We start from the raw sequence: 72,089 nt of genomic DNA, 5'->3' as shown, positions 1-72,089 counted from the left end.
ATACTCCCTTTTATTATATTGGTCATTTATTCATCTACATAGAAGACTATTTGAAATTTAGATTTTACAGCTATTTCCAATGCACATAGAATGTTAATGTCAAATATAAGTTTGGGATTCAAATTTGACCCAATTTCTTTCCAATGCATTATATATATATATATATATATATATATATATATATATCTATATATATATATATATATATATATATATATAATCTAGAATAAGTGTAAAGTCATATGTACTTTTCTCAAATAGTCATATATGATTATGTATTTGATTGGAAACGTTATATTCAGGGATGGCAACAAGGCGGTTTGGGTTTGGATGTGCCATCCCCATACCCAAACCCTTTTATTTTCCCCGAACTGAAAACCGTGGAATCTTTGAACGGATTTTCTCCATAACTGAACCCATCGGGTAATCTATTTTTTCTCAGGGAATGGGTTTCCCCATTATAATATTTACATATTTATTTATATTTATTAAATAAAGAATTTTAAATAAAAAACGATAATAAATAAATTTTTATTATTAATCAGTTGATACAATGCATCTAATAAGTAATACTAAATACGTAAGGAAACATTTACATTCTTGAAAATTATAAGCATATAATTTATACTATTAATGATCTAAAAGTAAATAATTAATATTCATATTTAATAATGCATGATTATTAACAACTCATTTCCATATAATAAATATTTATATTATTTTTATAATAAATGAAACCGTTCAGTTTCGGGTATGGGATTGGGGAGGATGCCCCAATAACCATAACCAAACCTAAAACTGAAATATTTACCCAACGGTTACCCATAACCGTAAAGTACCTAAAATTTATCTCCGAAATAGAACCATTCAGATCGGTTACTTGCTATGATCATATTTCACGGGTTTAATTGCCATCTCTAGTTATATTTTACTCAAATTTAAGAGATTGGCTATTTGACAATTTTATTTTAAGAGACTGAATACAATAACTACATGACTATATCTAACTGTTAGATAATATTTATATTAATACATGCAGCCAAATCCCAAATGTAATAGAAATGATATTGCAAGTGGCCGTTTACCGTAATAGTGGAAAGGTGTTGTGCCCTTGCATGATGACGTGGGTTCAAATCCCATCAGTAGCTAATCTAACATTCAACTTATTAATGCTATCACTCAACTCCTAAAATAAAAAAAATGAAATGATATAACATTTAAAGTGAAATTAACTTTAAAATTGACCAACTTTTAACTTTAGATTAGAGATAGGCTTAAAATATTTAAAACTTGTGTATTTTTGTTCCTAAGCTTTTCTCTTTCCTGTTAGAGTCTTTCTCACCATATGTGGGTAGTTTTCGTTCTCTTCAATCTATTGCCTTTAGTTTTACCTCCCCTCCCCTACAATTTTCACAATCTCCTCCTATATTTTCTCCTTTTCCTTTTATCTCACCTTTTTGAGACTTAAACCCCTCCCCTGCATCTTTTGGTTGCCATCTCTCTCCTCAATTTCGGTCAGTTACCGTCTTCGTTTATTGTGATTTGTCGCAGATCTTTGGCAGGGTGTGTAGAGCTTTAGCTTGGGTGCTAGCACCATCGCCCTTGTTGACCATTATTGGTCATGCCCGTTGTTTACCCTTGTCGGCGATGTTTCTCTTGGCGTCTTGATGGTGCGATCTTAGGTGATAGTGATGGGAGGCGGTTTGTGATGATTATTGGGTGATTCTCTAGTGGAGGCATCGGTGCCTACAACATCAGGAAGACCAATTTCTAGGGATTTTCAAATTGTTTAGTTTGTGTGTCCTAGGCTTCAAGGCTGGTCTTGGGGCTTTGTCTTTTGTGTATTTGTAGCCCACTTTTGTTTGTGCATAACTTGTTTTGGGCCCTTGTTGTACGGGTGGGGTGGGTTCCAATCAGTTTGGTTTTCGGCCGTGATCGAAAACCAAACCAAAATTTTGTTTGGTTCGGTTCAATTTTTTTTCAGTTTTTATTCAGCTTGATTTTTCGTTTTAGTTTTGGCTTGATTCAGTTATATATATATATATATAAACCCTTTTTTTTTTTTTTTTTTTTTGGTAAATTACACTTTACCATCTCAAGTTTGAGATCTATTGCAACTTCATACAACATTTTCAAAACATTTAACTTTCATACCTCAAGTACTATTTTATTTCAATATAGTACATCTATTACATTTTTCGTCCATTGGTCTGTTAAGAGCTGACGTGGTTGTCACATTTGTGTTGATGTGTCTGCCAAATTTGTGTCATGTGGCAAAAAAAATAATATTTTATGCATTTAAAATATTATAATAATTTACCCTATTAAAATAAAAAAATAAAAAAATAAAAAAATAAAAAGAAAAAAAAGCCCAAACTCACCCCCATATCCCTTTCCTTCCCTCTCACCTCTCTGCAACTCCTCCCTCTCTTCCTCCATCTCCACATCCCTCCCATGGCGCTCCTCCCCTTCCCCTCCTACACACCCATCACCCTTTCTCCCTTCTCTATCCACCTTCCCCGTCTGATATCCCCACCCATCTTCCCCGTCCATCGTCGTCATGGTCTTCCTCCTGGCGTGCTCAATGTAGGTCACGGTGTCACGGATCACATTTTCCAAGAAGATCTTGAGCACTCCACAAGTCTAGGAGGAGATCCAAATCTTGTTGAACAGCAAGACGATCGCCCAGATCTCGTCGGCTGGGTTTGCGATGGCGTGGGGGGTTGCGGGGGCGTCGGTCATGGAAAGAGAAGGGAGGGAGGGTTGTTTGGGGGTTGTGAGTATGGAGAAGGGGTGTGTCTGATTTGGGTTGGGGGTGTGCTCAAGTGGGGAGAAGGGGTGGGGAAGACAAACTGGGTTTTGGCTTCTTTTTTTTTTTTTTTTTTTTTGCTTTTTTTAATTAATTATTTAATATTTTAAATTTTGACATAAATGTGGCAGCCATGTCAGTACAAATAGAGACCCCTTATTTGCCACATAATCACTTAACGGTTTACTTAACAGATTTTCTAATGAATGTATGAAATTAAAATAAAATGATAAATAAATGTATGAAATTGAAATGTTTTAAAGATGTAAGAAATTAAAATCGACTCCAAACCCGAGGGGGTAAAATATAATTTACCCTTTTTTTTTTTTTAATCTCAAAATTGGTCTATGTCATACAACTTTGTTTCCAGTTTTTCCATTTCCAAGAAAGTAAAAAAAGAAACAAAAAGAAAAAAGATGCAAGTTTACATTTCCTAGAGAACAATCACAAAGAAAGAAAATTGATTAAATTAGTCGGAGTCCTACTCCTACCTACAAAACAAAATGACAAAGAAACTTGAGATTCACAAAGCATATCAACTAAGTACTACCCAGAAGAGCCAAAACTTATGAATTGCTGCATCAATTATAGCCTTCAGAGCAAGTGTCCAATACCAAATTAACCAAAATAGCCAGGAATTGATGAAAAGGCAAAAGGTTTTAGGGGAGGAGGAGCAGCGATGAAGGAGCTGTGATGGAGGAGCAGCGATGGCCAGATTTCGATGTGTTCGTCGTCGTCTTTATCTTCCCGTTGAGGAGGGAGAGAATGAAGATGTAGCTGGGAATGAAAAAAAGAAGAAAGAAGAGTGTTGGCTGGGAAGAAAAGAAGAAGAAGAAAGAAGAGGGTGGGCTAGGGAGAAAAAAAAAATGGAATTCGAATATAGGTTAATAACCGGGCCTAAAATAAGAGCTTAAAATTTGCATTAAACTGAAAATTGGGCTTGAAATATAAACACCCAATAACAAAATCAATAAATAAAATTAAAGAGTTTCTAAACCTTAGTCCTTACAAAAAAATTAGAATTATAAAAATATTAAAATTAAAAAAAACTGTTGCTAGATTACATATTCAACTTAATCCTTTAAAGTGTACTTTTATTAAGGGAATTGTTATCAGCACTCCAAAAATCTCATTCTACATTCCTCGCAAGTGTATTTTTCTTTCTAATTATGGAAAGTTTGGAGTGCTAAATGAGATTTTTGAAGTGCTAATGACAATTCCCTTTATTAAAATTTATATTCTATTTTTGTTATTTAATATGCATTTTTATTTAATATCTCCACAATAAAATTGTAATTTTTTAATATGTCCATATTAGTTCTTTCAATTATAAATGAACACAAATGAGAAAATATAAAAATTAAAAATTAAAAAAAATTAAAAAAAAAAGTCACACATAAATATGTAAATACATAAGTGTACAAAAATGGATGTACTAAAATGTTTGTACCGACATATATTATAATGAACCTAAATGTATATACCGAAATGTATTATATTGAATTAATGTACGTAAATGTCAATACCAAAATGTATGTATCGAAATGTACGTACCAAAATGTATTATATTGAATTAATGTACTGAAATTTATGTACCGAAATATATTATATTGAATTTATGCACCTACGTATTTGTATCAAAGGATATAACGAAATATATCAAATGAATTAATGTACCTAAATGAAGATTATACAAATTGTATATTCCTATGTTATATAAAAAAAATAAATAGTTTACCTAAATGTAGACATCAAAATATATTATGATGAATGAAACGAAAATGAAAATGAAATGTAATTAATATAGAAGAATTAAAATATCAAAAATAAATGAGATAATTAAATGTATTAGAGATTAAAATTTGATTTTAATCTTACACACTGAAAACTCATCATTTTTAAGGATTAAAATAAAGTTTTCTATAAAATTAATTATATTTAACTCGGTTAGGTTCGGTTTTCGATCCACTAATACTGAAACCAAACCAAAAGATTTCGGTTTGGTTTGATTTTTTTAATTTGGTTCAATTTTTTTTGTTTTCAGTTTTTTGAACCCACCCCTATCTTGTTGTAGGTGGATTTTTTGGTAATGAATTTTACCCTTTGACAAACAAAAAAAATTAAATTAAATAAAATTACAATTATAAGGCCTATCTCTGTAAAACAAAAACAAAAAACAAAAAAACAAAAAAAAAAGAAAAAAAAAAAAAAAGCCCTTCCAGTACTTATACAATCAAAGTATTGAGATCTAAGGGAACAGTCAACAATCTATGCACCCTCAAATGCAAAGCACCAACCAAACTTGGAAAACAACAATGATAGCTCAACTACAAAATCATTAAACCTACACAGTTAGAAGGCGGTGCCCATCTGGGATTCACATGATCATCGGCTTCTTGCTTTCTCTGATCAGATCGTTCCAGATTTGTGTGAATGCTCGGATGATAACATCGTGGTGGGACGGAGAGTTGAGTTCCAGAAAGCAGCGGAGCAGCTCCTGCAGATCCTCCTTCCAGTAAATCTGCTTCTCCACAATCATCTGCAGCATCGACTGCCTGAAATCCTGATACGGGTCGTTTGATTCCTTCACCACCGCAATGCTGCCGCTGGTTTTCGTTGTATTCGGGCTTGAAATCTTTGTGTTCTTCGGATTCGTACTCTCTGCTGAATCGAATGGCTTTGACTGTGAGGACGAGTTGTTGAAAGAGACGGTGGTGGAGGTGCACTGATCTTCGTCGTCGTCAACGGTGACACTCTTGCCATTTTGATCACCGGAACTTGAAGAGGAGTGGGATCGGTGAATAGGGTTTTTGTGGATTTGGATTTTGGGTTTTGGGGTTGGCTCGTATACGTCAGAGAGCTTCGGCCTGCGGCAATCGCAGCCTGGAATATTGGCTGTGAGAATGGTAGTGAGGAGCTTGTTTTTGCTGGAAGAAGACATTAAGGAGATATAGAGACTCCTTATGATTTGCTCGCAGAGAGAGAGAGGGGGAGATTTATGGGTGGGAAAGTATTGTTGGTAGGAGTCCTTTTCAGTAATGAATAGAAATGTGTGGGAACGAAAGAGGCGGGTGTAGTGTATGAATTTGTTAGGAGTCATTTTCTGTGCAATGTTGTTGAAGGAGGGAGAGGGAGAGAGAGAAGGGGTTTTTTTATGAGGGCATTTGACTTGAGGTAGGGATGTTGTGGACAAAAAATTGGCTTAATAGCATAGCATGTGACTTTGGAAAAGTAAAAATTCTTCCTTCCAATGGTTATCCAATGTTTCTTTCATAATCCGAGACAGGGTAATCTCGGAAAGAAACGTGATATACCCTAAGATAGACTTTAAAAAATCAAACGTGTTATGGATGTTCTCTGATTATGATTATGTAAAACCTAGATAAATTTGGTTTTTAGATTATATATTAGTCTAGTTCTTCTTTTCCTATATGTTGTATTTACTTGGAGGACAAGTTAATCATCTTCTTTTATTTAACCATAAATAAAGGCACTGAGCACGGAGGAATACACACAAGAATCCCAAGGCATTCTACAATCTCTTCACTCTCTCTCGATCGCTGCCTAGGGTCATGCAATACTTCACGCATTCATGTTGGTCCACCTACGGTCCATCACGACCCAACCTTATTTTGTGCTTCAGTTGGTAACTTGAGCCCGACATCTTGCATTACACATCTTTGGTTATGCATGTGGTCTATGTGACGATTGCGCCGCCTAATAGGATTTTTACCGCTTGCAAAAGTAGGGATGAAAATACTTGCAAGAGAACAATGTAGTTATAGTAAAATTGCTCATGCAAGGTTGTTCCCACAAGGATTATTTAAAACAATTTAAGCAAAACCAAAATTTTAGTTAATTATTTGAAATAAAGATTGGAAAAGGTTGATTTTGAATTTAAATACAATGAAAACGAATTTAATAAAAGTAATTTAGGAAAAACAACTAGTAACCAATTAAGAAGAAATCAAATTAAAAAGAAAAGGTTTTGAGAAATAAATTTGGAAAAGCACTAGGGTTCCGTCGTCCCCTTAGCAATCCTATGTAGATTTACTAATTACTTATGAATTACTCATGCAACTTTGAAAGTTAGGTTTTCCTAATGTATATTCTACTTGTGGATAAAACGTATATCAAACATGCAAACCATTTGTGGCATTCAGATCAAATATAAACATGCATGACTCATTAGCTTTATAAAAACCCTTTGAAAAATCATGCAACCCAAAAGACGTGGCATTCGCCCTAAGTGAAATTACAACTATCAATCACAGGAAGCAATACTCAATCTTCCGGTGGTATTCTAACCGAATTGCATCCGATTACTTATCTAAACATTGTAATGGTCGCTAAACACTAAGACACAAAGACATTTTAAACACAGTAGTTAATAATTCAAAGTATGCATGCATTATATCATAAGCAATTAAATAAAAACTACATATTCATGCTAAGTTTCAAGGCATCGCCTTAGAAAAAGAAAGTTAGTTACGCATATTCATAATTAAAATCAAAAGAGTGTTATTAAACTAGAAAAAGAATGAAAACACCTTGTACAATAAAGTCTGAAAATATCTAAGCTTTAGCCAAATTCCTCTCTCCAATATCACGTAAGGAAGAAGAAGGCCACAATGCCTTACTTATACTACCTAGAAAATCCAATCCTTCCTAGAAAAGGACTTAGAATAAAACTAGGAAACCAAATAAATTAAAATAAATTAGAAAACATAATCCTAAATTGACTAGGATAATCAGCCCAAAATAGTTGGATTTAAAGCTTGAACTATCCTGAACACTTCTCCAGAAGGTCACGAGCCCATCAGATGTCATCTTGGACTCCAAAAATCACAATTAAGCCCAAAAACGTTACTTTCTATTACCGTGCACTACTTCTTTATTTCATTACGAGAAAATAACCGCTTGGTGGAAAATTTTGATATTTTGATAAAATTAGGCTAAGCGACTCACGAATGTCCTCCAATTTGAATCACTTTAAAATTCATCTGTTTGATCATGTTTTTCTTCAGAAGAAGTCGAATGTCCTATATTGAAAATATAAAGCAAAGTATCAAAATTCTACTAAGACAATTACCAAAACATACTGAGAATAGGGTAATATATATAATTATAATATTGACTTATCACCGCCCTTACATACCAAAATGGGTCCTCAGAGAAGTATGAGAATCTATGTCGGTATCATTCGTTACATTGAGCCTTTGATAGGCAATCTCTTTACTGCTCGTTTCGTGGATTGTCACTTTTATGAGATAGTTTTTCCGTCATTAGGTGGAGATAAGAACGACGCGAATTATCATGGATGACTCCCACTATGTCTCATTTAGATCCCCGTACTGCATAGTCTGAAACTATAGTGTGACAAATCCTAAATCTCTAGAGTGTTGCTCAAAGCATGCCGGATGCTTTTACCGATCTAGTGAGAGTGACGAGATCACATATATCAGCTACAAATGTGCCTGCAAAGATGGATGTACTTAATGTACATTGAATCTTCATTCTAGAAAGACTAGACACCACTAACGTGGCTAATCCTAGCACATTGTTGGCTAGCCAATCATCTGCACCTACCCAAAAGCATGGCAATACTATTGGTTCAAAGGATTCACAACCCTAGAAAAAGAGAACCACGGCACAGGCTAGTGAAAATAGCATGAATTCGACCATCGCCTACTCATATTATCCAACGCATGAGAAAATTCTAGATTACGGAAACGTCCTGGAAAAGACAAATCTGCCTCCCAAGAATCAAGAGATTTTGGTCCACTATACTAGCTTGGATGATGTTTGGAATAGAAATGAAATGATAATCAACGATGCATCAGCATATGCAGCAGCGACTAAGATCATGCCGAGCGGTGACATTGAACCACGTTCAGTTGATGAATGTCAACGAGTGAACAGATTGGTCAAATTGAAAACAAGCAATCCAGGTTGAACTCAATTCGCTTAGGAAATGTCGGGTGTTTGAGCCTATAGCCCTACACCACCACATGTGAAGTCGTTGACTACAATTGGATTTTTGTAAAAAAAAACATAACTAGAGGAATGAAATAGTGCGATACAAGGCACGCCTTGTGGCGCAAGGCTTCTCTCAACATCCTGGAATTGATTACGAGGATACTTATTCTCTCATAATGGACATCATTACGTTCCATTACCTTATCAGTTTAGTAGCTCCAAAAAATTGCATATAAAGCTCATGGACGTGGTAACCACGTATCTATGGGGATCTTAATACGAAAATCTACATGAAAATTCTTAAAGGACTTACATTGATTAGATCAAATAGTTCTAGACCATGGAACACCTTTTTTATTCGATTGAGGCATTCACTATACATATTGAATATAATCTATTAATTGCCAGCCCATGCCTATTGGAAGTCTAAATCTTGATTAAGTTCGAATTATTGCCACATAGGCATTTGTCAAGTTATTTTGATAGTTGTAAGGGTGTCATAGAAACTTGAGATCTATTAATTTGTAGACGATTATTAATATTGTACTACAAAGCCTCAAATAGGAGACTTGATTGAATGAAAAAAAAAAATATATATATATATATATATATATATTTATATATTTGTCTTCTACAATCAAAGTGAGTTGTTTTCTCCTCCTTAAATCAGGTGTTAGGCATGGTCCTGTCAAGTGAATCCACGACTAACGACGTTGAACGAATCCATTGCCCCTGCTTGAGTAATTCCTAGGTTCTACCACCCGTCTCTTCACGACCTCTTGGCTCGTACTGAGTGATTCCCAAGTTTTATCCCCTATCTCTTCAAGACTCCTTGAAATTTGTTAAGTTATTTTGGGAGCTGTAAGAGTGTCATAGAAACTTGAGGTCTATTAATTTTGTAGACGATTATAATTATTGTACTAGAAAGCCTTGAACTGGAGACTACATTGAATGAAAACATATTACTTGCTTTGTGCAATTGAAGTGAGTTGTTTCTCTTTCCTAAATCAAGCGTTTGGCTTGGTCTAGTGAGTGAATACACGATTAGCAACGTCAAGTGAATCTGTTGCCACTGGTTGAGTGATTCCAGGTTATCATTCTTCATCTCCTTGAGACTCCTTTTTTCTTCATGCATCATAATCATAGTCACCTATTTTAAATTATTCTCATCCGTTCAATAATTATTAAATAATTGAATGATACATTAAAATAAAATAAATCATTGAGAATAGGAGTTTTTTAAAAACTAGTTTTACGACTCGCTTAGGTTATTTTTGTGACGGGGCTATGAAGAAAATGCTTATGCCCAGTGGGAGTGGCCTATAGACTAGCCTAAACGTCAAGGTTATCCCTTCAGGCGCCTAGGTGAACTGGGCGTTTGAACTTTTCAAAATAAATAAATAAATAAATAAAAACATAGGTCAAATTTGAAACAACATCATTTTGGGCTTTTTTTTTTTTTTTTAAATGCTAATTTTATGTTTCTAACTTAGTTTCTATTAGTTTATTATGACTTTCTGATGTGAACTAGTGAAATAATAATAATAATAATAATAATAATAATAATAGTAGTCAAATATTTGATTGTTTGGTAGCTTGCTTGATTGTTTTACAAAGTGTTATATATATATATATATATATATATATATATTAACTGTTATAATAATTTTAGGTACTATGACTATTGTCTTACGCTTCAAGACTATCGCCTAGGCAAGACTATTCAGAAATGCATTGGCTTCGCCTTCGTCTTTTAAAACATTTGAGAATAGTAATTGTCATGTCAATTACTATTCAAAATGGGTGGAAAGTGAATTTAACTGCCATGACAGTTTGTAGTTAAATGAATAGTACTTGTCATAAGTCTAGTTTTAGATACAAATCCACCAAAATGAGTGAAAAGGGTTTCAAAACTTTGAGTTTTAACGATAAGGACAAAATAAAGGATAAAGTGAATAGTACTAGAATTGACTTTTTAGTGTAAAATGTGGTTTTTCATTAAAGTGAACTGACACACCCCGACTGAAGCTGAGACATGCTGACCGTCACGTGAAGGGTTTTATTCAACCTAGTACTTCGTCGTGGGGAGCTCCAGTATTGTACGTGTGAAAGAAAGACGGAACTCTGAGGTAGTGTATTGATTATCGACGGTTGAACCAGGTGACGATTAAAGATCGTTATCCGTTACCTCGTATTGATGACCTTTTTTATCAGCTTCAAGGTGCATGTGTATTTTCAAAGACTGATCTGAGATCTAGGTATTATCAGTTGAAGATCAAGCGTGAGGATGTTCCAAAGATAGCATTTCGAACTCGATATGGGCATTACGAGTTTCTTGTAATGCCATTTGGGTTAACCAATGCTCCAGCAGCCTTTATGGATTTAATGAATCGGGTATTTCGCCCGTATCTTGACAAGTTTGTTATTGTTTTCATCGATGATATTTTTGTATATTCTAAATCTAAGGCAGAGTATACTAGACATCTCACTCTGGTTCTAAAGAGATTGAGGGAACATCAATTGTACGCTAAGTTTAGTAAATGTCAATTTTGGCTTCGGATTCCATCGGAACTCCAAAGTTAAGTGAGTTCGGGCGAGAGCATTCCCAGGATGAGTGACCCACTAGAAAGTTCTCGTCTGAGTTCCTATAAACAAAACCGTGTGGGAATGGTCAGGGCCCAAAGCGGACAATATCATGCTACGGCGGAGCCGAGACTAGGATGTGACAGAACAGTACCGAGAGTTTTTAATTAAAGTTCTCAATGCTCTATACATGCTCGAGGTTTTACTGACTCACCTAACCATAGTGTTTTCTCACTCACCAAACAGTGGAATTTGTAGTAAACAGTTGGTATCACTAAAGCTAGTTTTAGTAGTGGTGAAGTTTTGGAGTGGACAAAGTCCAATTTATGATCAAAAATGTCATGGGAACATGCAGATATTCAGCTCAAAAGAGGAAGGAAAGGAAGGAGAAGAGAAGTCGTCAAGGGGAGATGAAGCCAAGAACCTGCTAGCAAAATATGGAGGGGCATACTTAGCCACATCCATCACTCTCTCCCTCATCTCGTTTTCGTTATGTTATGCACTCATCGGCGCCGGCGTTGATGTCCAAGCTTTGCTGCAATAGGTACAAGCAATCACCATATGAACCCAATGCAAACTTGACTCGTTTTGTATGTGGAAGAATGACCTTTCATTCTATGGTGTTTTTCAGGTGGGAATGTCCGATGGTGAGACCGGAGAGAAGGTTGGGACCTTCGCTTTGGCATACGCTGCACACAAGGCCGCTTCTCCGATTAGGTTTCCTCCGACAGTAGCTCTCACTCCCGTTGTAGCCAGATGGATCGGAAAGAAAGTCGAAAAGGAGAATTAGCTTCTGTGTTCACTCATTGCGTGCTATATGGTCCTTGTTTTTTTTTTTTTTTTGAACTTGGAGTTCCTGCATTGCAACTTTAGGTTGTGTAGCCATAATCCACATCAAAATCTCCATTCGATTTTTGTTGGTTTTCGGTTTTATTTAGAGAAAGGCATGAATCACTCCTGGGCATACTCAAGCGTTCAAATCGTGTGTTTGGGCATCTTCAACATCGCATGAACACGCTTTACTTGAGTAATTCAAATCTTAAATTGAGATCAATGAAGAAACCCAAAGCTTTACAGAGAGAGAGTAGGGGACTATACCCTTCAAATCGAACTGTCATGAAGTAATTCGGAATCCGAAAATACAGCAATTCTAACTCAGCATAAGAATAATTGAAAACATAAGAATAATTGAATTACTCAACATAAAGTAATTCGGAATCCGAAAATGCAGCAATTCTAACTCAGCATAAGAACAATTGAAAACATAACAAGGCGATTATGGGGTCGTACGACCATACTAACATTATCTATCCGCCGATATCCAGCCTTCTTCACTCCGGTTACTCCAACAAAAGCCTGCTGATTAGACTCTAATATATACAAGGATGTACTAACCATTGTAACCTCTTATTCTATATTACATTATTGTACAATGAAACAGGTACCTCCACCCACCATTACGTTGTTCCTTGTGCCTTCGATGGGTCTTCCTGGAACACTTGGGCAGCTTCCCGAACCTTCAACCCAACCTCCGCGGTCAAACAAATACGGGAGATGGTTGGACATCAGAGGTGTTCCCAAAACATGCCTGCATCTACAATTAGATTCATTTAACGAATCACTTATACGTTCAAGTCTTCGTAGGGTTGCTGGTAGTAGAAGGTACTTCAATTAAACTGGATGGCGGAGTTTGGGGCCGAGGTGGTGTGCTGACATTACCCAACGGATAATCATGATCAAGTGCACCCAAATCATTCCACAAAACCCCAGCTATAGTTGATATGGTCAAGAAATTCACCCAAAGAAATTGTTTACCAGTCAAATATAGACACAAAGAAAACTAAGTGAAAAGAAATATAACATCTTTCGGCATAAGGATACGTTCTGTTCTCCACAAGTCTGTGATACTAATATCAGCATCTGATAAAAGCCAGTAATCCGTATCACTCTGCAAAGGTAACAGGAAATGTTGACACACTACAAGTCAAAGTTATTTAAGTTCATAAAAGATCAGTATTTGGCTAAAAAACTAGAACTCTAGAACATGTTAGCCATTAAATACCGGGTTTGCAAAATTATGTAAGAGAAATGAAAACAGTTCTTGCTAACTCCACCGAACCCGACCAATTAAGAAAATTTTTGTAGCATATCGCATCTTTCAAATAGGCAGTGGTAAAATCAATTTAGAAGCCAAACTTACATCAACATCTGAGGGAACAATCTTCATAATCCCACCAGTAAAGTCCTGGGCAGCCGTAGGATCAGCGGACATTGTATGATCATCTGGTACCTGCAGTTCAACATCCTTCCCTCTATCCTCTGAAACCATTGTTGTAGCTGGGTTTTCATTAGCGCCTGAAGTTGCAGGGATATTTGCAGGTACTTCGACACCATTAATCTCCTCAAACTTCTCCTCAAATTGACTACAATGAGAGACAAAGAGAGATCACTAAAACTCATCGTAATTTTTTACTTGGCAAGCAGGAGAAGACATTCACTGTTGTTCGTAAAGTAATCATAATGGATCATGAAGCAACAATACCTGACAAGGTAAACATCTATAGGACCCATTGTGCTTCTCAAAACCATCCTGTATCTCCTTTGGGGATAGTCAACAGCCTATTACATGAAAGAAAATTTTGATCGAATAATAATGATATGCAAGCCAGTAGAGAAATTTTATGAAACAACGTTTTGTCCTGAACTCTACCTCGTCAGGATCTGGGACTTCAAGAGTGGTGCCATGTGGAGCCTTTATTGCTATTAAGGTTTCATTCTGACAGAAGAAATAAATTGTACATTCAGGTTAACAGCGCAAAGGAAAACGTTTTGTAAGAAAATTCAGAATGTAGAACAATGTCAGTTGCATTGATGAGAATAGCAAACACCAAAATTTTACCTGCAAGCAAGGTAAGCCCTTAATGTCTTCTTCGGTGACAAAAAGCCATCTATCAGAGTAAAAAGGTAAACTGAGATAAGTGTGTGCATGCATTGCATTACAATGGACAGTTGAAAACCGATCAATGTTGACCATCCATGAAGGTAAATGAATATTGGTGAACATAAAAGGATAAAACTTTACTTCTTATTGCTTTCATCGACACTCAGGTCCCTCAACCTTTCCTGCATTTCTCTGGACAATTTAACAGCCTCAGCACAACCCAGAGTTCACCAAAAACAACAGCAACAAAAAGTAACAGAATAATAATAATACTAAAACTAATAGCAATAGAAATAATAACAACAATAATAATAGAAGAAAAAGTAACATCATCCTAAGTAACCTTATTTGCTGATCTAATCTGCGCTCCTCAATAGATAGGTTTTCAAGTTGTGCCTGAGACAAATTATAAAATATAGTGAATGAGTATATCTGTACTTCAGATATACGCAAAGATTATTTTCATTGCTACTTTCAAGGAACAGCTCGCACATAAATTTAATCCACCATGACAGTAATTAGCAAGCTCAACCAAACAAAAGCCTTGGAAAACTCTTTCTGGTGAGAAAGCAAATCCTGCCTTTTCATGCCAGTCATTCAAATTAAAATACACAACACAGAAGTGGAACTGGACAAATGTGGTCTGAAATCTAGCAAGCTCAACTAGACAAAATCCTAGCAAACTGTTTCTAATCACAAACGCAAATCCTGCTTTGGCATATCAATCGATATTTGAATGTATTATACAGAAATTGGGAATGGAAAAAACATGTCGACTGAAATCTACAACAAACAAGTAAAGAGCATAATATCCTGTGTCGTCATGCCAATTCTTCATATTCGAATGCATTACACTAAAATTTGGAACCGTACAAAACATGCGGACTGCATTGACATGACTGATGTCATGGTTGAGTAACGATATCATGCTGGAGTGTAAAAAAGGAAAGCAATTTGCATAGGAAATTGAACCAGTCAGTAATGGGCTGTTCAATTCAGATTTATATGGCCATTTACTTCCTTACAAAGTCAATGCAACCTTGAGGTTGGAGATTGACACATCCAAAAAGAAGAGAGAAAAAAACATGACACAAATACAAACACAAACAGCATGAGTACTACTAAGCAGACAAAGATAAACTGTCAAAAGCTGACGCAAGACTGAGTCATCGAAATATAAGCATGCCAATAAAAAAGTTCACTGTTTCTTGTACCTGTAAACTAGGATAATTTTCGTCCACGTCTCCTGTCCTCGAGACATCAAGTCCCCTAACCAACCAATCAATCAGTTTAATTGACTTCTAATGTAGAGTGGATAATCAAATTTTTAATATAAAGTGGAAAGAAAAAAGCTGTTAAATTTCGGGAAAGAAGGCCAATGAATCCCTTACTTCCACTGAATTCTATTTTTGAGCTTCTTTTCTATGAGACCAATTCCTTCGAGAACATTTGTTATATCATATATCCGCCTCTTTTGGACCTACAGGAAAAGAACACTTCTCATTAATAGACCATTTACACAGAATATATTACAACAGAAAGGAAAGTAGTCACCTCTAAAGTATCAGCAGCTTTATTGAGATCTAGAATACCATCTTCCGCATGTTTGATCAGATTGATAAACTTCTTTGTTAAGAGACCTGAATGGAGACAATAAGTAATATTTTATTCTAGTAAATGGCTGATGAAAATTTTAACTTAATTTTCTCATGAAGAGCCTAAATAATAATTGAAAATCAGTTAACAAAAACACAGTCAAATGTTCTGTTACCTAGGGAACTGTCAAAACGACATGGACCAGCCGGAGTAACATTAGCACCAGAAGGAGAACCTGTCAATCATACAGATTAGATGCTGGTAATAGACTATGCAACTCTAGTAAATTATTGTACCATCAAGTAATTCATTCTTTACGAAACAAGCAACTAATCCATTCTTCGAAGTCAATTCAAATTTTCCTCAGAATAAGTGGCTAGGGCCTTGGCAAAATATTTTATTAGCAACACTCACCCACATTGGAAGCCGGAGTCCGCGGTCCAGATTTGCTGCACTTTGTAAGCCTTGATGTTTTGTTCGCCTTTCCAACCTTGGTTGACATAGGAGTCTGGAGGGGGCTGTTACCTACGTCAGTGTATCCAGGAGCAGCTGTCCTATCACTAGACTCGGCTTCACAATCTACTGCATCACTCTTCCTTTTTAGCTGCTAACCCACCATTCAGTTTTTCCAAAACATAAAATTAGCACCAAATGAACAAACCATATCACATAAATAATTACAAACATAAAAACTAATGCTCAATTCAACATAAATAATAACTATGAAGAGAATGATTATTATAAGCATCCAATTACATTCAATGTTAACAAGAACATTCAAACCAACTTAAGTTTCAAGGGGACAACACACTACAAATTATAAACTTAAGGAATCACATATTCAAAATTCTACAGATCCAGTCTAATCTCTAGAGCATTCTAACCTCTACACAGTCACAGCAGAGAAATAAACACCATTGCCATTAAGGGAAAACCAATTGTTATTCATTCTCTTATTTCCTAAACCGTATATTCAATAAATTACATTTGATAAATTTCCTCTATAGAATACTACGGTATTTGAAATTTTGTACAAAGAACCAACTTGTCTATACTGCATAAAAAATTCAGAACACACAAAAAAACTAGGCAGTACAACCACTGGCATTGAAAGGCAACTCCCAGAAGGTAGGTTGGCCAAGAAGGCTTCATGAACAATACATAATTATTAAATAGAATAAACACTGCATATCAAGAAATATGCAAACTTTATTTTGGAACAACTTTTGTATGCACTGTTCACACTCGAATGCAGTAAACACAGAGGCTGATCATAAGTAAAGCGGAAGAATCACAAGGCAAACAACCAGTGCAACAACAAGAATTTAACAATATCAGCATCCTTAAGAAGCATGCCCCAAGATATGTGCAGGGCCTTTACGTGAAAAATTAACTTAAAAGTCTCCAAGGGGAACAGATACCAAAAGAGGAGAGAGTGTGTTTGTGTATGTGTTCCCAAACGATCTATTATCTTTGTTTGTAGATAAAACCACACATTCAGTTATGATTCCACATGATCAAAGGTCCTGAATACCGAATGTAGTCATGTAACATAACATGTTACTGTTACTACGAAAGATAGAACATCAGCTAACCACTTGAATCTCTCAATAGTAGCTTAAGATTGGGACATTAACAACATACAGTAATTTAGAGATTGATATGTAGTATTTCATTCAGTCATCAACATAGTTTGGAGAGATTGGTCTAACAAATACCAAATCCAAGAAAAGACAGTGACAAACAAATTCTTTAAAATTTTCTTTTTACTGTTGGGTGTGTAGATATACATGTAAGCAGCAGATATTATTTCAATTAACAATGCTATCATCTTTGTTTGTTGGTTTTAATGCATCAAGGACAAACATACAACAGAAAATTGAAAAAATGCATTTGGAGATCTTAGTAATAGCTTTTGGAAGTGTCAAAAGTACTTTCTATAGTGTTTGGAAGAATGAGCTACCATGATTTATGGGATCAGTGAAGCACTTTGGGGTTTCTTGAGAAATGATCAATAGGTGTTTTGTCAAAACTTCCAAGTGAATACGTAGGAAAAAGCACTTGGGCTGCTTCTAACAAAAAGTTATTAAGCAAAAGTGTTACCCACAGAACCACTCCAAAATTAGATCAGAACAGTTGATTGACATTCATTTCAACTTTATCAGAAGTTAGCACTACTATTACAAGATCCTGCCAACAAGTATATGCAACATATAATATGAAAAGCAATAGGCAACTTGTTCAGTCATAGATATTTCCTATGCTGTTCTATCACATATCACCCATCAATAAACTTGATACCTGACCCAAATAAATCATAGGAAACATACACCTAACTCAACAAGTTTCTATACAATCAATTCACCAAAATACTACTCCGTACTGTATAGTGTATATATTCGAGTAACAACTCTTGATTAAACGCATATTGATGCACTCACAACGCAACAAGTCCACTAGTTAAAGTACAGAGGTCAGGGCATAATAGGACATCAATTTATAGATTGTAAAATAATACCCTAGCCTAAGAAATTAACAATCACTCCCACTTAATCATCAAAAAACCTAATGTGCCTTTTCATTTTCCCAAAAAACCCGCCTTTGTTGACCGGGGACGAAGACTATCATGATCTAGATCTTCCCCAACTGCAATCACACTAACAGCATTAGAATTCCACCTAAATCCCAAATACTAACACGACAACCCAGTCAAAACAGACAATTTGAACAAAATCCAAAGCATTAGAACTAGTTCCAATCACTAATTTCAGTAAAATAAAACCCCTAAATTAGTAATTACACTCACTAATTAAGCAGATCTCCAAAACAATAGTCCAAAAATTACATAAATATTTTAATAAATAAATAAAAAGGCAAACACTCACAGGGGTCTTAACGGTTATGCCGTAGGTTTCTTGATCGGTGGTTTGGCGGGGGTCGGGAAGGAAGCCGTGGTAGTCTGCAGCAGCTGAAAACGGCGGCTTCATGGAGGAGAAGGGGAGTTGCCGCTTCAGGGGTTGCTGCATGACCGGCTGTGGCGGTTGCGCCGGCGGGTTTGGAGCCCGCGAGCCCGACATCCAGCGACCCGACCCGATTGTGGGTTTTGAGGTTTTGTTTTAATTGTTTGGGGAGGGGGAGAGAGAGAAAAGGAGGGATCGGGAAAAACTGGAGGAAATTGAAGGAAATGGAATAGGAAATTGAAATTGAGGGAAAGTTGTGAGGTGATGGGGCGAGTGGTGGGTGAGATGGCGAGATCTGGAGCGGCGCGGCGGCGGTAGTGGTGGTTGTGTTTGGTAAAATAAAAAAGCGGGAGGGAGAGGTGAGAGAGAGAGCAGAAAACGAGGGAAAGGAAAGAAGGAGGGAATTTGGTTCGGATATAGATATGGAGGGAAGCAATCACCTTTTTCATAGCTATTTATTTATTTATTTATTTATTTATTTAGTTATTTATTTATTATTTATTATTTACTTTTTATCTCTTGTAAATATTATATTTAGTATTTGGTTGTTCACTTTTAAGTGAATATGTAGATGTAACTAGTTAGAACACTTTTTATGTAAATCTTAAACCTATAAATAGCACTCTAATGAGAAGGAAATGATAATTATAATTCCTTCTCTCAATCTGTCTCAATTTTATTCTTTATTTCATATTTTATTTCTAACACGTTGTCAGCAAGAGACGCTCTTCATTTCAACATAAAACTAAACGTATAAGAGAATGATATGAATACTACAAGAGCGGGATTATATATGGCCCTTGAAATTGGCATAACTCTTCACCTTGATTCCTGAGATTTAAAATCGATATAACTAGTCCTTGATTTTGTCCATCATCAATCATTTTGGTCATTCCGTGAAAAATCTCTCTTAAAAATAAGGACCAAAATGACAAAAATCTCTCTTAAAAACAATGGGTCAAAATGTTTATTAAATTGAGGGTATTTTTGCTATTTTCATCATTCCATGAAAAATCTATGTTACATAAGGAAAAATGATCAAAAATACCCTCAATATTTTTCAAATCATTTTAGCCCATTGTTTATAAAATTGAGGGTATTTTTGTCATTTTGGTCCTTATTTTTAAGAGAGAATTTTTACGAAATAACCAAAATAATTGATGGTGGACAAACTCAAGAACCATATATATCGATTTCAAAGCTTAAGGACCAAAGTGAGGAGTTATGTCAATCTCAAAGATTAAAATACTACTATATTATTACTACATACTCTTAAAAGAGTTCATATTTTTATAGAACTATTGAAAGCCATATGAGGCTATTTGTATGTATGGTTTATATTTATGACGGAGTTTAAACTACTCTTAATTTATTTCGAATCTAAGATTTTCTTTTTGTATTTATTTGTTATGGAAAGTGTTATTGGAACTTCAAAAATCTCATTCTACACTCCTCACAAGTGTATTTTTCTTTCCAAATATAGAAAGTTTGGAGTGTAGAATGAGATTTTTGGAGTGCCAATAACAATTCCCTTTGTTATTTGTAGGAATATAAAAGGTTATTGTAAACTTCATAAATTTTCGCACTTTTCAGGGGCAAGTTCTATTGAAGTTCAATTTCTTGAAGACTAAAGTCATATCACTTCAAACTTGTCAATGATGACCAATCGAATCAAAGCTTACTATCATCAAGAGAGTCAATTGTCTAGCACAGTTATTCATCAGGGGAAGTCTTCAACAATATGTTGAAACGTAAATATAAGCGCTATGCTCTTTTCCCTTCTACTAGATTTTTATCCAACTGAATTTTTCCTGTCAAAGTTTTAGTAAGGCAACATTATGCGCATCCACCACCATACCTTATACTAGATTTTTATCCAATTGAGTTTTTCTTGGCAGAGTTTTAGTAAGGCAACATTATGCGCATCCACCACCATATTAATGTTTCATAAACGTAGTGCCATATTTTTCTCCTTCATTTTGATTTTGTCCCCCTGAAAGCAATAATGTAGTTCAATTTCGCTTTTGGCGAAAATCGAACCTAAAACCTTTCATTTACAAGTGAAGATGAATACTGTGACATCCCACATCGCCCAGGGGTGATCCTTAAATGTATATTCTCATCTCTACCTAGCACGAGGCTTTTTGGGAGCTCACTGGCTTCGGGTTCCGTAGGAACTCCGAAGTTAAGCGAGAAGGGGGCTAGAGCAATCCCATGATGGGTGACCCACTGGGAAGTTGCTCGTGAGTTCCCAAAAACAAAACCGTGAGGGAATGGTAAGCCCAAAGTAGACAATATCGTGCTACGGTGGTAGAGTCGAGCCCGGGAAGTGATCCGCCCCGGGCCGGGATGTGACAAATACCACTAGACTAGACCGTAGTACTAAGTAGCAAGAGTGTTGCAAATATTATATCTATTATTATCTATTATCTGGTTGTTCACTTTTGGGTAAATATGTAATTAGATAAAAAAAAAGTTTACGTAAATACTAAGCCTATAATTAAGCTCTCTAATAAAAATGAAATAATACTTTAAATTTCTCTTCCCAATCTCTCTCGTCTCTAGGTATCTCTATCCCTATTCTCTGTTGAATATTTTATTTCTAACATTATCACTTTTTTTAATCTTTTTAATCTATTGCATTTCTTAGTTTAGAGTCTAATAATTTTTTTAATATTGTATTTCTTAGCTTAGCTATAAGATGCTCTGTCTAATTACATTTTGTAATAAAAGCCAACTTAAACTTGTGATCTTAAATTGATTTTAAAGATACTTCAAAATTTAGCTTGATTTGAAAACCAAAAATTGAAATTAGTAATCAAACAAATTTTAAATTTTACAGTTTGAAAATTAAAAATATAATGTTATGAAAAAAATCGTAAGTCTTTTCAGTATGGAACCAAAGTTTGGAGGCCAACTTGTCATCATCCTCACTGGAATTTAAATATAAAATCTATTATCTACCTACTATAATAATTGCATCAACACCTAGCGAATTGTCTTCCTGATAATTGATATGACATATCCGGGTGTTCATACTTGGCTTATTTTTAGTTATTTTTCAGTATTTTATGAAGAAAGTTGAGGTTTTTAAACTCTTATAATCTCTTTCAATGTTTCTCCTCTCACTAATGTGAGACTTATTTATCTTTACATTCTCACATACTCTTTTATGCGTAACGAATTTTCAAGTCAAACACGTGGACAACATAAATTGAGTGACATGGAACATGTTGGAAAATTTGTAATCTAATTGCTATATTAAATCACATAGAAAATCAAGAAATAATTCATGCAATTATATATCAAAGTAACGCATCCACATAAGTAACCAATGTTAAATGAACATGACATAATGATTAGAAAAAATCTAGAAATACGGTCGAGGCAAGTGTTGGACACTCTATCCTTAAGACAAGTTTACGCTCCACTATGGTGCTCATGGTTGATTGGCACTTGTCTCCCAAGATACAACGACCACGTCCTTGTAATAGTCGCACTCCAAACCACAAGGCTCCATGAACCACAATTGTGTTGAAAACTCTCTCAAATGGACTCGGTGCAACTCTTTAATATTTAGTGCACTATATATATATAGGATCAAGGGACAAATAGTTTGACAAACATTTGTACACTTCCTTGTAGCCTTTAGATTTTATAACATTGAACGGTCTAGATTAAGAGTGATGTGGAGAATTTTAAACATTAAATGACTTGGATGATGATGTGGATTATAACTAATAAAGAAAACACTAATGTAAATTAAAAATTAATATCTAATAGGATACAATTGAAAAAAACCAATAATCAAACTTTGAACCTAGCGTAAAAAATCAAAAAAATAAGAAAAACAAAAACATGAAAATATTTTAACCACATCTCCCTCCTTGCAATGCCTTGGATGAAATCTCCTCTTTCATTTTATAAAAAATGAACCCTAATAAATAACAAAAAAAGAATGATTAAAAAAAAGGTGATACTAGGGATTGGATTAATACTCAGCAGAAACGAAACTCCTATAATAAAAAAAATTTAAAAAACAATGAAAGTGCAGACAAATGAAATCAAGTTGTTTGGTTGTCACATCCTGGCCCGGGCGGATCACTTCCCAGGCCCGCTCCACCACCGTAGCACGATATTGTCCGCTTTGGGCTTACCATTCCTTCACGGTTTTGTTTTTGGGAACGCACGAGCAACTTCCCAGTGGGTCACCCATCATGGGATTGTTCTAGCCCCCTTCTCGCTTAACTTCGGAGTTCCTACGGAACCCGAAGCCAGTGAGCTACCAAAAGGCCTCGTGCTAGGTAAGGATGGGAATATACATATAAGGATCACTCCCCTGAGCGATGTGGGATGTCACAATCCACCCCCCTTAGGGGCCCGACGTCCTCGTCGGCACACCACGGCCAGGGTTAGGTTCTGATACCAAATTGTCACATCCTGGCCCGGGGCGGATCACTTCCCGGGCCCGCTCCACCACCGTAGCACGATATTATCCGCTTTGGGCTTACCATTCCCTCACGGTTTTGTTTTTGGGAACTCATGAGCAACTTCCCAGTGGGTCACCCATCATGGGATTGCTCTAGCCCCCTTCTCGCTTAACTTCAGAGTTCCTACGGAACCCGAAGCCAGTGAGCTCCCAAAAGGCCTCGTGCTAGGTAAGGATGGGAATATACATATAAGGATCACTCCCCTAGGCGATGTCCGCTTTGGGCTTACCATTCCCTCACGGTTTTGTTTTTGGGAACTCACGAGCAACTTCTCAGTGGGTCACCCATCATGGGATTGCTCTAGCTCCCTTCTCGCTTAACTTCGGAGTTCCTACGGAACCCGAAGCCAGTGAGCTCCCAAAAGGCCTCGTGCTAGGTAAGGATGGGAATATACATATAAGGATCACTCCCCTGGGCGATGTGGGATGTCACAATCCACCCCCCTTAGGGGCCCGACGTCCTCGTCGGCACACCACGGCCAGGGTTAGGCTCTGATACCAAATTGTCACATCCCCGCACGGGGGGACCACTTCCCGGGCCCGACTCCACCGTAGCACGATATTGTCCGCTTTGGGCCCAGACTACGCCCTCACGGTTTTGTTTTTGGGAACTCACGAGCAACTTCCCAGTGGGTCACCTATCATGGGATTGCTCTAGCCCCCTTCTCGCTTAACTTCAGAGTTCCTACAGAACCCGAAGCTAGTGAGCTCCCAAAATGCCTCGTGCTAGGTAAGGATGGGAATATACATATAAGGATCACTTCCCTGGGCGATGTGGGATGTCACATTGGTTGATTCAAAAAGCTAAAAAAAAGTAGAAAAATCATTAATGAGCTAAATCGACAAAATTAAAAAGATTTTACAAAACCGAATTTAATCACCCTACAAATATGAACAATAATATACGGTTTAGTGTTTTGTACGTTTTGCTTATGTAATGAAGATTCAAGTGACTAATAGCTTGATTCGTTGTAGAAGGCATCAAATTTCATATCAATCCCTATGAAAGTTGTAGACCTCATCGGCAAAGAGGGAGATGGAGATTACAATACTTCAAATCAATGGAATTCTACCTCCTTTCTTGTATGCACGCTTAAAACTAGGATTTCTTCCTTTTTATTTTTATTTTTAATTACCTTCCATATTTTATGTTTTTTGAATTTTATTTTTATGTTTAATATTAGTTAAAATCGACTTAAACATCCATGTCATTTAATGAATGAATATGAACCTTTGGATGTTTTGTAATCTAAAGATTTAAAAAAAGTGTAAAAATATTTGCCAAAATGTTGGTCCCTTGAGCCTTTAAGGGAAGGGATCCCCATTTTTCAAAAAAAAAAAAAATGAGGACATTCTCTCAACCATTAGATTTGGCTTTAATGAAATCCTACGGTTGAGATTTTGTGGCCTGTGATTTAATCACAGCCATAGAATTTCATTAAAGTCAAATCTAATGGTCAAGATGTCCCCATTTTTTTTGAAAAATAGGGATCCCTTCCCTTAAAGGGCTTGTATACATATATAATATATGTATTGATTAAAAGTTGTTTAATGATTATAGGGTGCTTCCTTATTTATAGAATTTGAGATACTTCTTTGAAAAACATGTGACTATTTATGAAGAGTCAAAAGCTGCAACTCTTCATTTGAATAAATACATCTTTCTACCAAAAGGCATCACTTCTAATTTCCATTCAATTATTTAATTTAATATAATAATAATAATACTAATAATAATAATAATAATAATGTTAAATTTTCCAACAAACGTGTAGCTGTTGGGCTTCACACGTGGACCAACATGCTCTGATACCATGAAGAAAGTTGAGGTTTAACCATAAAAACAATTGACAATATGAAGAGTAGTCCAACCTCTTATAAACCCTTGCAATGTTTCTCCTCTCACCAATATGAGACTCTTTTACCTTCACTTTCTCACATTTTATACAAAATTTCATTTTACCCACTACTCTACTACGTCTCATTTTATCCTATATGCTTTTATTTGTGTCACTTTACCTCATTCCATCATTTTATCCTATATGCTTTTGTCTGCGTTTTTTAAAAAAAAAAAAAAAAAACGGCCTATATTTCATAAAATGGTAAATTGATGTTTCCATTATTTCCTGATATAATTCAAGCATATTCAAAATATAAAATGGCAATGATTTAGCAATGATAACATTAATAAGTAGACCTAGAAACGGGTCAAATTTGGTTTGGAAACTTTGATCCATGTACGGATTCATTTATAATTATGTTAACAGATTCGGCTCTTATTTGGATCATCAAACCTAATTTGTAGGTCCAAATCCGATAAGCATCGATTACGAATTTCACTGAATTCTTATCGAATTTAATTTAAGACCTTAAAAAGATTAAAATACATTATTAATTTCATTACATTATTTTACTTTTAATTAGAAACTTCCATGTTGTATAATAAAATCATAAAAGTACAAATGTATTTTGAACTAAAAACTCAAATTAGTATTACATACAAGTAAATGTTGCAGTCCTATTAGATTAAGAATATGATTGTGTAAATCCTAGTGTATCTAGGAGTATCCTTGTATATTCCGTTTAGTAATTAAATTCTTATTAGAGTTGTAATCCTAACATGGTAAGGATTTAACCTTCTTTACTACTATAAATAAAGGCATAATGTGGTGATACAACACACACCTCATAATTACATATCTCTCTTCTCTCTCTGTTGCCGTCAACCCCTCTCCCTCTCTGTCCTAAATACAGTTCATTCAAATAGGCCTACAACACGTTATCAGCATGTTCTTACCAAAAGCTAAGTAACTGAATGATCGTGGAGGAGGTTTTCTTCTACAACGTCAAAGGCTTTCAATTATTTTCTACCAATCAAGTTCTTCTAAAATAAATTAAGATATTTGAAAAACCTTGAAGCATGAAAATATTCCCCATGATGCATGAATCCCCTATATTTATATTTTCCTTCCAATTATATATATTGTATATGTGTTCATATATTTTGTCAATATATATATACTTGTTCATGCAATATGCAATTATGCTATGTGGAATTTGTGAGTCAAAGTATCGAAATTAATTTGGAAGCAATTAGGGTTTTTAACCCTAGAATTCGAAAAAAATAAAATAAAAAAATTCAAGGATTTTGCGGTATAAGCCGCGGCTCACAGCAGCCGTGCCCTGTCATTAGCCTGCAGAGCACCTTGGGACTGCATTGTTTCAATGCCATGGACCACTAAACAGCAGCCCCGTGGGCTTACTACTCATACACAGACAACCAGGCTTCGACCTGGGTTGGGTTTCCCATGGGCTTGAAGCCTCAAGCCCACCATCAGGTCTGCACCCTTGTTGGGCCGTCCCTTGCAGGCTGGCCTAACCTGCCAGTAAGCCTTTGTGCTTGCTGGGCCTTGTCCCGAGCCTCGGCCTATGATCCGAAGCCGGTCCTGAGGCCCACTAAGTACTTTTAGGGCCTTGCCTTGCACACGACACCCAAGCCCACCGATATTGGGCTATGGTTTTTCGAATCCAATGTTATTTTTGGCATTCTCTACAATTTTAACCCGAATGTTATAATTATTTTTGCTTCTACAATTGACCATGTATGGTCCGATCTATTGAATTAATCAAAGTAACTAGCAGTCCATTAATCTAACAATTAATCCAAAATTATTGGCTTGAAGCTCATTTTTTGGCAATTAACGATTCAATAAATTATTTCATTTCTTTGAACCATTGACTATCTTTCGTAGTCCCAAAGCACTCACACTTGGTTTCCTGAAGCAATCCACAAATTCACTACACTTTATTGTATATTGTATTATGTGTTCTTGCAAGTACCCCTATATATATGAATTGAACGTTCATAACTAAATCGAACATGTAGTTTCGAATTTAGTGCCTTTGAAACCTGAAGTTTTCATTCAAAACTTACCACATGAAACCCATAGCTTTCATGCTTAAATTAAACCAATACATGTCTATAGAACTTGAATGCTCTATGATATATGTCTGTGGATTTCCATATGATTAACCATGTGTTGTTGTACGTTCCATTTTAGAGACATGTCGAACTTGAACAAGCTTGATTTCACCGTTTTGGAAGTCTCTGGAAGAAACTACCTGAAGTGGGTTCAAGACGTGAAGCTTCATCTTACGACAAAGAGTCTTAGAGCTACTATCGAGCAACCTAATGACGATGAACCCGTTAACGAAGCTTAGAAAACTACTACTATGATCTTCATCCACAAATATATCCATGATGCACTGCAGACTGAGTACCTTGCAAAGAAGGATTCACATACCCTCTGGCTCGCTTTGGTCGATCGTTTTGATCACCATAGAGACATTACTTGCTTGAAGCAAGATATGACTGGCAGCATTCACGCTTCCAAGACTTTAAGTATGTGAATGAATACAAATCTGAAGTTTGTAGAATCCAATCACTACTTAAGTTGTGTAATGACAGGATCTCCTGGAGAATACCTATTCGACCTTCAATGCCACCAATATTGTTTTGCAGTAACAATATAAGGCACAAAAGTTCATCAAATTTTTGGATTTGATATCTGTTTTACTTCTCACTGAAAAGCAGAACCAGTTTTTGATGAAGAATCATCAAGCTTGACCCACTGGCTCAAACATTGTGCCTGAAGCGCATACGAATAATTCTAGCAGCCATAACTGATGGAAATCCCATCATGGCCGTGGAAATAGGCAGCAAGTCCCACCACGAGCCTAATGTCAACAAAATAGAGGCCCACCCAAGGGAAGAAATTTGACCCAGAAGCGCCAACCCCTTGCCCCTAAGGCCCCAAACTTCAAGAACAAGGGAAAAGTTACCGTTCAATCGGCTTCCATTGAACTGGACATGTGCCATCGCTATGGATCAAAAGATCATTGGTCACGCATATACCAAGCTACCCCCGAGGCTATTGGCAAGTATCATTCCTGTCATGAGTTTAACTTTGCGCTTGTAAAACTTCCCGAATATACTACTACAACTCTGGAGGTTTCAGATTTTCAGAAGGCATCTATTCCCATGGAAGAATAAAGTTTTATTTTTCTAAGACATGTTAGGACGTTTACATCCCTAGTGGCCGAACATCCCCCCCCCCCCCCCCCCCCCCAAAAAAAAAAAAATTTAGGACTATGGTTTAATTTTCAGACAACTTTTCTAAGTTCTTTGGAATTATTTGTTTGGTTTTGGTTTGTTTTGAATGATGGATAATTATTTTATGGATATTATTTCTCGAATTCATTAATTGAATGAATGGAATTATATTTAGGGAACTTTAACGAAAAGCTCCCGGTACTGTTCACTTTAAAGAAAAACTGCATTTTCCCACTAAAAAATCAATTATGGTACTATTCACTTTACCCTTTATTTTGTCTTTATCGTTAAAACTCAAAGTTTTCAAGCATTTTTCATTAGTTTTCCTTTATATATGCATGTGCCGATTCAATTAATTTATTTCTAAGTATGACTAGTGGAGAAGTTAGTTGTCTGATTGATAGTGCCACCATGTACACCATATTACATGAGAAACACTATTTTACTAACTTCGTACCTAAAAATACACCTCTGACAACCCTCTCAGACCCATCCAACCAGATAAAAGGATACATAAACGCCCATATTATGTTGTCCAATGGTACTGAATTAACCATTAAAGAGGCACTCTATTCTTCACGTTCCGGAAGAACATTGCTAAGTTTTAGAGATATTCAAGATAATCAATATCATGTTGAAACCACTGAAAAGAATGGTTTTGAATTTCTTTGTATCACTTCTTACGAATATGGCTAGAAGCGTATTCACAAGAAGCTGGAAAATCTCCCGAGTGGGTTCTACATAACAACCACTTGCGCAATTGAGACCCATCACATGGCTGACCCTATGGCCGAGTTCTAGAGCACTTTCCTGCTTTGGCGTGATCGAATGGGACACCCCAGATGAGATATGATGCGCCGTATCCTCAAAGCATCACATGAGCATCACTTGAAATCTTATCCCGACCATCCGCTTTGCAAAGCATGCTCCTTGGGGAAGTTGAACATTCAACCCTCACTTACAAAGATTATTCATGACCCCCCTAAGTTTCTTCAGAGGATTCAAGGAGTTATTTGTGGACATATCCAACCAACATATGGACCATTTAGATACTTCATGGTGTTGGTTGATGCATCGACGCAATGGTCACATATCTGCTTATTGTTTACACGCAATGCTGCATTTGTGAAACTCCTAGCACAAATTATTAAGCTTAGGGCTCACCACCCTGATTATCCAATTAAATCGTTTCGATTGGACAATGCTGGAGAATTTACGTCACAAACCTTTGACGATTATTGCATGTCTATTGGGATTGAAGTTGAACATCTTATACCCCATGTTCACACCCAAAACGGTCTGGCATAAGCTTTCATAAAGTGCCTTCAAACGATAGCTCGGACTTTGGTTATGTGAACCAATTTGCCAGTATCAGCCTGGGGCCATGCAATATTGCACGCAGCTATGCTGGTCTGCCTGAGGCCCACCGCTACCCAACCTTATTCACCATTACAATTGGTTACTATTTACGAGCTTGACGTCTCGCATTTATGTGTGTTTGGGTGTGTAGTCTATATGCCAATAGCGTTGCCACTACGTACCAAAATGGGTCTTCAGAGAAAAATGGGAATCTATGTTAGTTATGATTCACCATCAATTATTCACTACTTAGAGCCCTTGACAGGAGATCTCTTTACCACACGTTTTGCAGATTGTCACTTTGATGAGATAGTCTTCCCGTCGTTAAGGGGAGATAAGATCACTAATGTTCATGTAGAACGCCGCAAATTGTCGTGGATTACTCCCACTATGTCTCATTTAGATCCCTGCACCCTTCAGTTTGAAACTGAAGTGCGACGTATTTTAGATCTTTAGAGCATCGCTCAAAACATGCCAGATGCTTTTACTGATCTAGCAAAGGCGACAAGATTATATATACCCGCTGCAAACGCACCTGCAAGGATGAACGTACTTAAAGTACGTCGTAATACCACCTTGGAAGGCCAGACTGTCCCCAAGGGTGGGGTGGCCGTATCTCCCATGCGGCCTGGTATATTGGTAGCTAGCCAATCATTTGCTTCTACCCTGAAGCATGGCAGGCCCCCTGGTTCAAAGGATTCATAACCTCGGAAGAGGAAAATGGCACAAACTAGTGACCCTAGTCTGAATCCGACCATTGTTTACTCATATGTTCCAACGCATGAGGTTATTCTAGATTACGACGATGTCTTAGATGAGACATTATGGCCTCCCCAAAATAACGAGATTTTGGTCCATTATGCGGTATTAGATAAGGTTTGGAATCAAAATGAGATGATTGTCGATTATGCATTCGCGTATACCATTGCTTTCGACATCATGCGTAGCAATGACATTGAACCATGTTTCATTGATGAATGTCGATGTAGAATAGATTAGTCAAACTAGAAACAAGCAATCTAAGTCAAACTCGATTTGCTCGTGAAACGCAAGGTGTTTGGGCTAGTAGCTCTTACTCTACCACATGTGAAACCTGTGGGTTACAAGTGGGTTTTTGTGAGGAAGCATAATGAGAAGAATGAAATAATGCGATACAAAGCATGCCTTAATGAAATAGTGTGATACAAAGCACGCCTCGTAGTGCAAGGCTTCTCTTAACGCCCTAGGATTGATTACGAGGAGACGTATTCCTCCGTAATAGACATCATAACGTTCCGCTACCTTACTAGTTTGGTAGTTTTTGAAAAACTGAATACGCAGCTTATGGACATGGTAACCGCATATCTCTACAGGGATTTAGATATGGAAATGTACATGAAAGTTCCAGATGGTCTTCCATTGACTGGTTCAAATAGTTCTAGACCACGGAACACTTTCTCGATTGGATTAAGAATATCACTCTACGGATTAAAACAATCCGGGGGGATGTGATATAACCGTCTGAGTGAATATTTGACAAATTAGGGTTATGTGAACAATGAATTATGCCCATGCATGTTCATAAAGAAGTCATATTCTGGATTTGCAATCATTGCAGTTTATGTCGACGACATAAACCTCGTTGGAACTCCCACAGAGCTTGAGGAAATTGCCACTCACTTGAAATCGAAATTTGAGATGAAAGATCTTGGGAAAATTCGATATTGTCTCGGCTTGGAGATTGAGCATTGTTCGGATGGAATCCTAGTACATCAATCGAACTACACCCAAAAGGTGTTACGACATTTTAATGAGGATAAAGCGAAGCCTTCGAGTACTCCTATGGTCGTTCGGACTCTAGATGCTAAATGAGATCCCTTCTATCCCAAGGAGGATGAGGAAGAGATTTTGGAGCCTAAAGTTTCATACCTATATGCAATTGGTGCTTTATTGTACTTGGCTCAATGCACTAGACCCGACATCTCATTCACTGTTAATCTTTTGGCTAGATACAACAATGTGCCTACATGCAGACACTGGAATGGTGTTAAAGATATTTTCCTTTGGTCCTCAAGTTGATTCTCACCTCGTTGGTTACACAGATGCTGGTTATCTGTCTGACCCGCATAGGGCACGTTCTTAAACGGGTTATGTCTTTACCGTTGGAGACACTGTTATATCCTGAAGGTCTACCAAGCAAATGCTAGTTGTGACTTCTTCGAACCATGTTGAGATTCTCACCCTGCATGAATCATCGCGTGAGTGCTTTTGGTTGAGAGCAATCATGGAACATATTCAAAGCACTAGTGGTCTTACTTCCATCGTTGACCTTCCTACGATGATCTTTGAAGACAATGCAGAGCAGTTAAAGAAGGGCTACATCAAAGGAGACAACACCAAGCATATAGCGCCAAAGTTCTTTTCTTCTCACCAGCAACAACAGCATCAGAACATTGAAGTTAAGCAAATCTCTTCCCAAGACAACTTGACCGATGTCTTCACCAAGTCATTGCCCAAGTCTACTTTTTAGAAGCTTGTCCAAGGAATCGATGTAAGTAAATTATCTGAGTTGAATTGCTTGTAGTTTTCTTATTTGGAAGTTATGTCCAACTCAGGGGGAGTATTCTAAAGCATACTCACTTGATCTTAATGTACTCTTTTTCCTACGATTAGGAGCATTTTTCCCACTAGATTTTTGCTACATAACGAGGTTTTAACAAGGCACCCATCCTGGGATGATCATACTCCGTTGAGTTCACCACTTTCGTCCTGTTTGACGTTTGTTTTAGACATTATGTATACTGCTCACTTGTCTCCTTAGTATATGGGTTTTCACCAGCCTTAGGTGTTACCATAGCGAGATTTTGTGAGTTTTACTACCAATGCATACTTTCTTTTAAATTTGAGACTCGCATTGACCAGCTGTGCCAACAACTTCATCAACTATTCTACCTTATCTGTTGAAGATCTGATGCTATTTTGAGTATTTACACACTCAAGGGGGAGTGTTGCAGTCATATTGGATTAGGAATGTGATTGTGTAAATCCTAGTGTATCTAGGAGTGTTTTTGTATATTCCCTTTAGTAGTTAAATTTCTATTAGAGTTGTAATTCTAATAGGATAATGATTTAACCTTCCCTACTATTATAAATAAAGGCACAAAGGGTTGATACAACACACACCTTAGAATTATATCTCTTTCTTCTCTCTGTTGCTGCCGACCCCTCTTCTTCTCTATCCTAAATACAGTTCAGTCAAATAAAGCTACAACATTAAAATATTTTTAAAATAACATAAAAATTAAATGTTAGGTCATATTAAGTTGGATCGGATCAACCTTGAACCATATCGACATTCATTTTAACTTGGATTATCAGATTCGAATCTAATTCGAATAATCGGATTAAAAGTCTCAATTCGTACCCTATTAATTTAATCGATTCATATCAAAATTCAATCAATTAACATGCCTATCGGTATCAAAGCAACTGAGGTGGCTACCGCATCAACAAATCAGTAGTCACCATCATGGCCACGTCGGCAAGTTAACAATAATTTAACGAAATAAACAAAAGTGAAACAAAATCGAGTTTCAAGGTGTTAAGTGGCAAAATGTGGATTCCAGAGCAAAAGTGAAATAAGCCATTCGATACAACAAGCCCCATTTGAATCCCAAATTTGAAATGTCACATCAAATTGGAGGGCCAGATATGTCCTCAAATCACAATCCAATCACTGCTATACTGGTAGAAATGCCACTCTTTTTCTTCTTCTCAAATCCGGTTTTGAGTGCATCGCCATCGCTATCTACTTGAATAAATGGGCTAGATCAGGATCACCCAAGTCTACATCCAACCAGCCATTCAAATGCATGTACTCAATATAATGTTCTGGCGGCTTCACCGCACGAGGGTTCACTGGTGTAAAGCCATGAGTCCTCTCAAGATCGCGAGCAAGCCACCTAACATATGCACGGTCCAACGGAGGAACAACTTTCAACAAGACCTCTTCCCTTTCTTGCTTCGCAGGCTTGTTTCCCATGCTGGAGAACCTGGCCAGCTTAAGAAAATGAAGTTAATTGGCGGCACATAAATTAATCACTTAAAAGCGGCGTTCTTTGGAAGGAGCAAGCATCTGAAAAGCAGCATTGGCTCGTATGTTGTTATAACTTACATCTAAAAGTTGGTTAAATCGCTAAAACATTCAAAGGACTGGCAAAATCAGAAGTATCCGACAAAACATGGAAATGTTTAATTCTTAAGAGTTTGCGCTACTCTTTCTTAAACAGTCAGCCATTCTTCAATACCGTAAACAGCTTGCAGAATAAATACAGGAAAAGTATTGTCGAAATTCACATGCAAGGATCTTAATAGAACTTTCAGCGTACAATTCATAGACTTCCCAGTGAATTTTGATATTACTTTTCCAGTGAAACAAAGAAAGTGATAAAATATACGTTAAGGTACCTATAACATCAAAGCTCAGAAACACAACCCCAACAACTTATAATGATACGAGTCATACGACCAATTACACAACATATTCAGTATAGGCTTGAAAAAATTGCCAACGGTATGTTTGAAAGAAGACACCAGCATTTATAGACTTCCGACCGAATGCCCCACGTTACAGGTCTGTACCAACAGTCAGTAATTATATGACTACCGTGGTCCTAGGAAATTACTATTTACTATTGATGCAAAACATTAGAAAGAAAATTGGTATTTTCATCTGAGAATCAGAGAAAAGCTCTTGCTCATGATCAGGGGCTAAGTTAATATTATAGGGGCATGCTATTCACACACCCCTTTTTACTTCTCACACACCCTTCTAATTTCCGGCCGTCGGATCGAATGGATTGAAGAAGATCAAAGGACAGGAATTAATAAGGGGTGTGTGTAAAAAGGGGTATGTGGATATCACACCCCATATTATAATACTCATTCAGATTTCTCAGCCACAACTGACTAAAGCATACTGTTAAATGCTAGTCGTAGTAGAAATAAAGAAGCCAACTAAGATGACGTTATGATACTCATGCAAGATGGTTGTCAGCCCCAGTAGTGACCAAGCACTGATATATGAGTCTTCCGTAACTCTCGCAAAAGACTTCGATTAAATACATATACTAACATTTAGTTCCATATTACTGTAGCTGATTACTCCAACTATCATCACAAACTAAGTGTGCAGCTATAGGCCAGCTGCTCAGAGATTGCATGATGATTTCATTCTACATAACTACTAGTCTACTATGCCCAGGCATGGACCCAAGACACAGAACTTGGGTGGGATGAACTTTGAAGCATAATTTTATTAGTGAAAGGATTTTATCAAAAGAATCACTATCAACAACCAACAAACAACATTCAGAATTGCAAGATACCAATTGCCAACAACTATTTTGACACTAAATCCCCCCAAACTTTCAATAAAAGGGTAAATTAAAAGAAACGTACCTGCGGTTGCGATTCTCCTCTAGTACTGAAAGATGTCAATTTCCAAGTCCTCCAAGAAGATTATCTGAAATAAAACACTACAATAACAAATCCCTCATTTTCCCAATCCTAAATCTCTAGTAAATTCTTGAAAATCAGAAATTTATAGTGTGAAATCGAGTAGTTAAAAGAAGGAACTACAAAATGAAGGAGGTAGAAGATGAGCCGAATTAGAAATTTAGAAGAAGAAGAAGCAAAAGTCTGACGCAAGAATAAAGTAGCGGCCCATTAAGAGCAAAAAAACTCTAAAGCAATGCTAATAAAAGCTCTCCTGATTGCAGTAAGAAGAAAACTGAACCGTATGAGTATACAAGAGTTTTCTACAACAAAGGCCAAATTATGATTTTGTCTCCACAGTTTGGGCTAAGTTTTGAAAGAATAGGATTAAGAACTAGGATATCCAAGGTAAAGTATGAGTGGTTGTAATTGAAGATAAGATGAGAGAAAATTGGTTAAGGTGTTGGGCATGTGAACTGAAGACCTACACATTAGAAAATGCAATTATGTGGCAGAGGCTCACGGAAAAAGGGTAGAGGAAGCCTTGGAAGGAGACTTTAAGAAAAGAAATGGGGTACTTGGAGCTTATAGAACACTTGATGCAAAACTGAGCACAGTGACATTCTAGAATTCATACAGCCAACCCCACTTAGTGGAATAAGGCTTTGTTGTTGTTGTTGAACTCTTGTTAGTTCACTAATTATCGCAATGCAAGGACAATAACTTGCTTAGTAGATACACTTCTGCGGATTGAGTTCAACACATAAGCAAAGTGTGGATAAATAGATGATTCTTGCATGAAACTTCCATTGCACAAGCAAAGCAAAAAAATGTTTCCGTTCATGAAACTCCTAGTATATGAGTGCACTCTCCCTTGAGATACAATTGTTCACAATAAAATTTGATCAATGGATATATTCAATGTATAAAACAATGACTCGTTTGAAAATGCTTTTAAAATAATTAAAAGTGCTTTTGGTAAAATTAATTTTGAGTTCCAAAAAGTGCTTTTCGGAATAAGCATCAGATATGTGCTTCTTACAGGAAATACTTAAAATGCTTTTTCAAAATCCATTTGAATTTGTATTGAGGATTGGTTTAAAAAACATTTTCACTAAAAGCGTATTCAGTCATTTTAAAAGCACTTCTAAAACCAAGATGAACAAGCCTAAGCCGACCCGACATCCTCTCGCCCGGAACAATCCAACGATCAAAAACAACAGAAACTAGCACAAAATATACCTAATCCAGCTATGGGCATTCAAGTTGGAATTCAATCGGAATCAACCAAAATAATTACAGCAAACTACAATTAACCGAAATTAACCGGAACCAAAACTGAATTCGAAGTTGAAGAAGGAAAATTAACTCAGTTCACTTACCCGACAACAAGCTTCGGCAAAACGAGGATAAGGGGCAAAATCCGGAGGAAAAAGAAAGACACCTCTCTCTCTGTCTCGGAAGTCACTGCAAACTGTGGTTTTAAAAAGTGCTTAATTGCACTAACACCCCGACGTTTCTCATGTTTTCACAAAAGACCTGTTGGGTTTTGAGAACTACAAAAACAACCCCTGATGTACCAAACTTTTTTCACAAATCCCCCTTTGTCTAAAATTCTAATGTCTCCGAATAGCAGATTTATCCTTATCATTACTTTTTACGGGTCAATGGAACTACCCGGAGCAAAAGCACTTTCTTCGGAATACATTTATCCAATAAACACTAACTTAGTGTAAAAATATCACTCTATTTCAAAAAATAAAAACTTTAACTTGTTATTTTTTAAATTTCGTTTATCCAATGAAAGCTTTTATTTCGGGAATTACTTAATTCGAAATTTTAAGATTTCTACCCTTGAAATTAGGGCAATGTTGTATGGTTACTTAAGAATCTTAACTACATTGATAACAAAAGAACTGATTTGATCCCAAAATTTTTGAAAAAAATATATATATCATGGAGTCGTTTAGGATGAGGTTCTTTTACGCCAGTGAGATTTTTGCAATATCAATGTCGGTTTTCTCAAAAACAACCAATACATGTTACTTTCTAAAATAGCTATACAGCCCCCTTCGGCTCCTCCCGCGGGCTTGCTTTTACCAATTTACAGCCAATCATGGACCCAGCAGACAAATGTAGTCCTCTTGTTGTAGCAACTTGCATTTGCCTCAAGTCTTTTGTTCATCCAAACTACAATCCGCCATTTTCCGCTTCTCGTTTTGAACCCAAGGTCCAGTAGATAAAGGCTAGCATTGTAATTTCACTCGTTTTGGCGAGTTTAGCGACCAAGGCCGGTATCCTTCATCACATCCAAACTTGGTTTTGCTCCCTACAAAAACGTAAAAACACTTTTACTGTGAGTTCATTGCTACCTCTTAAACATCTGAACCGTTGAAAACAACCATAAAAATGAGAATAATAACGATTCAACAGCATCTACCACTATACCGAGAGAAATTACCATGTAATGAGACCTTTTAAAATCTTCAATAGAAAATCTGAATTCATCATCCATATCCCAAGCAAATCACAGGTATTACGATGATTTCAGTGTCCATGTGCATCACATGAAGGTGGAACAGAACTGCGAGCATTAGAAGCCCAACTAATTATTCAAAATTGCATCACCTAGCACCGCAACGTGGATTTCTGCAAAGGATGCATATTCCTAAAGACATCTAATGACATCTAACTAGTAACTAGCAAGAAATATCTATCATCAATTTTGTGTTAGTGCCCATTGGTCATGTACCGGTGTGTCTACACATGCACATTTTTAGAGTTTAGGAATCTATCAGAGTAACAGATAGACTCAAAAAAGTAGTCTTCCTCAAACAAATAGTGATAACAGCAGCAGCAAGGAATGGAGAACACAATAGTAGGAGAATCTATTACATACCAGAGATCACCAGTAATCACCACAGAAGCAAATTCCAACCTTGCAACTATGAAACCGGTATCTACCCTGCATTATAAGTGCCCTTGAGGTAGAAAGGGAAATCAGCTTCGTTACCATGTGGCAATCAAGGAAAACTTGAAGGTTTTTCATCATGTAGATAGGCATCAAGCAATCCCAACAGCAACATCAATTTTTTCAATGTGATTATCCTGATAAAATAGTGAGCTAAGTGGATTCACAGAGCAACTTGTATCTCCTATGTTCTTAACAATCTCATCCAGTATTCTATAAATATCCTTTATTTGCGGATGATTAGTGTGGTCTACAGTGAACACATGTACCCTATTATCAACGTCTATCCAGCTACAACCGGGTTTTTTCTCAATGCCCTTCTTTCTCATCTCTTTTCTAACATCTGCAAAAGCTTCTAATTGTCCACAGTCAGAATATGTATTAGCTAGAAGGACATAACTCCCAGAATCATCTATATCTAAATCGACCAAATTTTTCACTGCAACTTCTGCTAACTTTGAATCGCGATGAACCCGACAAGCGCCAAGCAAGGCCCCCCATATGGCAGCATTTGGCTTAAAGGGCATTTCATCTATCAATTTCTTGGCGTCCTCTAATAACCCAGCCCGACCAAGTAGGTCTACCATACAAGCAAAATGCTCACATGTTGGATAGATGCCAAATTCTTCAGTCATGGAAGTGAAGTAGTGTTTCCCCTCTTTTACAAGCCCCGAATGGCTACAACCTGATAGAACTGATACAAAACTTATATGATCAGGTTCACAATCCGTTTTCAACATATTCTCAAAAACATCAATCACTTTCCTACCTTCACCATTTTGAGCATATCCTGCCATAATCGCATTCCAAGTAATCAAATTTTTATCAGAAATTGAATCAAAAACTCTTTTCGCTTCTTCAATTCTCCCACATCTTGAATACAAAGTAATAATGCTATTTTTTACTGAAACATTAGAGATAAACCCTAGTTTTTCAGCTTGAGCTATAACTTGAACCCCAAGTTTTAATACTGCTAAATCAGAACAGGCACTGATTGAAGTTACTAAGGTGACCCAATCAGGTTTAACCTCCAACCTTCGCATTAGAATATACAATTTTAGGCCTTCTTCCCAAAAACCATTTTGGAAATATGTTGCTAACATTGAATTCCAAGTTATGACATTCCTCTCTGGCATTTTATCAAAATATTCTCGAGCTTTTTCAACATTACCAATTTGAGAGAATGTCGTGATCATTGCTGTCCATGATATTATATCTTTAACTGGCATCAGCTTGAATGCCTGGTTTGCACTATGAGTATTTTCGCACTTTTTGTACATTGTGACAAGAGAATTCCCCACAGGAGTAGAAGAGGTCATCCCAGCCTTGATTGTATATCCATGGAGCTGTTCCCCAACTAAAACATGCTTTTGGCCTGAACAAACCCCAAGGACTGTTGCAAGAATAAACTCATCCAAGGAAATGGGAGCCTTTCTCATTTGGTTAAACAGCAATAAAGCTTCATCTTCGAGCCCGGACTGCACAATTCCACTGATCAAAGAAGTCCAAGAAACTGCATTGCGTTCTGTCATGGTGTTAAACACCTGCCTTGCAAAATGCAAGTGTCCACATTTGACATACATATCAATCAGCCCACTACCTGCAAAAACATCAAGAATTGGTTCCATACGGATGATACGAGCATGCAAATGGGTACCCCATTCAAGATCATGTATGCTTGCACATGCACTAAGTACTGTGGCATATATCAAAGAATTTGGTCTAGAACCTTGGTTCCACATCTCAACAAACATACTGAGACTCTCAACTGCAAAACCATGTTGAGAAAAGATTGAAATCATGGTGTTCCAAGACACACAGTCACGTTCAGGCATTTGAACAAACAAATGAAGAGCCCTTCCAACCCCATAAAGTTTCGAGTAACCATAGACCATACTGTTCCAACAAAACAAACTCGGATATGGGATCCTCCAAAACATTTTCTCAGCAGAGGTCAACGCACCACACTTAATGTACATATCAATAATCGAATTTTGAATCGCCATGTTGTTTGCAAAATCTAACTTCTCCACAAGACTATGCAACTGAAGAGCCAATTTGATGTAGCCAAGACTACCACAAGCCTTCATTACGCAAGAGAAGGAAAATGGGTCGGAAAAACTATCACAGTTCCGAACCATTGAAGCAAACACTTTAATCGTCTTTGCTGGTTGTCCATTGTTAAAATGCCCAGACATCATTGTAGTCCAAGACACAGAATCTCTCACGGGCATTTCTTCGAACAACTTCCCTGCTTCCATCATCCGATGCGAATCTACCAAGCCACTGACCATTGTATTCCAACTAAAAACATTAGGTTGTTGAATACTATCAAAAACCCGACAAGCATCATCTACCTGGCTACACTGGGAGTACATATGCAAGAGATGGTTCTGGAGGAAAATAGCAGAGTCCAAGCCTATAGAAATGAGTTGGCCATGGAGTTTTCTGGCAATGGGTATCGACTTGAGAGATGCACAAGTTTTCATAGCTTCGTAGAATGTCTGTGACAATTCCATGTAAGATTGTTGCAAGGAGGGGTCAAGACAAAGAACAACTTTCTTGGAAAGACTTTCTTGGGTTGAGACATGACGAACTAGTAAGCGTGAGAGATGATATAGATGCTTCAAGGGTTGAGCTGGCAGTATCTCCATCATTAGAGATATTAGGCTTAACTGCCTCAGAGATTTCTACAAGATTTCCTAAAATTAAAGAAAAGAACGCAGTACTGGAGTAAGAAACTAAGAATAGAAAATGGCATCAGCTATAACCTCAACTATGGCACACACATCTCAACGTTTGTGTGTTTTTAATATTACATCTAAAAAAGGTTACAGAACTTGAAGCAGAGGATGATGCAAATTACTTAGAAGTGCTATGGGTTTGGCAAAATAATAAGTCTCCATCAAAACATGAAAAAAAGGCCTCTGGACTTGTTTAATCCATAATGCATCACTCATAGTGGTGGGTCGAAAACACTATTCTAACAAAGTTTAAGGATATAACAGAAAAATATTCGTCCCTTGATAATTTGTACCAATTATACATCTGACGAGGAAATTTATCCGTTTATGAACTGGTCCATACCTACTAACCGCATTTATATGACTACTATGGTCGTATGCAAAGCATTAAAAAGATAATTGATATTTTCATCTGAGAATCGGAAAAATGCTCTTGCCGGTAATGACTAATGAGGGGCAGAAAACACGACCAAATTCTTATCAGTAAAGTTTCAGTTTTTGCCATTGATCCCCTTAGTTTACTAGTTGTTGCAATTCAAATAAAAATGACTTACTTTCGTCAAATTTATCGAACCAAATAGCAGAATTAAGCTGCTACGCTAACGTAGAATTGCGAAAATTAGTGAACTAAAACCACATGGACCAAATTGAAACTATTGGAAAACTTCGACCAACAAAATCAAAACATGGACAAATAGAAGCCACCGAAAACATTAATACTTGAGGACCCAAGTTACAAGTCCAGCAGATAAAGCGTACGCATTTGGATACGACCCGAAGAGGAACGACAAAGATCAGCTTAAACGATATTCCTATATAATACCAGGCAGATATGGAGAGGGTATGAAAAAGTTACCAGCTTTGGAAGCGACGGAGCGGAGGCGATGTCGAGGTGCGCACCTGCAGGGTTTCCGTCGTCGGAGAGGCTCGCATCCGGCTGTTCGAAGCTCGCGCGCTGAGTTGCTCGAGATGTACGTGAAGGAGGTTGCACCGAGTCTCTTCGATTTCAAGTGTTCTCGGCTGAAAGAGAACCGGAAAATTTTGGGGAAAGTCTTTAAAAGGGCAAGTTAGTCCATTAACCCTTTTCTTTTTGTATAATTACAACTTGTTGGAGGCTTATTAGGGGTGGGCAAACGGGCCTTTGACCCCCGGGGCGCGGTGGGTCCAGTCGGTTCTGGGTGGGTATGGGACGAATACATATTTTATAAATTCAAAATGGGATGCGGCAGGTCGGGTCCATGTAATTAGATCCAAATCTCTTAAAAAAGGGGTCCTCGACTTGGACTGTTTCCACCGTACCTTACACGGAGATTATATCTATGTCGTTCATCTCCATTTTCTCCCTTGTTGACTGCATGACTCTCGTCTCTTGAAGACTCCAACTCCAAGTTTGGAAGCCGTTTTTTCCTATGTGGTTTTTGCTACCTCACAAGATTTTGACGAACAACTATCATGGGTTGATCATATCTTTGATGGACGTCTTGTAGACATTTAATTTAGCTTTGCACTTTCTCACGCACTTTTCCTTAAACTATGGGTTTTTGTCCCTCCTTGGGTTTTACCATAGCCATTGGGTTTTTGTGAAACTTAGTTCCTTTGTCTGAGACTAACGTGTTCCCAAACAAGTGTCGACGGGTTGACTTCTCCTGATGACGAATCTACTTGAGTATTTACACACTTAAGGGGAAGTGTTATAGATATTATATTAAAGTGTGATTGTGTAAATCCTAAATATATTTGATTACTAGTTATTCTTTTCCTACTAAGATTGTATCTACTTGGAGGACAAGTATTCTTCTCTTTTTACCACTATAAACTCATACACGCAGAGAAATCCTCACTTTCTCCACTCTCTTTCTTTTGTCGCACCCCTCTCTACCCTTGTTAGATAAATTGGCCACAATAGTTCATAATTTTTGTACTAATGGGAATACGGGCCATTTTCTATTTCTCACGAATATTATTTTTTCGGTTTCAACAAGAAGATTAACACGAGTATATTTGGATTTTGGAGTGGCACAAATAAAACTTCAAACATCAAGACAAGATGTCAATAGAACATATATAGCAGGATCTAAAGCGAAAACCAAGTACCACTACATTACATACAGGAGTGTCAAAAACCACCTTCCAGAAAACCGGTCTTCTCATTCGTAACATTTTACCTTGAAACATCTGTAACACTTTACACAAGTAGAATATCAATAGAATTGGCAACCAAAATACCAAGCAAGACGTTATCAAATCACCCAAGAAGGGGGTCCAAGTCCGCCCCAACATTGCTCATGTAGACCTTACTCTGCGTGTACTATGACACCGCCCGGAATTGGGCCGCCTGGACAGCCACGGGTCCAACAGTCGGTACACAGTCATCCGATTACCAATCTTCTTCTGGGGCAGCTGTAGGGCTTTTCGGGCAACAGAACGAGTTTTGAAGAGAAAGAAACCATAACTCTTTCACTTACCAGATACCTTATCACAAAAGAACACTCACCAGTCTCAAGACATTTTTGACATTCAGAGAACAAGGACATATACTGGAAAACATGTATACATGAATTCAGATACTGCAACATTTGGGTGATGCTACAAGATTACGTTGGATTCTTGGGAAAAGAGAGGGTTGTCAATACAACCATGGAGCTTACAATTATATACCGAACAACAAGAAATAAAAAAAAAACAAGAAGAAAAATTTCTACTTTTCATTCTCTCTCGTTATAAGTTCACTTAGAATCATCTGATCTTAGTTCAATTTCCTTTTAACATATAAATTCCAGATATAATAATATCTAAAAACACTTGGCTTGAGAAAAATCTAAAGATTAACTTCAAAAATATTGAAAACAAAGAGTTGAAGACCAATATGAGGGAACAATTGGATGAGGAAATGGGAATAGCAAAAAAATCTTCATACCTCTGCTCTACCACCACCACTATACGCTCCTTGGGATGTCAACTGCAAGCGAAAATATGTGACCCTTAGTTTGGGTCCAAAATATTGGTGTGGGCCGAGTTAGGAGTTGTTTTCGGCCCGATAGTATGATTCTAGAATCATCGCGAATTCTAGTTATTATGGGCCGCTCGGTTAGGATTGGCCGAGTCCTAGTATGAGATGGATTGATGGGAAAGTCGAATCCTAGCATAACAAGGAGTCTCAATGGGATGAGGATGCTGAGATTTGAGAAGTGAATGTGGTCGAATAAAAAGTTTGGTTCAAAGTCCTAATGAAGGTAGGATTGGGCGAGACTTGGATAGATTAGGATAAAGAATCCTAATCCGAGTATAGTTTTGGTTCGGCCATGATGAGATTGGCTGCTATAAATAAGAAGGGGGTGCATCATTCTAATCCTTCCAATTCAACACACAAACTGCCTTGCGCAAACTCTCGCTCAACGCGAAACCTCTCAACAACCTAGAGATTTTAATTTTTTTTTTTCTCCGACACATCTTCAATTTGGATAAACAGCACTTTGAAGGCAACCGGCGAACATCTTCAGTTTGGATAAACAGCACTGTTGCCATAGAATCAGCCGATCGCGAAGCACCTTCAGTTTGGATAAACAGCACTGCGTCGAGGCCGACTAGTTATCTATCGAAGTCTAGGTTGAGAAGGATTTTTGAATCCTTATTGGTAGAGATCATCTCATTAGCCTTCTCGGTGAAGTGAGTTGTTACAGGTTATTACATTCAGCACATTGAAAGCCAAATTTGATATTGAACTTCGCAAAACTAGTAGCTTTGTCTTCAGGATCTAGAACCCGAAGGCCGAGATGTGTTCCTTCCTCGACCGCAATCGCAAGATCAAGAAGTCAGCAGCGCGCTCAACGCAACATCAGCACATTTTACTCCCCGTCCGAGCTCAGCCGCCGTTGAGTTGGCACGCCCCACATCAACCGAATGACGTAGTTAGCTTATTAATTATTCGGCATGCGCACCACGTAGGCTTGGTAGTTTTTAGGATCAACAATAATGTATCATGAATTCAGTTGGGTCTCATTAACTGAGAAAGCAACACAAGCAAAGAAAGCTGAAAATTCTGAAATGTGGTACGTCCAACTTTAAGAGTTTGCCACTGATATGTTCTTTTCTCTTCTTTTAAATTAACATCCCATTGTACGATACACTCAAACCATCTAGATAATAAAAAGAAACATACGATACACGTCGCGCCATTCTACAAAATGATAGCCTGCAGTTTAACAGGAATCAAGCGCTGACTATATTTACTCGTACACAATGAATAGAAATCATGCCAGTCTAAGTTTGGCACCCTTTTTTCTGCTACCATTCTCTCTCTCTCTCTCTCTCTCTCTCTCTCTCTCTCTCTTTTTTCTTTTTTTTTTCTTTGTGAGCATATGAAATGCAATGCATCCAAGTAACAGGTAGTAGTGTATATAAAGTGGACAAAGCCTCTTCAAAACTGAAAACCTTTGGTCCCTCTAGCTGTATTCAGCGGGATTTTCTTTGCTTCGGATGATAGGAACACCGTCCTCCCTCCAAATTATCCGTTCTTCACATAACGCTTTTGTTACTTCCACATATAAGACGTGCTCCTAAAATCAATAATGAAGCCAAATTAGAAATTTAATTGAATAGAATGCGCAGACGTTATGATTCTAGCATTTGAAAGAGGTCAGTATCCAAAATCAAACAGACGGAGAAAAGCTTCTTTGGATTCAATCAGTGGTTCAACAAGACAAAAAAATTGCATTACCTCCCTAAGAACCCTTGCTGCCAGCTCCTCGGCAGTGTCCTTAGCAAGCACAGGGACAACTCTTTGAGCAAGGATACGTCCTGTATCATAGTGCTCATCAACAAAATGTATTGTAGGGCCTGAGTATCTGATGAAAATGAAATACCTAATATTAGAACTTCTCCTCGTACATGCAAACAGCAAATGTAACTCAAATGAGCGAAGGTTGATTCAAAAGCCAATCGGATATTGGTGAAAGATGCATACCTTGCCCCAGAAGCAATGACTGCTTTGTGGACCTTCATACCATAATTACCTTTGCCTCCAAATGCTGGTAGGAGTGAGGGATGGATGTTCAGTATGGATCTGGGATACGCTTGTATCAACTCTACCGGTATAAGTTTCAAGTAACCAGCCAGGAGGACAAAGTCAACCTCCAATCCCCTGATCATATCAACAATCAAAAGCTAATTAGCAATAAAACGATGCTTAAAAGACTGCTCATAGATAATTCGTGCCACGCTAGCAACAGCTCAAGTTGGGCTATGTCCCTAGGCTAGTGAAACACCAGAGAATAAGCATGTAATTTTAACTATGGTCCTACAGATTGTTTATAGTGAATAAAACTCACGTTTGTTATTCAAAATCAACCAAAATGCAGAGGTTGATAACTAATGTAAATAACATAATATGTGTTGTGTCCTTGATTTTCAATTTGCCATGAGTAAAATTGGAAGTATAAATTCATTAAAACAAGCGGGTTACCCTATTTAAAAATTGGACGCCAATAATATTTGTGCTTGCCTCAGCCTCCCCTTTGAGGCATTTAATCAAACAAGTACCATAATTGTTCTCATGTTAAAATAAAATATCAATACAGTTAGGGAGACTTCTTCTGCCATCTTAAGTATAAGTAGATGATTCAGCATTCTAAATACCCAAGTGAGAGAGAAACTTAGATACAAAAGTTTTGAGCTGTCGAAGAGCCTGACCTAAGGGTAGCAACAAGGTCAGCCGGAGATATTCCATCGGGCTCAAGTTTAGTTTTGGGGAACACTATAACCGGGAGGCTCTTATCTCTTGCATAGTCGGCACCTCCGCAACCTGACAAGCAAAATAACATACAGTACACATGAATGGATATACAATATTCCCATCAAAGATTTCTATGATATATCTTTAAAGCTCCTAACTTGCTTTCTATTTTTACCACACTCTATCATTAGCAGAAGAAACCCCAAGTACCAATATATACCATTATGAAACAAGCCTTCAGAGCAAGTCTAAGGGCTCTGATTCAGAAAAGCATTTGCAGGAGGCACTCCTGCTCATAAGTGCTTTTGTGAGAAGCATAAGACATTTTCATTCACAACCTAAGTGCTTCCTAGAAAAGCACCAAACACTTAACATTTTGTTCCAAACACAATCAGAAATGCATCATCTATGTCCAACATCAATGCTGGCATCGAGATGCTAATACATGTGACTACGAAAACTTTTTCATTCAATCTATGCACAATTTTTCCAATCAAAAACAAAACCGAGATCAGAATTTGAGGTCACAAAACAAAAATTTGAGCAAGCAATAACAACAAATGTTAAGATCGAGCAGTTGCATAAAAGGGAAATACCACGATTATCCAGTAAGAAAAGCAAACTGGATTGATTGAAAATGACAAAAGCACTTGAGAGCGGAGGATACCTTGTTTACTTGCGACCAAAACGACAACGTCTCCGAGAATCGAACCGTTAAGACACGCTTCATGGATTGACCGGAAATTGGAGCCACCGCCGGAGACAAAAACCGCAAGCTTTTTCCGCGGAATCCCACTTATCGAATCTTGACTGTATGAATCCGAAGAAACCACCACCTCAGCTGTCTCTGTGTGTGTGGTGTTCGTGCACTTTATTAACTTGGTAGACAAAGGGCGAGCTTTGAAGAAGACCCATTTGTGGGATTGAGCAAAAGAAGTGGTGGAAGAAGAAGGGGACGGAAATTTGGCGAAGAATTGGGTTTTGGCATTTGGAATCGGCGATGTTGAGCAAAACCCAGAAAGCAGACGCTGAGCTTCCATTGAAGGACGGACAGAATATTTAGTTCTGAAGCGGCAGAGGTACCAGATGCGTTTTTATCATTGACAACCAAAGCATTTAAATTCATAAATATCGGTTTTTATAAAGAATTTCAAATGTATCAAAATTCTACTTGATTATGCCCAATTGCCCTGTCTGTGGTTTTGCTGCAGTCAAAACTTTTTCCAAAAAAATAAAAATAAAAATACCCAATTGTCCTCAAAATTAAAACCTAATTACAACTAAAAGTCACCAGTCTTTTATATTTTAGGCTTAATTGGATTAATAGTCTCATGGTAATAGAGTAATTGTAAGATAGTTCACATGGTTAAAAAATTGGGAATTGTTATTAGCACTTTAAAAATCTCATTCTACACTCCTCACAAGTGTATTTTTCTTTCTAATTATAGAAAGTTTGGAGTGCCAAATGAGATTTTTTGAGTGATAATAACAATTCCCAAAAAATTAAGATTTAAGCTCTTGTAATGAAGTCTGTTAGGATTTAAACCTAAATTGAAAATTTTGTTAGTTCTCCGTTAATTGTTAGCATATGAGGCTCACATGTGAGACTACAAAGACAAAGTTAGTCTCACATGTAAGTCCTACGTGCAAATAGTTAGCAGAGAGTTCCGTTTTAGCCTAATATGTGTGGCTTAGATGCTAATAATTAGCGAATAGTTGATCAAATATTAATTTTGGGCATAAATCCCAAAAGATTTCACCACAACGGCTTAAATTCTAGTTTTCTTACCATATAAACTATCTTCCAACTACTCTATCACCACGGAGACTAGTAATCCAATAAGGCTTAAATTTTATTCATAATCATTGTTCAGGAGGAGTGGAGTGGCAAACGGGGATATTGCAAGCTTTGTCGAACAAGCCGAACACCATGAATGTATGTCAACTGCACGATTGTAAAACCGTAATGCATTATAAGTATAAAAATGAAGTAGAAATTGATTTATTTGAATTTGTGGGAGCAATCAAAACAACAATTAGATCGATACAAAAGTATGTTACCTAAATTAATATTAGGGTATTCCTCTTCACTTGCAAGTGAGATCTTAGGTTTGATTCTCGTTGAAGACAAATTTGAACCATATTCTTACTAGCCCATTGTGAGGCAAAATCACCCTCCCTCATCTTAACGTAGATAATATCGTTTATTAAAAAAATTTAATATTATATATGCATAATACCATGGAACCGTGTACTAGAGATTTCCATCCAAACGAAGACATGAAGTTCTATCTTAAAAATATGCAGAAGTTGCACGTCTATGAAATTTTTAGAAAACACATCAATTGATTATTAAGCAAGAATATACAGTTGTAGGTGTTCATCAATCAATAAAGGAATTAGACAAGTTGATTGGCTCAATCTCTTTTCATTATTTCCACTTATTGAATTGAGATGTATAAAAATAATCAAAACCCTAAAAATGAAAAAGAACATGAAATAAATAAAAAGAATAGAAAAAATCCCATTTGCATATGAAATTTTTTGCAATTACTGGTATGCAGAGAAAATATTCCATGAGCTCATAAATTTTTGCTATATTTGATAGATACTCGTACAAGATAACATTGTGAGCGATTTGGCATAAAAATTTACTGCAAATATAACACACACCAGTTACTTAGTACGGTCAGAGAATTCTTCTTCACTGGTAAGTGAAACGTTTAGGTTTGATTCTCGCTAAATGCGAATTTGAATCACATTATTGCTAACCCGTTGCGAGACTCAACCCACTTCCCCACATGCAACTTAGGTTGGGTCAACCTAAATCCGCCCATGCTCAACCCTATTTCAAAACCGATTTGGTTAGTTAAAATGAAGACAAAATCTGCCTAAACCCAACCCGCCCTCAACCCAATCATTTATTGGGTTGGGTTGGGTTGAGTTGGGTTGGGTTGATGTCTTGCCCGTTCATGTCAACCCAAACCCAACTTAATTTTGAGCCCCAATTCGCTCATGCACATATTACCCATCTCACTTCATATTATATGATTGATTTATAAGTTTTGAAATGACTATACTTGAAGTTTATCGTCGATTTTCATATGGATAACGAATGATAGTGTTACTTTTACATTTTTGAAATGAGATTCTGGTTGTTGAAAAATTAGAGGTGTGTTTTGGAATAAATTGTTAACTATTTCATCTTGAATACAAATGATAATGAAGATGGGGAATTGAATACTTAACGTGGTGTGCATGAATATTATTTTCAATCACTCGAACTACAAAACTCTTATGTATTCACAGTTAAGAGCATTTATCATATATGACATCTTGTCTTAAACTAATACGTAGATGTAGATGTAAAATGCTTGACTACTAATAAAGAAAAGGCTAATATATTACATATGGGGTGTAACAACCCGTCTCTAATTTTACGATTTTATAAATTCTAAAAGAGTGAATTGACGAAAATGCCAATAGTGGCGAGATTGTTGATTTTCGTTGACCTTCATTATGTGACACATATGAGCTTTTAATTTACCATATTCTCAAAGTACTTAACGGTACGAACACGTAGGCACAAACAAAATTGAATTTTGAATTACGACCAGAATTTTAAGGAACTAAGAAACCAAAAAATACTTTTGTAAAAAATTACTAACTCTCCACTTTAATATTAATTGGTGGGATATTTTAATAATTTATATTTGGCTGTGGGGTCCACACATCCCAAACTCTCCACTTTCTTCTTGCCCCGTTTCCTCTCTTCCACCTCTTGGACTCCCTCTCTAACTCTCTCTAACTCTCTCTAACTCTCTCAACTCTCTTTCGCTCTTTCTCTCTCTCAAAAACTCCCTGAGTCCTCTTTCTCCTCTTTGTGCTGATGCAGCACCGCTACCATCACCGGCGTCTTACCCCAGGGAGCAGCACCACCCTCAGATTCTTCCTATCACGAACCCAGACGAGGCCGAGATCTCTTGTTTTCCCTCTCTCCCTCACTGCATAGTACTATCAGTGTGCAAAAACTTAATCCAGCGAAGGTAAGGCCTGAAACCTTCCAAAAAAAATTTGTAAATTGTGTTTAAGAGTACGATTAGGTTGTTTTTGAGACAATTTGGTGTTGTTGGATGCAGAAACCACTCGGGGAAAACATTCCCCAGTTTTTGACCAAGGACCCGTGAGGTTGCAGGCGTTTTCCTGCCATCTTCTGGCCATGACTCAACCCAAGATTGGTATACTTTGATTCATACCTCCTAAGCTTTACTTTGGCTTTTAAATGTTTGAAAATGGTTGAGTTTTGGTCCCGTTATAAGCCTATGAAGTTTTCGAAAATCCTCTGCGTTTCTGGCTTTCTTTTTCACAGGTTCCGGCGGTTGCAGCGACAACCGGCAGACAAAAAAAAAAAAAAGGGCCCAAAATCGGATCCATGGGCCGGCCCAAATTTCTGGCCTATTAACCCTAAATTGGGATTCAGCCCAGTCCACTTTCTAATGGATTTGGAATATTCCTTGCATTGACTTTTTTGAAATTTTCTCAGAAACCCTCCTAGATTAATTACGACGTGGAGTCTGTTTTTGACACCCATTTAGTGAAATTCTGAAGTTTTAACGTAGTTGACCGTCGGGGCGGATCAGTTGACTTTTAGGGTTGATCGTTGACTTTCTGTTAACTTTTTACAAAACTTGCCCAAGACCATTCTAAGCGTATTTCAACGCCCTGATTCTAAATCCGCACTCTGTTTTTCCAAATTTAATCATTTTAGTTGAGTTTTACTGACGAGACCCAATATTATGCTTAGGTGCGATTACTACCGGAGACTTTAGCTTTCCTAGCTCGAACGGATGTTACATCACAAGTATCTATGAGTGGGTCTTTGCTTTTAAATATTATATATTTATTTAGTTTCCATTTATATATTTGATAACAAATTTTCTACGTTATACCCAGATTAGGTTAACGTATATAAAAATTCGCGTATTGACGTAATTCATGAAATTATACTACGTCCTACAAGACGCACAGGTATGCGTATTAGTATGGATGCTTTAATTATATTTGTGGTCATGAATAGTATTTCACTGATTAGAATTATTGAATTATCGATTTACCATTGAATGATCGTATTTATGTTATATGCTCAATGTGTGCTACACTAGTGTTTGTACTCGCCCGGGCTAGGGCTAGGCTTCACGTGTATGTTCACATCGCACCGTACACTCACTTTGGATTCATTGTAGGTGCCAGTCATGTCTTGGATTGGTATATGCAATTAGGACTCATATGTGAAGCGCATAGCGCCAGTCTTTATGTGATTGTAGTTCTAGAGTGTAAATCATAATACACCCAATCCTGTTCATGTCAGAATATCTCTGCATGAACTCATGTGTCAACATATGTCGATGAGCACTCGATATGATATACTCGTTTATACGAGATGTGATGTGCTTATTTTATGAGATATTGAAAAATATTACATGCTCGAGATATTACGGTTTACTGTAAGTATTTCCATATTACATGTAGTATGTATATTTTGGAAACTTTACGGCAAGGGGTTATTATGTTTTCGAAAAGGTTTTTACAAAGCTTATTTTAGGCCCACTCACCCTTGTTTTCTACCCCTTTAGGTTTTAGTAGCTGAGCTTTTGTATCGACGAGGATTCTTGGCAAATCTTCATATGGGAGGTTACCTTCGATGGTATAATTCTCATTCTACTCTACTATGCTTTACTTATGCTCTGACATCACATGTGGAATGAGTTCATTCCCACTTACTAGGACACTCTTACATTTAGGCACTTTAGGTTTAAATTTACTCACATTTTCCACATCACTACACTTTATCGATTCGTCACCTTCCTAGTGTTGACAAACATAACTCAATTTGGAGTCCAGGTAGACATTTCGGGTCGGGGTGTGTCATGGGGACATTTAGCTACAGTAGTTTATTATAAGGGTTATTTTGGTTCCAGTCCTTAATCAGCCTAATTGTTAGACTGAAACCTTAATTGTTTGTATATTTTGATCGAGGTGCTTAGTCTTATTTAAGAGATTTAACTCACGCATTTATGCATTTAATGTCCCACAAATTATGAAATTTTAAAAAAAATCAAATAACATTTTAAAAATATAATAATACTTAAAAATCAATTTTAGAGTAATATTGTACTTTACAAAAATTATAGCAAAAAAATTATGTACCCACATAATTACTAACATATTTTAATAAGGGTTTTTATCACAAATAGTCCTTGAAATTGACCATCACCATCAAGATGGTCCCTAAAATTGAAAATCAATCAATGTAGTCTCTGAAAATAGGTGTCGCAAATTAATGTGGTCATTCCGTCATAATTCTGTTAAAAATTTCGTTAAGTGTTGATGTGGCACATAAATGGGTCCCATAAGTCTTCTTTTCTCACAAATGGTCCTTGAAATTGACCCACGACATCAAAGTGGTCCCTAAAATTGACTTGCGACATCAAAATGGTCCTTGAAATTGAAAATCGATCAATGTAGTCTCGCAAGTAAGTGTCCCAAATCAATGTAGCATTTCTGTCACAATTATGTCCAAAATTTTGTTATGTGCTGATGTGACACATAAATGAATCACACAAGTCTAATTAAATTAAAAAAAAAATTACAAATAAGTTTAATAATTTAGAGGTATTTGTTGATATGCCCCTTGAACTTGTATGCAACCGTCAATTTTCCCCCCTAAACTTTAATTTTAGTTGATTACTCTCTTGAACTTTTTTTAAATAGCCAATTTCCTCCTTAAATTTAATTTTAGCCGATCTTCCCCCTGAACTTTTATAAATAGTCAATTCTCCCATTGGCGTTAGATTTTAAAAACTTTCACTCAATTTTTCATCCATCCAATTTTGTTTCCGTTTTGCCCTTATATAGTTGTCATGTGTTGTTTCCGTGAACAAGATAGATGGAAAATTAGATGAAATTTTTTAAAATCTAATGCCAAGGGAGGAATTGGCTATTTATAAAAGTTTAGGGGGATAATCGGCTCCAATTAAAGTTCAAGGGGGAATTGGCTAACTATAAAAGTTCAATGGGGTAATCGACTAAATTAAAGTTCAAGGGGGAAATTGACAGCTCTACACAAGTTCAGAAGGCAAATCGACAAATATGCCAATAATTTAATAGTTAATAAAAAGTTGTGAACCCAAAAACCCAGTCCTGCAATCACCTCTGATCCTAGTCCACATTCCTATACCTTATTTGTTGTCTATTCTCTAAAAAAAAAAATTCTCAATACACTCATCTTTACACACTTTGACACCCTTCACTGAATTGAACCTGGATCAAGATCACTTTTGGTGACGACTTGGCTAATTGGTAATGACTTCTAGGATGTGACGACCCGTTCCTAATTTTTCATGTAATTTCCTTCCTGAGTATGTAAAATGACGTTTATGCCATTATTGGTAAAGTGGAACCTGACGTGGACATAATTATTAGGCTTTTACGTTATTTTCCTATTATCGCAATTAAATAGTACTTGTTGTTTCAAATGCCTGAGCATGACTTAGACTCGAACCGGATTTGTAACGAAGAAATTACAAAGTGCGTTAACAATAGGTAGAATTGTACACGCGTGTGCTAATTATTCAGTGTTGGAAACACTGTTTTAGATAGGGTGAGTTAGATTTTACAATTTTTATGTACATTTTGTATTGTATATAATATGAACCCTTTGTCTTTAAAAATCGGTCCCGTGACCTTTACTCACCCATGTCACATCTCGGTCCAGGCCCCCACCACATCCCGAGCTCGACTCTGCCGTATCATGATATTGTCTGCTTTGGGCCTTAACCACGCCCTCACGGTTTTGTTTCTAGGAACTCACAAGCAACTTCCCAGGGGGGTCACGTATCCTAGGATTGCTCTCGCGCTAACTCACTTAACTTCGAATTTCCTACGGAACCCGAAGCCAGTGAGCTCCCAAAAGGCCTCGTGCTAGGAAGATATGGGAATATACATATAAGGCTTACAAGATCCATTCCCTTGGGCAATGTGGGATGTTACAATCTACCCCCCTGAAGGGTCCGACGTCCTCGTCGGCACACTTGGCCAGAGATTGTCTATAATACCAAATTGTCACATCCTGACTTGGGCCCCCACCACATCCCAGCTCGACTCTGCCGTAGCACGATATTGTCCACTTTGGCCCCAACCACGCCCTCACGGTTTTGTTTCTAGTTACTCACGAGCACCTTCCTAGAGGGTCACCCATCATGGGATTGCTCTCTCGCGAATTCGCTTAACTTCGGGGTTCTTACGAAACTCAAAGCCAGTGAGCTCCCAAAAGGCCTTGTGCTAAGAAGATATGGGAATATACATATAAGGCTTACATGATCCACTGCTCTGGGCGATGTGGGATGTTACAACCCACCAATCAACTTTATCCTTCATTTCCCTCACCAATCAGACAGTCTCTCATTCTTTCTAGTCCAATCAAATTCATTATCTCTCCTTTTTTCTTCTCTCCCTCACCCATAGCTCTATCCGCTTTGCAACAACCATACTCTATCAACAACACTCATAGATCGAACCTCCAACCACATCACACTCCCCTAAAATCCACAAACCCATTCGTACGAACCGATCATGAAATGATCAAGTTTTGAACCTCCAACTCATAGTTACTTGGAGCTCCGACTTGGGTGTGGATTCTCCGACAATTTCCAGTTCGAGTTACAAGTTTTTGGGAAGCTTAGAAGCCACTACACATTTCCCCTTGGCCACTAACCTAAGTTGGGAAAGGAGCCAGCGTCGAAACACATAGTTTCAAAGAGTTGAAAATAGGTCCGAGACGTTCGAGCTTTTTCAGTCTATTTTAGTCCACGTTTTGGAGAAGAGATGAAGTTTTAAATTTTTTTTCCAAAATCCAGCGAACTAAACAGCAGTGACGGACGGTAGAGGACAACCGGAGAAGGAGAATATTCCGATGAAGTTAACGGAATATTCTGACACCGTTAGGTAACGCCGTTAGACTTAACATTTTGTCAAATATGACGGAATATTCTCTAGGGTTTCTGTCAACATGTCAGGCACGTGGTCTGCGCATGTGGCCACGACCTGGCGACGCGTGGCTGCGCGTAAAGGCGCGTCTGGCCTTCGGGCGATGAGTGGTTGACATGTACAGGTCTATGACGTCGAGTAGAATGTTTTTGTATATTTAAACCCTTTGTTTGAGCAAACTATGGGGGATTTTCCTAGCCTTTTAGTGTATGTCCTAATTAATTAATTAGTATAGTTGTTTCATATATAGGTGAGAATTACCCCAAGGAGGTATGAGGATAAGCAAGGTTAGGAGGCTAAAATCCAACCATGTATCAGTGAGTGGGCACTTATTTTTATATATAATATATAAAGTTTTATAGTTTCCACAAGTGTTTTGATTAATTTTACGCCTATCATGCCATGTTTTATTTAATTTTTAAAAAATGCCATTATATTGTTGAGATTTATATATTGTCATGGCTTGTTCATATATATTATACTTGCTCATCATGGTCGATGTAGTACTTGCCCAGGCCAGGGCCAAGCTTCACATGTATGTTCACATTGCACTGCACACTCACATTGGATCCATTGTAGGTGCCAGTCCTGTTGTACATGTTGCAATAGGCAACTCCGACTCGTATGTGATGCGCCTAGCACCAGTCTTCACGTGATTGTAATACTAGAGCGTATATTATGATTACACCTAGTCATGTTCATGACTAAACTTATCTACATGCGCTCGTGTGTTAGCATAAGTTGATGAGCACCTGATTTTACTTATGCTACGATTGAGATATTATGATTGGCGCATTTCTGGATTTATTTTTTATTTACATTTGATTTCATACTTATACATAGTATGATTTTCTGGAAACCATACATGTTTTACGGCAACGGGTTAGTATGTTCAGAAAATAAATGTGTTTATAAACCTTTGTTTTTACCCACTCACCCTTCTGTTTTTTGCCCCTTCAGGACTTAGATAGCTAAATTCTTTGTGGCATACGAGGAATTTCTGGTGGTTCTGACTTATCCCTAAATAAATGTTGAAACTTTTTCCCGGTTGTGTAATAAGTACTCTAACTAGTTTCAACTGCACTACTTATGTCAAACTGTCATCTATGCTCTGAACAGTTGTGTTTTTATGGGTTCTTCCCACTACTGCGCACTCTCTACTTTAGATTAAATAAATGTTAGTTTCGGTTTAAATCTATCCATACTTTTATGCTTCACTTTCCTTTTTGGTTACGTCACCTTCAGGTGTCAGCCAGCATGCCTCGACTCCGCTCAGGGTGTGTCATAGGAGATCATCGTTAACATTTACGTGATTAACATTCTCACAACCTTAATCTTGGATAGCTTGTTTGGCACTTTCATGGTCCGGTGACTCAAAGAACGGCGAGGTATGCCATGAGATAATGAGGTTATAATCAAGGTGCGTCTATTGTTGGTTGAAAACTATTTCCAAACCCCCTCTTAGGCCTTGGTTAAACCTTGTGCCTTTGAGAATTTATGGAAGGGATCTCTCTTCGGAGTAGGTGCTACTATAAGAAAAAAATTCTAATGTGCAAAAAGGTATTTAGACAATTTTTTAATTAATTATTAAACCCACATAAGCACAATTTTTTTTATTTTTTATTTTTATATAAAATTGTAGTGGAAGGATCATATTGATTTGGGACACCTATTTTCAAGGACTGCATTCATCGATTTTCAATTTTAGGGACCATTTTGATGGTGCGGGTCAATTTTAGGGATCGTCTTGATGGTGTGAGTCAATTTCAGGGACCATTTATGATAAAAATCCGTAAATCTCGTGGGGCCCATTTATATGCCACATTAGCACTTAACGAAATTTTTAACAGAATTGTGACGGAAGGACCACATTGATTTGCGACACCTATTTTCAGGAACCACATTGATTGATTTTCAATTTCAGGCATTTGTGATAAAAACCCTTTTAAAAAATAACTATTGATATATTTTAAAACATAAAATAAATACATATAATTAGCATGGTACATTTATCAAAATTAAAAATGGGTACAAATAAATTAAAAATTGGGTACAAGTACAAATATAAGTTTAAAATATGGGCACAAAAATGAATTAATATATGGGTACAATTAAAACTGAAAAGAAAATTGGTACAAATTAAAAATAAAGGTTGCAAACTAAAAATGTGTAACATCCCACATCGACCAACGAAGAGAGGGTGATGTGCCTTATATGTACATGCTCCCCTCCCTATAGCACGGGGTCCAAAGCGGACAATATCGTGCTACGGCGTTGTCACATCCCAGACCGACTCCGCCATTGCACGATATTGTCCGCTTTGGGCCCAGCCCACACGGTTTTGTTTTTGGGAACTCGGCACGAGAACTTCTCAGTAGGTCACCCATCCTATAACCGCTCTCGTCCGAACTCGCTTAACTTCGGAGTTCCCACGGAACCGAAGCTAGTGAGTTACCAAAAGGCCTCGTGCTATATGGAGGTGGGCATGTACATATAAGGCACATCACCCCTTCTCCGTTGGTTGATGTGGGATGTTACAATCCATCCTTCTTAGGGACCCGACGACCTCGTCAGCACACTCACACCACACGACAGAGTGGCTTTGATACCATTCTGTCACATCCCAGTCTCGACTTCATTGTAACACGATATTATCTGCTTTAGACCCCGACCACACCCTCAAGGTTTTGTTTCTGGGAACTCACACAAGAACTTCCCAGTGGGTTACCCATCCTGGGAATGCTCTCGCCCGAACTCGCTTAGCTTCAGAGTTTCGACGGAACCCAAAACTAGTGAGTTCCCAAAAGGCCTCATGCTATATGGAGGTGGGCATGTACATATAAGGCACATCACCCCCTCTCCGTTGGTCGATGTGGGATGTTTGTACTGGCCGACACCTGGAGGGTGATGAAGCCTTAAAATGTAGTGTAGTGTAGTGGGAAAAGGATGTGAATAAATTTAAACCTAAAAATGTCTAATCAAAAGAGTGCGCGGGTGAGCAGGATTAAACCCATTTCACATGTGATGTGAGTTTTACTACCAAGTACTAGGGAAGTTCTCGTGTGAGTTCCCAGAAACAAAATTGTGAGGGCGTAGCCAGGGCCCAAAGCGGACAATATCGTGCTACGGCGGAGCCGGTCTGGGATGTGACAAAATGGGTATAAACTAAAAATAAAAATATATGATAAAAAATTTAGCCATAAGTATAAATATACCAAATGTAATGTTTCTAACACTAAATAAATATAATTAGAAATAAAAAAAATATTTTATCGTTGAAATAATTAACGTTTATTAAAATCTAAAGACCTTGATCAAAAATTGAAAACGAATGAAGTTTTAATCAATGAAGTAGGAAAAATAGGGATGAGAACCTAATTTTTCATATACTTAGGTACATACATTTTGATACACTAGTTTAGTATAATATATTTAGATATGGACATTTTGGTACACAAATTTAGTATAATATGTTAGTTACAGACTTTTCAGTACACTTATATTTTTGTATATTTTCTTATGTGTCACTAATTTAATATGATAATTTAGGTACGGACATTTCAATACACTAGTTCAATAAAATATATTATGGGACATTTAGGTATACTAATTAGAGGAAGTTAAACAAACTTAATGAATTAAATGTGCATAATAATAAATTTAAAATTTGATGTGGAGACATTAAAAGATTCCATTAAATATTAAAACAAAATTATAACAGAAATTTGAATTACGTACACATTCAAGGACTAAAATCAATATGTAATCTAACATCATGTTTTTATTAAATTTTAATCTTCTTTAAGGATTAAAGTTCAAAAACCGCTTTTAACTTTTACCACTTAGATTCTCTTAACTGTTGGAATTTACTACCTATATTACTTTCCATCTATTTTTTCTGAAAGTAAATTCACTTCTTAGGGCTCGCTGGAATCAATTTGTACGAAGGTAAAAGATATTTTTTTTTTCCTGTAGCGGTGTTAGGGTAGGTAATGAAGGCAAAGGGAGAAATTGATTTCGGGTTTGATTTTGCCATGAGTTGTTGAAGAATTAAAGTGAAAATTGATTGTTGGGATCTATGTTGGCATTAAGTGAAGAGGGACACAAGATAATGAGTACATATTTGCATAGAAATTTGTGTGTTTTATGTTTAAGCTTTATGGAATGACAAATACCATGAGTAGAACTTATGCAGAAATCTAGTATTATATTTACAGTGAGTTTTTATGATTTTTTTTAATAGGTCAGTAAGTGAGTGTGTTGTTCATATTAATTTATGTACATATTAAATTTGAAAAATTTTATTTGAACTCATATAATCTTTTTTTACATCCAACTTACTCTCTATACCCATATTATTTTTAATTAAACTATCAATATCTCTTTAAACCCAAACTCACTACCTAAATTACCCTCACAAACTCAATTCAATTTAGAAAATTTATCTTTGCATCCATTCAAAAAATAAAAACCCAAAATCAATGTTATACAACTCATTCAAGGCTTAAAGAGAGCAATATCTCTCATATCTGTCTCGTGCTTAATTCTTTTTTTTGCTTCATACAAAGGCAAGGATTTGGTGGATACTGGATATGGTGCAATACTGGTCACTCTGATATACAATTGAGTCAAATTTAAAAGATTGTATCATCTCAATACTAATGTTCGATCCTTGCTCTACATTTTCCAAGTTCAAGCTTAATTAGTTAGAGCTTATAAATTATATTCAATGAATCAATGGTTAAGTCATACAAAAGAGGCAACGTGCAGTTTAGAAAGCATAAAGATAGTTTGTTGTGTGCTCTCCATACGAGACTGTATTTTTATCGGAAAGTCACTGCTTTCCCCTAAACAAGTACACACTAATCTACAGTTGTCAGCCAAAAGGCCAATAAAATTACATCTCTAGTCTAGGCTATAAATTGAACATTTATTTTATTACCGACTTTAACTTAGATTTATTTTCTGAGCATGCGTGACAGTGAATGTGCTAATTTTGTTCCTAAGTACCAAAAAATTGAAATCAAAAGAAAAAAATTGCATAAATCGATTCATACCTTAATTGGAGGATTCAAAACTTCAAAATCACTATTCTTCGATCAGGAAGAGTATGTTTTTCTCTATGAAAGCATCTTAGAATTTTAGCTAGAATGAAGATAAAGATTGCGTAACAGTAGGATTTGATGTGATGATAGGGTTTCATTATTGAGTGGGTTTAGTGATAAATTTTAATTTTATAGTTAATTTCATCTTGTACTTGATTGTAATTATGCAATAGGGTAAAAAAGACAATTTATTTTTAAAACTCAAGTTGGATGTAGAAAGAAATTTTATGGGTTCAAATAAAATTTTCCATTAAATTTTCAAACGCTTGTGATGGGAATTACTAAATTGAGGTTCTACAAACCCACAACTGTGGTGCGATATTGACCCAGGCAATATTATTTTGAAGCGGATTTGATTATAGCTAGTCTTATCATAATTGATGAAAATATCGCTATAAATGCCATGTTTTAACAGTGAAATAAATGAAAGTTACGTAAGTGATAAATTTCAACAATTAAAAGAGTCTGGGTGGTAAAAAGGAAAAAAAAAAAAATTCAAGTGGTAATATCGAACATGGTTACAAGTTCAGAATCCCCATTTACAAAATTGAAATCGGGATCACCAAATGTGATTTGGATCGAAATTTGACTACACCAATATTCCTGTGTTCTGTTTTCTAACTTTTAATCATCCTCTATGATTTCAATTTTCTGTTGTGGGATTTCCTGACTGGGTTTGAATCTGCCGCTCCCATCGTCCTTCTAGAGGAATTCAGAATTCAGGTGAGGAAGAAGAACACAGAGAGAGAGAGAGAGAGAGAGAGTGATGAGTTACGTATTGACGACACTGACGAAGAAGCAGGAGGTGGATTCCATCATCCGATCCACCATCGATTCCGCTTGCCTTCTCCTCGACGACGCTCTCGCCAAAACGGCGCGGGAGATCTCCAAGTTCGCGACGCTCGCGCTCGTCGATACTGATTCGGCGTGAATTCAAGTCTACGTCAGGTGTTTCGACATTGCTCTGATCCCGTCGACCATCTTCTTCTTCAATGCCCACCACAAAAAGATGGATTCGGGAACTGCGGACCACAGCAAATGGGTCGGCGCGTTTCAGCAGAAACAGAACTTTATTGATGTTGTGGAGGCGATTTTCAGAGGAGCGATGAAGGGGCAGATGATCGTGAATTGCCCCCTGCCGCCGGCGCGAATACCCAAATACCAGTTGCTCTATAAAGATGTGTAGAAGTTGGAGAGATTTAAGATATTTTATTTTTCAAAATTTTATGATTTTGATTGTTAGATGATCAGCAATGATCCTTTAATTTTAACTCAATTGAAATAATGGTCTCTTAACTAAACTATATTATCAATGGTTCCTCAACTGAAAATCTATTATCAATGGTCCCTCTCAATTGTCGTAATGATCCTTCCAACATAATTTATTTTGACAAAATTCTAACGAAGTTGATGAAAAAGATCATAGTTACACGTTTTTGATGAGTTGAATGACTAATAGTTATGAATTTTTAGTTGAGAAACTATTGCTCCAATTTGATTAAAGTTGAAGGACCATTGTTACAATTTACTCTTGTTAGATTTGATTTGATTTTTTTATTTTTTTAACAACGGGTGGCAAGTCATAGTTATTCATCCATTCTGGACCCGAGAGGCTATGAAGAATTTCACCGTGCCAATGGCCATAGTCATCACCAGCTTGGAGCATCGAACCGAAAACCGCTCACATTTTTATGTTTATTGGGGAGTTGTAGTCCGCACTCTTACAATTGGGTCACTTACTGTAGTTTTATGGTGTAATTAGTTTGGTATTAGAGATAATCTTGATCGAATAATTAGAAATAGAAGGGCGTATAGTTATTGGGTAATTAGTGATCATCTAGCTAATCTGTATTATTGAGCATTTGTGGACTTGGTTAATAGAGAATCAGGAACTTGAAGTATTTTTTTACGTCCAAATGCAAAGAGCAACCTACGTAAAATGGGTTGGATTCTAACATTATATTATTGAACCGGAACGCCACGGTAGCAGTAAACATGTTGCGCATGTGTGTCCTCCTAAATGAGAAGAGGAATCTGTTGGTCACTTGGGAGCTGCTGCATAATTGTATTTCCGACACCTCAACCCGAAGACAAACTATAATGCTGCATTCTACCAGTAACGTTGTTTTGCATGTAAAACCATCAAAATCTTATCCTATGCCTTCGTCCCTTTGTCCCCTTAGCCCATTGGGTTGGACATGTAAGCCTTCCTTTGCATGCTTATACACATGCAAAGAGCCACCTGTTTGCGTTGTATCAAAACCTAACCGACATCGATACTTTCTGTCCTTGCAAAGCAACGTTAAAGCCTCCTCTCTCTCTCTCTCTCTCTCTCTCTCTCTCTCTAAACTAAATCTCTGAGACACCCATTCATGGCTTCCTTTATCTTCCTGTTTCTGCTCTCCCTACTTCTCCTTCTACCTTCCATTTCTTCCAATATTACCACCATTCCACTCTCACATCTCCACGGAAACCCGCATCCACATCCACATCTTCATCCATCCCACCACCTCAACAACTTAGCCACCTCATCTCTAAAAAGAGCCAGCACCTCAAAAACCCCCAAACCACAACCACCCACCGTACCACCACCCCGGTCTTTTCCCAAAGCTACGGCGGCTACTCCATACCCCTCAGCTTTGGTACCCCTCCCCAAACCCTTTCTTTCATCATGGACACCGGCAGCCACTTCACTTGGTTCCCTTGCACCAAAAACTACCAATGCGTCAACTGCCCCTCTTATCTCAAACCTTTTATTCCCAAATTGTCCTCATCCTCCAAAATCCTCGGCTGCTCCGATTCTAAATGCGCTTTGTTTCACAACAAATCCCCCCGTTTTCACTTCCAAGCTTGCCGGCCAAATTCCAAAAACTGCACCCAGATGTGCCCTGCCTACACATTCGTCTACGGCTTAGGGGAAACAACTGGAGTCCCGCTCTCTGAGACCCTCAACCTACCCACCCGATCCGTACCCGATTTCCTCGTCGGCTGCTCCGTTAGCTCTACCCACCAACCCCCAGCGGGCATTGCCGGATTGGGCCGAGGCCCTGCTTCTCTCCCCGCTCAATTGGGGTTCAAAAAGTTCTCCTACTGCCTTCTGTCCCGGCTTTTCGATGACACTAACAAAAGCAGCCTCCTGGTTCTCGACGCTGGAGAAAAATGGGCCAAGAAAACTACCGGTGTTATCTACACGCCATTTGTAAGCAACCCATTAGTCCCCGCGAGACCAGCTTTCTCCGTCTACTACTACGTGGGTCTCCGCCAAATCAAGGTGGGACGGCGGCGCGTGAAAATTCCGTATAGGTACTTAAGGCCGGACTCAAGAGGCTCTGGTGGGACGATCATTGATTCCGGGACCACGTTCACGATCATGGCGCCCGAGGTGTCACAGCGCGTGTCGGGAGAGTTTGCGAGACAGATGGCAGCCGTAGGTTACAAGAGAGCTGAGGAAGTGGAGGCTGTGAGCGGGTTAAAGCCGTGTTACAGTATTTCCGGAGCCAAAAGTGCGGCGTTTCCGGTGGTGACGTTTCACTTCAAAGGAGGGGCTGAGGTGGCGCTGCCGGTGGAGAATTATATGGCGATTGCGGGTGACGATCTGGTGTGCTTGACGATTATGAGTGATAAGGAGCTTGGTGAGCCGGAAGTTTCCTCCTCCGGGCCTTCCATAATTATAGGGAGCTTTCGGCTGCAGAATTTCTATGTGGAATATGATCTGCTGAATGAGAGGTTGGGATTCAGGCAACAGCGATGCAATTGATTTTCATCGGTTTGCTTTTAAGAGAAAGACTTGTCCGTACAAAAGGATGGATATAAAATGTGCCCTTTTTTACTTCCAAATAACAACTTAGGGTAATTTACATTGTCCCTCGGATTTGCGTTCAATTGCGACCTTAAAACATTTTAATCATATATATTTACTTATTATTTCATTCCAATACTATATAATTATTTTTTAATCATTTAAATTGGCATTAAGTTATGGTGTGATAGCTTACACAAATCACAGACAAAAATTTAATCAAGAATTATTGAACTGTATACAGCTTATGAAGAGAGAAAAGACATGTGATCGTACTCCATTATTATCATCATCAGTGAGAAGGCAAGGATAGATACTCGAATCCATGTCGATATAAAAGTTATCGCACTCATCCCTGTCCTCCGTAGCTTTAACAACCACTTTGGGATACTTGTTGATCAACCAACGGAGAAAGGAAGGCACTCCCATCTCCCTCTCCGATCTCTTAGAAACTCGGTTAGCTCAACAGTTGCAGTACTCTGTGCCTCTCTGACTACTGCGAACTTAACTTGGTGATATATATTTAGCATCCCAAGTACGTGCAATTAGTGTTCATATATGTATTTGAAAATGTGTAAACCACGAGTGCTACCTCGTATCCATTGAACTCGCTGTCCACATCTCTATAAGATGCACGAAACCATTTCACAGGTAGGTCTTACCTGAATCCATTTTCCACCATGAGGAAATATATAATGCCAAGTATGATTTGTAAAATAGTCCCGACCCAAAAAATGTAGTGAAATTTGGTTAATTGATAGTTAGGACTCAAGAGTGTGTCATTGATGTGAGATTATTCAACCTTAGGTGTCATGTATTCAAATGGTTAAAAAAACACTATTAAGAGTAGCGTATAACACCTTGGTATAATTATCTTAATCTTAACAATGTAATCTAACGTCCACACCGTAAAAGAAAATCTTAGAATGGTAATACCAACGTCATTTAGTGTAATTAAGTATAACATAGTTAAGATAATTACGTAACCTTAGAGTGTATTTTGAACAATTACGGTGTAACCCAATGCCCACACCTTAAAGGGCAACCTTGGTATTACGTCATTTGGTGTAATTAAGTGTAGCGTTAAGATATTTATGTAACCTTGGAGTGTATATTTAAACGATTACGGTGTAACTTTACCTTAGACCTTATATGTTGATGTCATGTTGTACCAAGATTACGATGTTGTGTAAGTTCATTGCGTTCCCTAGTAATAACATATATCTATACTGAAATAGTATGTCACTGGTATAATAATTAATGTTAATTTTGTAACTCAATCACGCTTAAGTACAAAAACATACCTAGATAACATCATAAACGTTCACAATGTAACTACCAACCTTGTTATGGTAATAATTACGTCATTCTTTGTCATTAACTTGAACTTTATCATAATTATGTAACCTTGGAGTGTAATTTTGAATCATCATAGTGTATCTTAAATGGTATTGGTACCTTATCTCTAATAAGGTACCGCATAGAATCTCCCTTTTGTGTATTTATTTCTTATTAAGGATGAAATTGGTAAAGAAAAGTTGAGCACAAAGGGTTATCATACATTTAATGAGGATAATATTATTCTAAAAGAATGTAATTAATATTAAAAGTGCAAACCCTCCATCCCTAAGAGCATCTCTAATGGGAGTCCATATTTAGAGACTCCAACCACCATTTTTGAGGACTCATTTAGGACCTTGATGGAATCTTTGTATGCCTAAATGAATATTGACTCTAATGGAAGAGTCCTTAGAATAGAGTTCCTAAATTTGGAGTTTTACAATTTCATGGGATTAGGTACAAATTTTCTATTTGTGTTAACTTATGTTAATTAATTTGGCATTACGCTGTTTAAAAAAAAAAAGTTTGCTAACATTTCAACCAAAAAAATTTCAAATTCTGATACAATTTTTTCTTCAACAAAACGTAACTAAAATGGCTCCATTATTCAACTAATTCATTAGAAAAAAATAAAATAATAAAATAGTTCAAATAGATATATTAGCTTATATTAATAAAAAGGGTAAATTTGAGTTTACTACCTTTAAGTTTCGTGATTTTCAACATTTGGTACATGAAGTTTTTTTTGTCCCAGAATCATACCTAAAATGTTAATTTTGGGACAGTCTCATACATTCGTTAGTCTGGCTGTTAAGTCTCCCGTTAAATGATGTCGTGATGCCTATGTAGATCATGATTGGACGCCACGTGAGTCCACGTGGAAATTAAAAATTCAAAAAAAAAAAAAAATCCTCTCTCCCTTTGATCTCCACCGTCTTCAAGCCCAGCAAAGGGTTCCTTCGTTTTCTGCAAGGCCAAAAGATCAAGGATTTCCTTCACACACACAAAAAAATAAAAAAAATAAAAAAAAAACCACTGATAATTATACACAATCACAAATCAGAGCATTCAAGTCAGCCATGTCCACCAAAAGTTTCAGATCCGTGCTCAGAAATTGTGGAGACATGGAGGCTACGGTTGGGGTTTGTTTTGGGAGACATGGGGCGGGGGGAATCGGCGACGGAGATATGTGAGAAGGCGAATCGGCAGCGGATTGCAGCGACGGAGAAGGGGATGGCACTGGTGGAGAGAAAGAGGATGCGGCGCCGACTATTACCCCAACTGCAACAAACGCCGACTACCACCCCTTCGAGGTCATGGCTGCCGGAGATCCAAGGCCGCTGCATGCACCTCGTACCAAAGATCGGCTGCCGGAGATCCCTGTCACGACGCCAAAACAAAACCCACTTATGCCGCACCTGCAACTTTCGTGTTTTCATGGAGGTGGAGAGTCCGCTGCTCCAAGGTCTGGAGCAAAAACTCCAATTGGATCAGGAATTGGTGCCTGGGTCCAATTTGGCGTTGAGGGCGGAGGGAAATTGCGGGATTTGGGTTCAATGGGTGAGGACATCGTGGGTTGGGGTGCAGGATAAGGAGGAGGAAGAGGAATGTGGGGGTTAGGAGAGGTATGATGAAGAGACAAAGGGGTAGTCGAAGAAGAAGGTTTACTTTTTTAATTTTTTTAAAATTAAAAAAAAAATTAATACCACGTGACGTCCAGTCATTGTCTACGTGGCGCACTACGTTACTAGTTAACGACTAACTTAACAACAATCTTAACAAATGTATGAAACTGTTTAAAAATTTTAACTTCAAGTACCACTCTGGAATAAAAAAAACTTAATGTATCAAATGTTGAAAACCAAGAAAGTTGAGGACAATAAACTACGATTAATCCTAATAAAAAAATATATTAGTTCAATACCTAATGAAAAAATATTAACTTAATTTGGCAACCATTGAAAATAAAAAAAAGACAATTTGAAAGCAGCCCAAATGAATATGGCACTGCGTCAAGCAAGAAAAGAAAAAGGGAAAAGCCGCGGAATCATTCACTTGATTGGTTTAAAAATCAATAGAATAATAAAAAAGAAGCTGCTGTGCAGAAATCATGTAGGAGGCAGATTGTCTGCCCTCCTGTGACATTTTCATTCCCTTCTATTTTGTGCGGTCACAGTTAAGTCACGTTAACATTTTATATTGATTTTTTTTATAGAGATAATAAGACAAAAAGCAATAGGTGAGACTATTTCTCATTCAAAAGTCAAAACTAATAGTTAAGGCTAGAAAAAAAATCCCAAAAATCCCAAACCAAACCAAAAAAATCCCGATCCCAAACCAAAATTCTTGAAATTTTCGATATGTCATCCCCAACCAAACCGAAATTTTCGATATGGGATTTAGTTTTGCATCTCTATATTTTCGGTATTCCCATACCAAACCGAAAATAAATATTATATATATATATATATATATATAAAATTTTTTAATTATAAGAGAATTATTTCAACCGTTCATTGTTTTGGATCTAATCTGTGCTGTTCATTTGATTTTAGGTCAAATCCCATTTCACTTCCGTAGTTCCGTTCCATTGATTGATTTCATCCATCAAACTCGAAGTGCAGGCCCTAAGCTTCCCATACCCAGCCCTCATCTCATCTGTCTGTGTCGAATTCTGGCCAGCCACTGACCCACCACCACACTATACTATCGTCTTTGACATTCCAGCTTTCCTTCACCACACAACCACCGCTCTCTCTTGCGATCTCTTTCTTCAGGCGATTTTCTCTCACGAACAGAACTTGCGATCTCTCTCATCACCACACTGAGTCCAAGTCTCACTCTCACCCTAAATTAGGTAATTAATTTAGTGTTTTGAAATCTACTTTATGTCTTCCTTTTGAAATTTAATTTAGGGTTTGGAATTAATTTTGTAGCGTCTTTTTTGTTTTTTTTGTTTTTTTTTTGTTGGTAGATTCTGCTTTGAAGTTTTCAAATGGTTTTAAGTTTTAACTGCTAACAATATTGTTAGTTCAGTCAAAATGTTTTAGATGATCAGCTTTCCTGATTCCATTATAGCCTGGTAGGTAGAATAATATAACCCTGTTTAAACCTTGACATTGAAAGAGAAACAGAATCACATTTAAGAACTCTCGCATATCATTCACGTAACTCAACTATATATAGCTAGCTGCAAGTTCAGCTAAAGACCTATGAATTAACTAATTGCTAATCACATAATTAACTGTTAGTTAGCTAATTGACAAATAAGATGCTTACTCATCAAGATGACTAAACTAATTGACATAGCATCCTGTCACTGAGACTTGACATTACAAAGTCTGTAGGTTTGCCAGCCCCTAATTGTTTAAGTTTTTATGATTTAATTTCAAATACTGATGCTTTTGGGTCAAACCAATTTGATGACATGAATATTTAGTCTACGATCATGTACATTGAAATGCAAATTAATCCTTTTTCCTGGTTCCACTCCTTAACTAATGCCAAATATGAGAGCTCCACTATTTACTAATAAGTGAGATAATTGAATAAATGTGTTGTGGCGCACTTGATTAAGCCGCAGTTTGGGCAAGGAGAGTAGAAGAGAGTAGTTTTGTAATGTTTTAGGAAATTGGACACTTTGCTTTTGGTTTTTTAATTAGTTGAGTTTTTCAACTACTCTTTGACACTTGGTTGATCATGCCTCATTATGTACTTTTGTTCTCCCAATCTTTTCATACTGCAGAGAGGAAGAAACTTCTAGATTACTGATCATATTAGTCTACTATGATGCTGTGTTGTTAAAGAGTGATTCTCTACTAATTATTTTCTTGAATTATTATTCTTCAGGTTGTTTTTCTTGAACCTGCTGATTCTCTACTAATTATTTCCTAGTAGCACCATTGCTAGTGAGAATGCCTTTAGTCTTGGTGGGAGAGTTGTTGATCTTTTTAGAACTTCCTTAACACCTAAAACGGTTGAGGCTTTAGTGTGTGCTAGTGATTGGCTTAGAGGAAATGAATTTTGTTTCTACAAGGAGCCTACACTTGACGAATTCCATTTCTACAAGGAGCTTGAATGCTTAGAAAGATGTAAGTAAACAATTTAATTTCCTCTTTTATTTTCTTAGTATTTATTATCTATTAGACTATAATTCAATGTAAATAATTTGTGGTTTATTGTTTTAGGCACGGCTAATTTGGGAGGTGAGGAGAATACAACACAAGAAAATGAAATACCACCTTCACCTCCTCGACCACCTCAAGTTCAAGTTCAACAACGTCAAAATCAATCACTACCTCCACGACCACCCATTGTAAGGGGAATGGCTCAACCATCAACATCAAGGGGAAGAGTACAAGTACCAACAAGAAGGAGCAACCACAAGCATAAAAAAGATCAAGGGGCCGAAGAGGCCAACAATCTTCATAAATTTTAAGCTTTGCTTTTTTGCTTTTGGTTTGTAACTTAATTATTGAAACTTTGGCTCGTAACTAATTTTTTTGCTTTTGGGTTTGTAACTTAATTATTGAAACTTTGGCTCATAACAAATTCCATGGTAAGCTGCAATGAAAAGAAAAAAGGCTCGAACCATAGAAGCAGGGAGACCTGAACCTGCAAAACTTGTCAAGAATGTAAGATCATGACTTTTTTCATTCCGTAAACTGAAACAGAAAAATAAATAAAGCTACAAAGGGAGAAGAAAACAAAACCCAAGACAAAACCATGACATTCGATCTTTCACAATTTCATTACTCTTGATTTGTGGTTGTCAAAGAACCTGCCTATATGTTAATTTTTCAATATAAAAAGGTTGAATTTTAGCCCAAAAGCATAATATGTCAAAATTTAGTCCAAAAGCCCAAAACCATTTTAGGATTCCCGATTTGTCCCGAAATCCCGAAACTATTTCGGGATTCCCGAAAATTTGGTTTGGGATCGGTATTGAAATTGGGATTCCCGAAAATTTCGGTTTGGGAATTGGGATAAGGGTTTCGGTATAGGATCCCATACCGAACCACCCCTACTAATAGTGGCATCCTCTTTTTGAGTCAATAAATACAGTCCTCACATTTAAGGATTTATTTGAGGTACCCGGCAAGTCCTTATGTATTAAGATACTTTGAAGATTTCTATTCTGACTGATTGGAAGTGTATTGTCCCTATATTTAGGGACTATACGGTTGTAGGACTCCTCCATTTAGGGTTTCCGTTGGAGATGCTTGGGTATTGTTTTGAGGCATATTCCCACTTCATTTCCCACCAATATTACATTTTTATTTTCAAAGCATGATTTACCAAACATGGGAAAGGAAATGATTTCTTAGAGCATCTCCAATAGGAGTCTATAAGTAGAGACTCACACTACCAGCTTTGAGGACTCATTTAGAGGATTTAAAGGAAAATTTGAGTCCCTAAAAAAATATTGTTTGCAATCGAAAATCCTTATAGTATAAAACTATTGTTCATTTTTTAGAGTATTGTGATCATCGATTACAAAAAAAAAAAAAAAAAAACCCCTACATAAGAAATTAAATGAGAAGCTGCCCCACGTGGGTGGGTTCAAAAAACAATGAAAAAACATAAAGAGCAGCAACATTTTCACTCAAAATTAATATGGGGTCTACTCAATGGCGGAGCCAGAAATTTTCAATAGTGGGGTTTGGAAAAAGAAGCTTCCAAAAACCAAATATACTTTCACTTATAATTGGCAACTACATGTTCTCATAATTTAAAATGTCGTATCACAATATCATTATCAATAGAATCAAATACATTTTTCTTTGTTTATAACCACATTGTTATTAAACTAGATTTCCCTTCATTTTTCATTGCATACTTGGCAACTACATGTTCACATATTTTAGAACGTCATAGCACAATATCATTATCAATAGAATCAACTAAATTTTTCATTGTTTATAACCAAGTTATCATTAAACTAGATTTCCACTCATTTTTCATTGTATACAACCAAGTTATCATTCAATCATTGAATTCTCATATGATTTCACAATATTGATCACTAAAAAAGCTCTCCCTATTTTGG

The 72,089-nt window shown here is 37.1% G+C and overlaps 4 protein-coding genes, 1 long non-coding RNA gene and 3 pseudogenes across 10 annotated transcripts; 3 read left to right on the top strand and 5 right to left on the bottom strand.

Annotated features, from left to right (window-relative positions):
• Positions 1–5,007: 5,007 nt before the first annotated feature.
• On the bottom strand, positions 5,008–5,957 carry LOC137714207 (uncharacterized). The gene has a single exon (XM_068453476.2). It carries the CDS (start codon positions 5,907–5,909, stop codon positions 5,187–5,189), a length of 723 nt encoding a protein of 240 aa, XP_068309577.1. The 5' UTR covers positions 5,910–5,957; the 3' UTR covers positions 5,008–5,186.
• Positions 5,958–12,538: 6,581 nt separating this feature from the next.
• On the bottom strand, positions 12,539–19,292 carry LOC137715827 (transcription factor E2FB). 3 transcript variants are annotated; one of them, XM_068455175.2, is made up of 14 exons: positions 18,794–19,292; positions 16,323–16,512; positions 16,084–16,143; positions 15,867–15,952; positions 15,704–15,792; positions 15,527–15,581; positions 14,656–14,708; positions 14,454–14,504; positions 14,271–14,319; positions 14,082–14,147; positions 13,914–13,990; positions 13,572–13,794; positions 13,253–13,319; positions 12,539–13,141 (listed from the first exon to the last, which is right to left on the bottom strand). In XM_068455175.2, the coding sequence occupies exons 1-14, from the start codon at positions 18,983–18,985 to the stop codon at positions 13,002–13,004; spliced, it is 1,398 nt and encodes a 465-aa protein (XP_068311276.1). In that variant the 5' UTR covers positions 18,986–19,292; the 3' UTR covers positions 12,539–13,001. The 3 variants fall into 3 exon arrangements, with proteins under 3 accessions (XP_068311276.1, XP_068311275.1, XP_088547297.1); XM_068455174.2 differs by having other exon boundaries at positions 16,323–16,515; positions 18,794–19,259; XM_088691171.1 differs by having other exon boundaries at positions 12,900–13,141; positions 13,253–13,348; positions 16,323–16,515; positions 18,794–19,121.
• A 14,107-nt stretch (positions 19,293–33,399) lies between these two features.
• Positions 33,400–36,831, bottom strand: LOC137715429 (aspartyl/glutamyl-tRNA (Asn/Gln) amidotransferase subunit B). 2 transcript variants are annotated; one of them, XM_068454763.2, is made up of 3 exons: positions 36,687–36,831; positions 35,269–35,332; positions 33,400–33,860 (listed from the first exon to the last, which is right to left on the bottom strand). In XM_068454763.2, exon 3 carries the CDS (start codon positions 33,848–33,850, stop codon positions 33,617–33,619), a length of 234 nt encoding a protein of 77 aa, XP_068310864.1. In that variant the 5' UTR covers positions 33,851–33,860; positions 35,269–35,332; positions 36,687–36,831; the 3' UTR covers positions 33,400–33,616. The 2 variants fall into 2 exon arrangements, with proteins under 2 accessions (XP_068310864.1, XP_068310863.1); XM_068454762.2 differs by having other exon boundaries at positions 35,269–35,345; positions 36,687–36,789.
• A 393-nt stretch (positions 36,832–37,224) lies between these two features.
• On the bottom strand, positions 37,225–42,087 carry LOC137714386 (pentatricopeptide repeat-containing protein At2g13600 pseudogene; annotated as a pseudogene). Its single transcript, XR_015960799.1, has 3 exons — positions 41,876–42,087; positions 38,204–40,977; positions 37,225–37,633 (listed from the first exon to the last, which is right to left on the bottom strand). The product of XR_015960799.1 is annotated as a pentatricopeptide repeat-containing protein At2g13600 pseudogene (transcript).
• A 2,969-nt stretch (positions 42,088–45,056) lies between these two features.
• Positions 45,057–47,892, bottom strand: LOC137716493 (phosphoribosylglycinamide formyltransferase, chloroplastic-like). The gene is made up of 5 exons (XM_068455950.2): positions 47,418–47,892; positions 46,708–46,819; positions 45,983–46,159; positions 45,737–45,863; positions 45,057–45,575 (listed from the first exon to the last, which is right to left on the bottom strand). Exons 1-5 carry the CDS (start codon positions 47,788–47,790, stop codon positions 45,462–45,464), a joined length of 903 nt encoding a protein of 300 aa, XP_068312051.2. The 5' UTR covers positions 47,791–47,892; the 3' UTR covers positions 45,057–45,461.
• Positions 47,893–61,447: 13,555 nt separating this feature from the next.
• LOC137714388 (uncharacterized) lies at positions 61,448–62,110 on the top strand (annotated as a pseudogene).
• An 891-nt stretch (positions 62,111–63,001) lies between these two features.
• LOC137714875 (putative aspartyl protease At4g16563) lies at positions 63,002–64,824 on the top strand (annotated as a pseudogene). The gene has a single exon (XR_015960798.1). The product of XR_015960798.1 is annotated as a putative aspartyl protease At4g16563 (transcript).
• Positions 64,825–68,621: 3,797 nt separating this feature from the next.
• On the top strand, positions 68,622–70,760 carry LOC148698064 (uncharacterized). Its single transcript, XR_015960326.1, has 3 exons — positions 68,622–68,897; positions 69,890–70,131; positions 70,228–70,760. It is a non-coding gene; the product is annotated as an uncharacterized LOC148698064 (long non-coding RNA).
• Positions 70,761–72,089: the final 1,329 nt, after the last annotated feature.

Source organism: Pyrus communis, chromosome 3 (genome assembly GCF_041283825.1).
Source record: "Pyrus communis isolate YQ-2024b chromosome 3, ASM4128382v1, whole genome shotgun sequence".
NCBI lineage: Eukaryota > Viridiplantae > Streptophyta > Magnoliopsida > Rosales > Rosaceae > Pyrus > Pyrus communis.
Note: the sequence above shows the minus strand (reverse complement) of the source record. Positions and strands in the feature narration are given on the sequence as shown.

What these genes read in the sequence shown, in the direction of transcription:
- LOC137714207 (XM_068453476.2), bottom strand. Translation starts at nt 5,909, where the DNA reads ATGACTCCTAACAAATTCATACACTACACCCGCCTCTTTCGTTCCCAC.
- LOC137715429 (XM_068454763.2), bottom strand. Translation starts at nt 33,850, where the DNA reads ATGGGAAACAAGCCTGCGAAGCAAGAAAGGGAAGAGGTCTTGTTGAAA.
- LOC137716493 (XM_068455950.2), bottom strand. Translation starts at nt 47,790, where the DNA reads ATGGAAGCTCAGCGTCTGCTTTCTGGGTTTTGCTCAACATCGCCGATT. An exon ending in GACCTTGTTGCTACCCTTAG is followed by an intron (nt 46,160 to 46,707) that starts GTCAGGCTCTTC and finishes TGATATGATCAG; the next exon opens with GGGATTGGAGGTTGACTTTG. An exon ending in GTCATTGCTTCTGGGGCAAG is followed by an intron (nt 45,864 to 45,982) that starts GTATGCATCTTT and finishes CATTTTCATCAG; the next exon opens with ATACTCAGGCCCTACAATAC.
- LOC137715827 (XM_068455174.2), bottom strand. Translation starts at nt 18,985, where the DNA reads ATGTCGGGCTCGCGGGCTCCAAACCCGCCGGCGCAACCGCCACAGCCG. An exon ending in GCATAACCGTTAAGACCCCT is followed by an intron (nt 16,516 to 18,793) that starts GTGAGTGTTTGC and finishes ATGGTGGGTTAG; the next exon opens with CAGCTAAAAAGGAAGAGTGA. An exon ending in AGACTTGTGGAGAACAGAAC is followed by an intron (nt 13,142 to 13,252) that starts GTATCCTTATGC and finishes TATCAACTATAG; the next exon opens with CTGGGGTTTTGTGGAATGAT.